This window comes from Anastrepha ludens, chromosome 5 (assembly GCF_028408465.1).
Source record: "Anastrepha ludens isolate Willacy chromosome 5, idAnaLude1.1, whole genome shotgun sequence".
Classification (NCBI taxonomy): domain Eukaryota; kingdom Metazoa; phylum Arthropoda; class Insecta; order Diptera; family Tephritidae; genus Anastrepha; species Anastrepha ludens.
The window spans coordinates 95,123,018-95,195,106 of record NC_071501.1 but is presented as its reverse complement, the minus strand read 5'-3'; the positions used below and the strand labels follow the sequence as shown (position 1 = coordinate 95,195,106).

General features: G+C 40.0%; 1 protein-coding gene across 1 annotated transcript; it reads right to left on the bottom strand.

Annotated features, from left to right (window-relative positions):
* Positions 1-30,689: 30,689 nt before the first annotated feature.
* On the bottom strand, positions 30,690-57,956 carry LOC128864452 (uncharacterized). The gene is made up of 2 exons (XM_054104115.1): positions 55,492-57,956; positions 30,690-33,569 (listed from the first exon to the last, which is right to left on the bottom strand). Exons 1-2 carry the CDS (start codon positions 57,651-57,653, stop codon positions 32,363-32,365), a joined length of 3,369 nt encoding a protein of 1,122 aa, XP_053960090.1. The 5' UTR covers positions 57,654-57,956; the 3' UTR covers positions 30,690-32,362.
* Positions 57,957-72,089: the final 14,133 nt, after the last annotated feature.

The window sequence follows — 72,089 nt, the reverse complement described above, 5'->3', positions numbered from 1 at the left end:
ACTTAAAAGGAAATCATAAAAAATATATCGATAGAACTCGATAGTTAATAGAATTAGTCTATCTATGCAAAACTTTCTTTTTTATGCTTTACACCAAAAGTATGAATAATAACTAGTACAGCAAAAAAAGAATATAGTCGATAAAAATGGTTAATCGAGAACTAACTTTTTCAAGGTAAGTGAAAATTCTTCACTGTTTTGTGAAGATATTAATTAATATAATAATAAAAATAAATAAAAAATAAAAACACTTTACTTAGGGAAGCGCGAATAAAAATGAATATTGCCTGTAGCGCCGCGTAATTAAAAAGGAACACCGCACTCGTCCGATTACAATTCAAAAAGTGACTTTATTTTCCATGTACTGTCCTTATATTAGGCCTAAAACTAAGATACAAGAAATAGCGGAAATGGAAGAACAGTATGTGGAGAGTTAGAGAGAGTATGCAGTTAAGTAAATAGAAATAGGAAGAACGGAAAGTATAGCTGTAGAAATAGAGTCAATGCTCGGAAGTAAATAGAAACAGGTAAAGAAATAGCGACAGTGAGAAACAGTAAAGTATACTATATACTTATAAATAAAAGTATAAAATACCTTAATATTAAGCTTGAATACATTTTCATTATTTAAATTCAATATTACAATATATTATTTTATTCTATTCTATTATTATTACAAATTATTATATTAGAATAGCTTGCCAGAATCTGGCTTAACACCGGCCACCTTGAAGGAATCCAACAGCCTTCAATTCTTGTTTTCGACCGGCAGCACGACGAGCTTGTGGATAGGGCGTCGTACTTCACCCGACCTAGTAGCAATGTCTGCGACTCGAATTTTGCCGTCCGCTCCGGGAATGGTTGCGGTTACTCGACCGAGCACCCAATGCTGCGGTGGTACGTTGACTTCGTGGACGACGACGAGTTGGCCTGGTTGGACGTTGGGCTGCGGGTGCACCCATTTGTTGCGCTGCTGAAGCTCCAGAAGGTAGCTCTTCGACCACGCGCGCCAAAATTGTTGCTTGAGAGAGCAAACAAGCTGCCATCTCTCTAAGCAGCGGCTGAGGTTGACGAGTACCTTCTCCGGTGGCAAAGTTCGCAAGGGTCAACCGATTAGTAGATGCGCCGGCGTTAGCGCCTCGCCGCCGTTGGGGTCGTTGCTGAGTGGTGCAAGCGGTCGGGAGTTCAGTACCGCTTCTACTTCTACGGCGCGCACCAGCAGATGTTTGGCCGACTTCACTGCTGCTTCCCACAGGCCGCCGAAGTGGGGTGCCCTCGGAGATATGAAGGCGAAGATGAATCCTTCGGCGACGGCGTATTGGAGAATCTCCTCTTTCTGTGCCAGAAAGGCTTCCCGGAGCTCCCTCAGCTTCCTCTCTGCTCCCACAAAGTTCGTCGCGTTGTCGCAGTATATTTTGGCTGGCATCCCTGGGCGCCCAATGAACCTTTTGAGAGCGAAAATAAATTTATCAGCAGTTAAATCAGTTACAAGTTCTAGATGAACTGCCTTTGAAGCGAAACACACGAAAATGGCAATATACATTTTCACGGGAGGGCGATCGCGAATTTTTAAGGTTATGTGAATGGGCCCGCAGTAATCTACCCCACATATTGTGAAGGACCGTTGAGCGCGTAATCGATCGGCGGGTAGATTGCCCATGATCTGACCTTGTAATTCTGGCTTATAACGAAAACAGTGAATGCATTCTCTTACAGTTCGACTACAGGCTTTTCGAGCATTTATCAGCCATATTTTTTCTCGCAGAAGCGCTACCAATGCCTTTGGACCGGCATGGTGATTACGAAAATGTAGGAACCGGATGTATGCTTTCACAAAGTGCGAGTCTTTGCGTAATAGCAAAGGGAACTTAGCATCATAGGGGATTGGCGCGTTTAATAGACGGCCACCTACTCGAATCAATTTAAACGATAATGATGATTCCGAGTGTTCATGCAGGAATGGAGTTAATTTCTGCAAACTTGAGGGAAGTACGTTATTTTTCGATAATTTATTTATTTCATCGCTAAATTCAAAATATTGAATTATTTCGACAATTTTAAGGAAACTCAATTGCAATTCCTTTGCCGTGGCTATTATTTCAGATTCTGCTTTTCGCTCTCGTATTTTTCGAAGCGATCTGAGTATGTAAGCGAAAATCCGAAGCACTTTTCTGTGAGATGAGAACCTGTCAATTATTTCGAGAAGTGGATTTGTTGTGGCATTGATTGCGGTTAACGTAATTGCGTTCTTCTTCTTCTCGAGTGCTTCTTGTTCTGGGGAGAGACTGAAGTTGACATTTTTTGGCCATGTAGCAGGGTCTTCTAGGATGAACTGTGGACCACTAAACCATATTGAATTACCCAACTCGTCCACGTTACAACCCCGAGACACTTGATCCGCTGGATTTTGTTTTGTGGGCACATGACGCCACGACATATTCTGGATCCACTCTTGGATCTCGGACACTCTATTTGCGACGAAAGTTTGCAACGACGATGGATGCGTTTTAATCCAATGCAGAACTATTTCGGAGTCTGTCCAGAAAATTGTTTGTTCTATTGGTCGACTCAACATTGGTGAAATTCTTGACCATAATTTGGCAAGAAGATGGGCTGCCGAGAGCTCTAAACGCGGAAGAGATTTAGTCTTCAGCGGAGCTACTCTAGACTTTGAAGTAAGCAGCGTGCATTTCGTACCACTAGCGGATTGGCTACGTATATATACGCAGCAGCCATACGCTCTTATTGAAGCGTCGGAAAAGCCATGAATTTGGCAGCTGGCACTCGACTCTGTATTTACATACCGAGGAATGCTAATTGATGGAAGCTGCAACAAATTGGCTTTAAAGTTTTGCCAGCTAGTGTCAAGCCGCAATGGAATCGACTCATCCCAACAATTTAAAATAATTGAACTTATAAATCAATAAAAAGCCTTTCTTATGATATGAACAAATTATATAAACTACATTTGGAAATCGTTGCATAAGAAAAAATAATAAACCAATAAAACATGGTAGTGGATACAAATCGTTAATCGATAAAAATCATTTTTTATCGTACGAAGTAATATATTTGTAAAAAAGTTATGCTAAAAAATAAGTAATCAAAGTGATGAATAATAAATAAAAGATCGATAAAAATAGATAGTTTGTAACCGATAAAATTCGATTTTAAAGTAAGCTTGAATACATTTGGAATAAATTTATTCTTAAAAAGGTTAAAACCATTTGAAAAAAAATATAACAGGTGGCGCTAAAGTAATCCTCCTATCAGAAAATGCTATAAATTTTGCGATTGGCCCCTAATGTCAGTTCTGTTTTGACATTTGTGTAGTAAACACATGCGAAATAAACGTTAATAAACAATGTTACGCTACACTGCTCCAGAACGCGGAATATTGCTGACTATTTATTTGACCAATAATCGGTCGGTAACTTTGGCACAACGTGAATTTCGTCGCAGATTTCCTCGCCGTCCAACGCCTACTGGTGAAGCACTGCGACGTTTAGCCGCTCGCCTCGAAGAGACTGGCACAACACGAGGTACTGCCAGATCTGGCAGACCCCGGAGTAGCCGTTCTGCAGAGAATATTGATGCTGTAGCCGAGGATGTCCTGGAAGCGCCGTCGACATCGACCAGACGACGTGCCACGCAAATGGGTATCAGTCGACGGTCTTTACAGCGAATTTTGGTACATGTTTTGAAGATGTTTCCGTACAAGGTCCAGACGGTGCATCAGCTGTTAGCTGCTGACCGCCAATCGCGTCTAACATACGCTCAAGCCATCCTTAATCACCACCAAGAGGAAGATGATTTTTCATCAAAGATAATCATGAGTGATGAGGCCCATTTCCATCTTAGCGGGTACGTAAATAAGCAAAATTTAGGCTTCTGGGGCACTGAAAATCCACGTGTAACCCACGAAGAGCCATTACACCCGCTCAAAGTCACTGTATGGTGTGTTGTTTTCGCTGGAGGAGTCATCGGACCTTTTTTCTTCGAAGACGTCGCGGGCCAAACGGTTACTGTGAATGGTGAGCGCTACAGAGCAATGATCAACGAGTTCTTTTTGCGCCAAACTTTATGAATTGGGATTGGAAAACATGTGGTTCCAACAGGACGGTGCAACGGCACACACTGCACGTGCCCCAACCGATATGCTGAAGGATGCATTTCCCGGGCGCCTAATCTCCCGTTTTGGGCAATTTGCACTGGCCAGCAAGATCGCCTGAATTGACCGCTCCAGGCTTCTTTTTGTGGGGCTTTTTGAAGTCGCGGGTTTATGTCAACAAGCCTCAGACTCTTGCAGCTCTTAAAGACAATATCCGTCAAGAATGTGAGGACCTATCGCCGGAAGTTTTGGCCAAAGTGATGGAAAATGCCATGAAAAGGGCTCAAATGGCAATCAACTGTGGCGGCGGCCATTTACATGACATCATATTCTCGACTTGATGTAAAAAAATTCAAAGAACAAATAAAAATAATCCACAAGAAGAATCAAAGTTTTTCAATTTTTTTTTTAAATTGCAGCCAAAAAACATCGCAGGTTACTTTTGCGCCACCTTGTATATTTTAGAAAAAATTATAAAGAACAGCAATTAGCTCCGACAAGTGTACTACTTTCATTGACATAGAATTCTGTAACTGTCAATATTATCGGTATATCCTATGCAAGAAGAAGAAGAATTTTTATTTTAAAAATGTTGTAGTAGTACCTGTAAGTAAGTCCAACCAAAACCTAAAAATGCAATGCAAAAGAGCCTGTCAAGAGCAATGTTGTAGCCTGTGGTGCTAATAAGCAGCTATTCCAGCTATGATTTGCTTAGTTTCCTATAGATACCATTAACAAACTGAGGCAGAATTGCGGATACGCTGACCACTTTAGACGAAGAAGGTTAGAGTTCAGCGTGCTTGAATTTTTATTGGCATTAAAACTGTTCATGTAGGTCTCATTAAGTATTCTACTTTCGTATTGTCAGAACATATCCGGTCTCTTAATGAATTCTTGTAAGAGAGGCAACTGTTTGTAAGTGAGGAAAATTTGTGTGGACAGGGCGCATGTCCTCTGCGAATGCCCGATGAACTCAGACAATAAGAATCTTCGGGGTGTGGGTATCAGTTGGACTAATGGGTGGTATGATGTGAGTGTTATAGTCTCCACCTGTCGGAATGTTAAAATGTTAGGTCAGTATGCACGTGAAGTATTTAGACGGCGAAGGATTTTCCAGGTGTTCAGTTTCTTAGCTTGAGGTTTAGATAAACCTCCATGCCACACTACCAATTGGTACCGTAAATGCTTTTAGCGTTTTGGGGTGTTGATCAATGAACTGATTTGATACGTCGGGCTTTTGAGTGCCGTGGAGTCATGCCGATATTGGTAGGCACCCACGTGAAACACACTGGACTCTATTAGAATAAATAACCCAGTCCATCGATATTTCAAAAATCTTACTCAACACAAACAAACACTAATGTCTGAAAGTATAAAAAAAAGCTTACCAAACAAATAGGCACACCCTAATCTTTATAAGTGTAAGTGTTCGTAATGTATCTTTGTCGAATGTGTAAACATTAGCTCGAAATAAGCTCTCTCATGCACTTACCTTAACCCGTATGAGTTTTTCATCTTCGAGGACCTTCCATAAAAATATCTGCTTAACATTTTTGTGGAATGTCTTAGCACTCTAATTACTTTTTTTAACAACCTTTCTTTGTAGCTGTTTTGAGAATGGTTGAAAGTGCTCATACAAGTAGGAGTTAGAGGGTTAAAATCTACTAAAAAAATGTCCTCGTCAAATTTTACTGGGGAAGTTTGTGGAAAGAAATTTTGTTCGAAATTCTTTTATTGATAAAGTTTCGATAAATTAATTTCACTAACGGCCATGATTTTATTCGTAAACTTAAATCATTATTTTTCTTTTTACTCTTTTTCAGATAAGGCAAGGGGCAATCTTAACTCACGAAATGAAGAGGTATGCAGTTATCGTCGTTATATGTGCAAATCACACCGGTTTAGAAATCTCTAATTTTCTTAAGTACAACCGTTCATTCGTTCATACGGTTCGTCGGGAATTGGAATCATCATGCCGTATTGCAAAATCTGTTGCACAAAACGCAAAAAACCGGTGGAACGTTCTGATACTACTCGACCTGTAGAATTTAGTCAACAAGTCCCAGCGATCATTGATGAGAACCTTTTAAAATCAATGCGGGCCTTTGCAAGGGAGCTTAATGTTTTTGAGGGTCTTATCGAGCTGCCCATGAAGATCTTCGGTATCAATCCTACATTCTGCGCAGAAGACAGTTTATGTTGGAGCTAACACGAGAACATTGAGTTATGCTATCAAGACGGCTTGTAAATAAAATGAAAAACCCAAACACCCTTGGTATGCTAAGGTTTTTTTCTGACGAAAAAAATGTTGACCAAGACCAAAAAACCGACTGGAGAATGGCAGATGGCTAGGACATGTCAATCCTAGGACATGTCATGCGACCACATTTCTTTACTAAAAGATTTTGAATGAATTCTACTGCATATAACAGGGTTCTAGAGGCAGTAGTGAAACTCTGGAGTGACATCCCAAACATCTTTCAGCGAGACTCTGCATCTTCACACAAAGCGATGGCGATACAAGAAAGGATGGCTAAAAAATGTCCATGATCACACAACACCGAACTTATGGTCGTCTAACACCCCAGACCTTAATTGGCTGGATTACTACGCATGGAGCGTAGTTGAGCATGAAACCAATAATCATCATTTCTTCTCTGAAGACTGCAATTATGATACTAACGTTATGGTCGATATGTGTTTTTTTTTTTTTTTAATCCATTTATTTATTGCAATCTGTTTTCTAACATTAAGCAATATTTGTTTAAACCTAAGATATATTATTAGACATATATGAAAAGCACCCAGTGGTGCAACCATTCCATTGTTGACTTCCATTTTATTCTGTGAAAGGAGATGGAATGAGAGTTATTTCTGTTGCTAAAAGGTTTGTGTGTGATTGAAGTCTTTAATTGTGAAATGTGGCAAGCTTTTTTATTTCTCAGCTATTGTGAGAAATTTAAGATCACGATGTATTTGGGTATTTATGATATGGTTTGTTATCATTTTAGGAGTTTTAACTGAAATCTTTGGAGTATAGTATTGCGATGTTATAGTTAGCAGAGTTCAGTTAGAGCTAGCAGTGCCCCAGAGTTGTATGCCATAGGTCCATATGGGTTTTAAAATGGCTAAGTAGAGTAAGAGCTTGCTTGAGAATTTCGATTGAGTAACCAGTATAGGATTCGGTGTTTAATTGTGCTTTGCGTTTGGTGAAATTATACGCGTTTCGTGTAAGCTTGGTGTCGAGGAGCAAGCCAAAAAATTGCGTAACATTATTTTGGGAAATTATTACAGTATTCAGTTTGACGGATGGACAAGTGTTTCATTTGAGTGTAAGGGTAACTTAAACAGATTTTTCCCAGTTAGCTTTTATTTGCCAGTCTTTCAGCCATTGGGTTATTTTATCAAAACCTTTCTGTAGTTTAAGGGAGGCTCCCTCGGGGTGGGAGTCTATAGCGAGTAAGACGGTGTGATCTGCAAAAGTGTACACGACAGTTTCCTTTATGATTGGTAGATCTTGTGTGTAAAGCAAGTAAAGTATTGAACCTTGAGTTACGCAGGTAAACTTTGATAGAATTCAGACTGTTCTTCGTTTTGTTAAACAAAAAAGTTGCGGTCTTTGAAGTAGGACTTGATAAAAGTATAATAATTAATGGGTGGAGTGAGTTTTACAGGGTCCGGCACTCGATGTGAAACCAATTAAAAATACCATAAATTTTGTTTGGAAAATTACTTTTGTTCAATTCAAAATAAAAAAAAAGATTGGAAAATTAAGAATCAATTTACTTTTGCTCAATATTACCACCTTTTGCCTAGACTATGGCATTGAAGCGGTCCAGAAACGAATCGCGAACTGCCCGAAAGGGGCTTACAGGTATTTTGGCTCACTCACGAACTGGCTTTTTTTAGCGTCTCGAGACTGGTGAATCTTTTAGTTCGGACCTTGCTCTCCAAAATGGCTCAAAAAGAATAACCCATCGGATTCGCGTCTGGAGAATTTGAGAGCCATTGTGTGGGCGTTATGAAATTCGGAACGTTGTTTTTTAATCATTCTTGGTTCACTTAAGCTTTATGAGACGGTGCCGAGTCCTGTTGAAACGTCTATGATCTGCCACCGAAATGTTTGTCTGCCCACGGCTTCAAAGCAACCTCCAGAATACTTTCCCGATAATATTTCGCATTTACCTTGACGCCAGCCTCGATGAAAACGAGCGCCCATCTGCGGTTACAGCGGCCCAAACCATTACCTATGGCGGGTGCAGCCTCCTGGTGTCCAATCGATGACTTAAATTCTCGTATGAACGGTCGGTTAAATTAACTCTATCGTTTTTTTGCCGTCAGAAAACACAATGTTCGGAAATTTACCGCTTTCAGCCAAGCGAAACAACTCCTTCGCTCTCTCAAGTCTGACTTGTTGCTGCTTTGGTGTGAGATCATGCGCCTTTTGGATATTGAAAGAGTTGACTTTGAGATCGTTTTTCAATATGCGGCGGATGCTACGATCAGATATTTTCAGTTCGTTCGTTATTTGATTGACACTTAGTCGGGGACTTCGCTCAAGTCGCTTCTTCACTTTTTGAACCATTTCACGTGACGTTTCGCGATACTATCGGTGTCATGGTAACGAGTAATGGTGCGACAAACAAAACCTTTATTTGCTTTAAGTCGCCTGAGCTCACAAACAATCGCCAGTTGTGCTTTTCCAGCCCAATATAATGCAATCACACTATTACGTTTGAAATCCATTACTGAATTTCTTTTTTCGCGTTTACTCTTGTAAAAAATACTCTGGACTGTGATTTAACCAACTACAAGACAGATAATTGCGCGAGCTGCCTAAAGTTAGTTGCACTTACTGCCGGACCCTGTATTTAGCAGAGTAAGCCGCTTAAAAACTATGTGAATACTTTATGAGTCTGTGAACTTGTTCGTTTTAAACACGAGGTACGTTCATCCGAGACCGAATTGATGATTTGGGACTCCTTTTAAGTCCGCAATTATGGGCATAGTTCTTTTGAGAAAAATGGACTCCATAACTTTAGAGGTAATAGGCAACAAACTGATGGGACGATAAGATTCCTCTTTTTCTGCGCCTTTTCCTTGTTTATTTTAGATCATTTTTATTTGTACGGCTTTCCATTGGGCAAGAACAAAACCAGTTAGTACGATAACATTACGTAATAGACTTGTATAATATATACGAGAGAAATGAGATTTCTTTATGGGGCAATTGTTTGAGTAGTTCTCCAGTGATGAGATCTTATCCGGTAGCATTCTTTGTTTCGAGCCTTTTTGTTCCTGGTTTTCCTGTGCTTTTCGAAAAAAATTTGTATGGGGCGGTCCATAAGGTGGATCAGTTCTAGAGTGTCTTTGATTTTTGGCGCAGCGCTCAGCGAGGGTCCAATTGTGGTTGTTTAAGACTCGGTATAAGTGACGATCAAATATATGAGCTTTTTCAAGATCAGATTTAGCCCACTTATTATTTATTTACCATTTGGATGGCTGACTAGGTTAAGATTGATACTACTTGGGGAATTTTGGCAGAGTATTTAGGAAGTATTTTACTTTAGACGAGAGTAAAAAACCAAAAATCGATGCTTGGAAAATAAATCCAAAAAACTTGCTTAAAGTCTTCTATGGCCCAAGTTTCCCCAACTAGTCTACTTCGGATAAAGTCAAGAACCTCTGTAAGTATTTCTCCAATTTACCCTCTTCTAACGCAAAGTACTTCCTAAATACTGTGCCAAAATTTCAAGTAAATCGAAGAAATACTTATGGAGATTCTTGACTTCATCCGAAGTAGACTAGTTGGCGGAAGTTGGGCCATAGAAGACTTTAAATGAGTTTTTTGGATTTATTTTCAGAGCATCGATTTTTGGTTTTTTACTCTCTTCTAAAGCAAAATACTTCCTAAATACTCTGCCAAAATTTCAAGTACATCGGAGAAATACTTACGGAGATTCTTGAATTTATCCGAAGTAGACTAGTTGGGGAAACTTGGCCCATAGAAGATTTTAAACAAGTTTTTTGGATTTATTTTCAAAGCATCCATTTTTGGTTTTTTACCCTCTTCTAACGCAAAATACTTCCTAAATACTGTGCCAAAATTTCAATTAAATCGGAGAAATACTTACGGAGATTCTTGACTTCATCCGAAGTAGACTAGTTGCGGGAAGTTGGGCCATAGAAGACTTTAAATGAGTTTTTTGGATTTATTTTCAGAGCATCGATTTTTGGTTTTTTACTCTCTTCTAAAGCAAAATACTTCCTAAATACTCTGCCAAAGTTTCAAGTACATCGGAGAAATACTTACGGAGATTCTTGACTACATTCAAAGTAGACTAGGTGGGGGAAGTTCAGCTGGAGGCCCAACGTAGAGTACAGGGTAAAGAAAGTGAATATAGCACTTCACACGCGTAGTAGAATGTTGGGTAAAAGAATGGGGTCTCCAACCAAAACTATCCAATTTGTTCTACACAGCCATTGTAAGGCCAATACTAACATATGCAGCACTACTCTGGTGGTCCGCAATAGAAAAGAAATACAACTAAGCCCAGCTGAACAAGATACAAAGAACAGCGTGTATCTTAACTACAGCAGCGCTTAGCACAACTCCTACTGAATCACTCAATGTACTAACTCATCTACTACCATTAGATTTACATATAAAAACAATCGCTACTTGCAGCGCGGTAAGACTCAGAGGCATAGGAAGCTGGACAACAAGGTCTTACGGTCACAGCAACATCTTCCTACAGGGGCCCTCGCTTCTCAAAAACAGATCAGACGACACAGTGTCTGACCTTAACCTCAAGAAAGAATTTACGGTACGTTTTCCACCGAGAACCGAATGGAGCAAAGAGAAGGTGATTGGAAGATGCGATATTGAAATCTACACTGACGGTTCTAAGATGAACTGTGGTGTGGGAGCTGTCTTCCCGTCGGAGCCACTTAACCTATCTCAGTCAATTCGACTTCTTGACTATGCCAGCGTGCTCCAGACAGAACTTAGAGCGAGCACAGAAGCATGCAAATCATTAAAACTCTACAAGGAAGTTGGTGCAAGAGTAGCTATCTTTTCAGACAGTGAAGCAGCTATCATGGCCTTAGACTCCAACTCCATTTCATCCAAACTAGTATTACAGAGTAGAGATGAACTAGAACTGCTTAGTTGTTTACTTGAAATTACTCTGATATAGGTTCCCGGTGATAGGAACGTACGGGGTAATGAGATAGCGGATGAGTTAGAAGCTATAGCAAGAAGAGGTTCGACACTAGACATAGCAGAGGTGGTGGTAGTCTCCACACCACTCAACACAATAAAAGCATCCATTGCTTCGCACTATCATGCTTTAGCCGAAAGAAGGTGGAAGCAATTAACTACATGTATTACAACAAAAAACACATGGCCGTCGTACAAAATCCAAAGGACGAATCACCTGTTAGGATGCTCTCGACCTAACATTTCACGCATCACTGCAACCCTTACCAGGAATATTTTAAAACCTTCCCAAATGTCTTGTTTTTTCATTTGTCATCTGTCAACAATATTCAGTTCATTGTTTGTTACGTTTCATACAACAATGCATTTTTGTCGCTCTTAAAAATGTCGAATTTCGTGCCTTCAAACTATGATTTGCGGACATCGAAAAACCACTTGTGAAATGCTGCTCTCCCGGTTCAAAACGAAGCCTTTTTTGCATCGAATCGTTACGGGTGATGAAAAATGGGTGTATTTCTCCAATCCCAAGCGTAAACGATCGTATGGTCTGACCGACCACAAGCCAAAAACAACGGACAAACCAAATCGCTTCGGCTGCAAGGCAATGCTGTGTGTTTTCTGGGATCAGCGTGTATGATTTGGTACGAACTCTTAAAACCAGGTGAAACAGTTGACGGTGCACGCTACTAACGACAATTGGCCGATTTGAACAGCGCTATACACCGAAAACGCCCAGAATATGCCGATTGGCGTCACAAAGTAATTTGTCTTGATGACAATGCACCGCCACATCGAACAAGAGCGACCCGGGAATTGGTGGCTCACTCACCAGATTTAAAGCCTTCCGATTATAATTTGTTTGCATCGATGGGCAACGCACTTTCCGAGCAGCGCTTGAATTCTCACGAAGAAGCCAAAAAAAATGGCTTGATGATTGGTTTGCGCCCAAAGACGGCCACGTTTTTTGGTGCGGCATCCAAAAATTGCCTGAGAGATGGAAAAAATGTGTCGCTAGCGATGGGGTGAAGGAAAGTTTTTCCACTACTTATGCTAGGGCACGACTACAATCCTTCGGTAAGCCTTTCTTACAGCAAATTAGTGAGATCTCAGGCCTCGAGATAAAGAATTTGATGCTATACTTGGACCTCACTAAATGGGTCCGACTTAGAATAAAAAAAAAAAAAACCAAGACATCATCACACGAAAAAAGTGGTAGTAAAACGGTGCTGGTCACTAATGGATTTTTTCAGTGGAAATACTCAACCACTTCAACAACAACGACAACATTTATGTATTAAGTTAATGTTGTGTAGAAATGTCGTGAAGTTTCATTAAATTTTGTTCAAAATAAAAGCTAATTAGTTTTACTCTAAAGTTGTCGCTTTGATACTAAACCTCGTCAGAATTGACTTCGCTTTTGGTCCAGATAAAATGGCAGGCAAACGGGTAGATAGGCAACCGAATAGCACACAACTCACTCGATTGGTATAAAAATACTTGGGTCTATCTTTTAGCGAAGCTATGCTAACCAAGCATTACAATTTGTTCCTTCATGATTTCAAGTGGATCGGCATTTTGTTCATTGTGTGCACACATACTCACACACACACATGAGGCTCGCTATGGTACGTTCTCATCATGACTGGTTATAATGCTATATTTTTTGTTTTTTTACTCTTAAGAGTTTATTATATTTTAAGAAAAAAATTATTTTATTGTAGTGCTGTTGTTGTTTTAGGTATTAGGTAGAAACCACGTCAACACTTGAACAGCTTTTGAGTTAATGTTCATGGCCGTCGGCAACATAATAACAATGTAGGCAGGTCACGTTGCAAAGTGCAACTAAGTATAGAATAGCATCTAAAGGATAGCGTACGTAGACTTAGCTGTCGCTCTGCATGGCTGCGGTAGGCGGAGCGAAGGCAAAAGGCGGCGAAAACAAAACATATTAATGGCATAAACCGCCAAGGTCGCGACGCACACAATGCCAGCAGGCAACTAAAGCGAATGGGCGAATGGGCGAAGGGGCGAAAGGGTGAGTGAACGAGTGAAAGCAGCTGCCAACCTATATTCGCCGTTATGTCGGTTGTGACCTATTTGCTACCCCCTCTATTCTTCACCACTAACACTGTTGCCACTGAAGCCATCCTGTTTACATCCCCATGTACACAAGCAGCTAAAGTAGTGCACACGCGGCGTCAGCTTTTTTAAATCTTCTATTGCCTTGGCAGGCTTTGTAGTTGTTTATTGCGTCTCATATTGGCCCCCAACCACCCTTACCCTTTCATTACCTGGCATGCCTGAATTTGGATTTCGCTTTTTCTACCACTGCTTTTTGCGAGCTTTGTATGCGCAATGCTTTGCAACGCTGATGCCAGTACTGCAACCGCAATCTTTTCAACATGCCACTTGCTACTTGATGTGGCACAGTTGCTTGCTCGTTGCGGCTATGGTTTGTATGGTATTTAAAATGGAGGCGGTGGTGGCTGCAGAGGTACATAGCAGAGAAAAAATCTCCAACATTCCATTGTAAGTGATTTACAGTTTCGCACAATTTGCTACGCAAGTGGGCATGGTTATGCAAGTGGGCGTAAGTGGTTTATTTTCGGGGTAAGGCAGTCGAGTTGACTTCGAAGAAAATGTTGCCAGCAGCTGGCACCGAACCAGTAAAAAACATTTATATATATACACACATATATATATACGCATATATACTCACATATACGCACACATACACCTGTTAATTTGCACCGCTAGCCGGTCAAGGCCCATTGCGAAATATTGTATTTTATGCCGTCAGTTGTGGCGGCGATGTACCGTGCCGGCTCAAAAAATATAAATAAAAGTAAAAATTAAGGAAAAATAGTTGCTTCGAGTGCCTTTTCGCTGCAGTTGGTTGTGGTTGCAACGCTATAACAGCCGACATTTCCAACCATTGCTGGCAAAGGCTGCTCGCTGCATATGGCTCGGCGGTTGCAATTCTTGTTGTAGTGCACACTGTTACAGCTGCAGCTAATTTGCAACCATGACAGCCACCATTGTGCTGCAAAAATGCCAGTTTGTTTTTTATATATTTACCCATATGTTTAAACGTATATATTTTTCATGCACAAATAGTGTATTAAATGCTGCCTGGGCGACGATGAACAATTTACCGCCGCAAATTTACCTTTCAACTGCAATTATGTGGAAGCTTGTGTACATACCAACATATCTATGTTTACCCTTACATATTGCGAAAGATTGAACGAAGAATCTGGGAAATTTAAAATTTAAGGGTCTATTTTTTTTTTAATTTTTTGATATTCATTATAAAGTGAAACACATCTAAAGTCCAATTAGTTGTTTCTCTTAACGGATTTTGGCAGATTCTTTATAAAAGATAATCCATACAGTGATTTCGTGGGAGTTTGGCCGAGCTTTTCTACTTGTTTGTTCTTGTTTGCGAGGTACCTATAGTTTTATGCCGCCTCCAAATGGCAGATGCTTTTTATGAGGAAATTTTTCATGATGGAAACACACTCGGAGGTTTACCAATTAACTACCGTTGGTCGACCTCTATCAGAAAAAAACTTTTTCTGCCCGGTGGTAGTCATACACCAACCAGTTCCGCTAGTGCGGCCGCTTTCTTTCGGAATATTAACAGTTTATTCGAAAGAGATATTCCTATTATTTATGGTTCAAGTTTTCATTCATATGGCTGCCTCGGTTGGCTTTGCAGTAGCACATTCAGTTAATCCAATTTTCCAAAACTTCGGCAATGGCTTGTGGCTGTATCTCATGCATGGCGTGCTCTATATTCGCCTTAAGGCCCTGAGTTCGTTAATGGATTCTTCACCTAGCAACGATACTTCACGGCTCCCAACAAAGAAAAGAACTAACGGCATTAAATCGCAGTTCCAGGTTGTCTAATTGACATCGCCAAGACGGTTGATAAAACGATTACCCCACTTGGCATCCAAAATACCGTTTTACTCATAAAAAATAATTTATCACGCCTCTGTAGCGCTCACTGTTGACCGAAATGGCGTTTCTAGCAGCATCTTCAAAGTCCAAAATGCTCCAAGGAGTAGGACCAGGAATAGTGGGGCCGAGAGCACATAAATCCTTAACACTAAGTACAGATACCACGATTCTCCTTGCGGAGCTCTGGAAAAAAGTGGAGGTCACATACAAAAGAGCGTTCGAGAAAGTAAAAATTAAAACAATTTCGGACAACCAATCGGTTTTCATAGCCTTGAATAGCCCACATTCAAGTCAAAGGGCCTAATAGAGTGTAACAATGCACTCATCAAACTGGCCACTCATAATCAGGTCGCACTGATTTGGATAACAGGACATGAGCGACACGAAGGAAACGACAGGGCAGACTATTATGCCAAAAAAGGGGCAGAAGGGCTCTTTATTGGGCAAACCCCATTTTTCGGCTTTAACAAAAATAATATAAAACAAGAACCCAAAAAATGGATTCAAACTAAAATCAGGCAACATTGGAACGGCACAGGCGGCCTTAATTGCTCCAAAAAGTTTTTGAACTTCAATACCAACAGAGCAAAATCTGCTATAACCGTGGATAAAAAGGGCCTAAGATTACTCTGTGGAGTTCTGCTATGATGAAGAGGAGTCTATGGAACACTTAATTACCAACTGTGAGGTATTAGGCCACAGGAGACACAGAATCCTGGGCGCGCACTTACATACTAGAGGAGTAAGACCTTCAATTGGTCACTCCTAAGGAGCTGGTTCGATTCCTCGATAAACTAAATAATTATAATTAGGTAATTAAGGCGCTGGGTTTGGGACCCGCCACTTAAAAACCCCCCCCAATGAAAACAGCAACAAAGCCTCGGATGAGAACTTGCAACACTGATCACGACCCCTGCAAACGAAATAAGGAATACGATTTGAGGGCATGCACCTGGAATGTCCGGCCCCTTAATGGGGAAGGTGCCTCTGCCCGGCTGGTTGATGTCCTCGTGAGAGTAAAGGCTGACATCACTGCCATCCAAGAGATGCGATGGACGGGGCAAGGTAAGAAAAACATAGGACCTTGCGACGTCTACTACAGCTGCCATGTAAAGGAGCGCAAATTCGGTGTCGGATTTGTTGTGGGAGAGAGACTTCGTCGCCAAGTACTGTCGGTCACTCCGGTGGACGAGCGTCTCGCAATAATCCGCATCAAAGCGCGATTTTTTAACATATCGCTATTTTGCGCCCACGCCCCGACAGAAGAGAAGGACGATGCGACCAAGGATTCTTTCTATAAGCGCTTGGAACGTTCCTATGAGCGCTGCCCCCGCCACGACATAAAAATCGTGCTTGGCGACTTCAACGCCAGGGTGGGCAAGGAGGGAATTTTTGGTCCCACAGTCGGAAAATTCAGCCTGCACAACGAAACATCCGGTAACGGACACAGGCTGATCGACTTCGCCGGAGCCCGAAACATGGTAGTCTGCAGCACCAGATTCCAGCATAAAAAGATACACCAAGCTACCTGGCTGTCTCCTGATCGAAAAACGCGAAACCAGATCGATCATATTGTAATAGATGGAAGACACGCTTCTAGTGTATTAGATGTAGGTACGATCCGAGGAGCCAACATCGACTCGGAGCATTACCTTGTTGCAGTCAAACTGCGCACACGCCTCTGTGCAGCAAAAAACGTGCATCTACCTACGCAAAGAATGTTCGACACCGACAGAAAAAACGAGAGGCCGAAATACGTGAGTGCGAGGAGCTTGAGATGTTGGCCAATAGGAACAACGCCCGAAAATTCTACCAGAAAGTTCGGCAGCTTAAAGAAGGTTTTAAGACCGGGGCGTTTTCTTGTAAGAACAAAGACGGCGAACTGGTGACTGACGTACAGAGCAATCTTAAATTATGGAGGGAACACTTCTCGAACCTATTAAACAGTGACAGCTGCGCATGTCATAGAGAAAGTGAAGATCCCGATACCCCAATCGTTGACGACGGAATTGTCGTTCCGCTACCCGATCATGACGAGGTTAGAATAGCGATAACGCGGCTAAAGAGCAACAAAGCCGCGGGCGCCGACGGACTGCCGGCTGAGCTATTCAAACATGGCGGCGAGGAGCTGGTAAGGTGCATGCATCAGCTTCTATGCAAAATATGGTCGGTTGAAAGCATGCCTGCCGATTGGAATTTAAGTGTGCTCTGCCCAATCCATAAGAAGGGGATCCTGCAATTTGTGCCAATTACCGCGGGACTAGTCTTCTAAATTTCGCCTATAAGGTTCTAGCGAGCGTATTGTGTGAAAGGCTGAAGCCCACCGTCAACCAACTGATTGGACCTTATCAGTGTGGCTTCAGACCTGGAAAGTCTACCATCGACCAAATATTCACAATACGCCAAATCTTGGAAAAGACCCATGAAAGGAGAATCGACACACACCATCTTTTCGTCGACTTCAAAGCTGCATTCGACAGTACGGAAAGGAGTTACCTGTATGCCGCTATGTCTGAATTTGGGAAGGACCTCTCCGAGCCGTTTGATACCAAACGAGGTTTCAGACAGGGTGACTCGCTGTCGTGTGACTTCTTTAACCTGATGTTGGAGAGCATCGTACGAGCCGCAGAACTTAATCGCTCAGGCACAATATTTTATAAGAGCGTACAATTGTTGGCGTATGCCGATGATATTGATATCATCGGCCTTAACAACCGCGCTGTTAGTTCTGCCTTCTCCAAACTGGATAAAGAGGCAAAGCGAATGGGTCTGGTGGTGAACGAGGACAAAACGAAGTACCTCCTGTCTTCAAACAAACAGTCGGCGCATTCCCGTAACGGCACCCACGTTACTGTTGACAGTTATAATTTCGAGGTAGTAAAAGACTTCGTTTATTTAGGAACCAGCATTAACACCGATAACAATGTCAGCCTTGAAATCCAACGTAGAATCTCTCTTGCTAACAAGTGCTACTTTGGACTAAGTAGGCAACTGAGCAGTAAAGTCCTCCCCCGACGAACAAAACTAACACTCTACAAGACTCTCATCATGCCCGTCCTAACGTATGGCGCAGAAGCGTGGACGATGACAACATCCGATGAAGCGACGCTTGGAGTGTTCGAGAGAAAGATTCTGCGTAAGATTTTTGGACCTTTGCACGTTGGCAACGGCGAATATCGCAGGCGATGAAACGATGAGCTGTATAAGCTTTACGGCGACATAGACATAGCGCAGCGAATAAAGATCCAGCGGCTTCGTTGGCTGGGTCATGTCGTCCGAATGGATACAAACGCTCCGGCTTTGAAAGTATTCGATGCGGTACCAGCTGGTGGTAGCAGAGGAAGAGGAAGGCCTCCTCTGCGTTGGAAAGATCAGGTGGAGAAGGACTTGGCTTCACTTGGTGTGTCCAATTGGCGCCGGTTAGCACGAGAAAGAACCGACTGGCGCGCTTTGTCTCGGCCGAAATCGCGTAAGCGGTTATCGCGCCAATTAAGGAGAAGAAGAAGAAGAATCAAGGCGGACAATAGATCAATCTGGTCGCAGTGCATAAAGGCCTTAGCCAAACCCGTACAACTATTACCATTACCATTACCAAGTTGTTGATGCCATCGGGCCAAACTGTCACTCTCTGATGATGCACTGGCCTCTCGACGCTCACACAATTTCCAGATGCGTTAGTTTTTCTTGTACTCCGCGATGAAAATGAACTTCGCACGAAAGATCATTGTGACTTCCTTTGAGTAAATGCACTGTTTGGGCTACACAACATAAGTGTACAATATTTCTCAATGGCTCAAGTTTAAATTGATTCATTTCAGTTTGCGGATACCGACTTTCTGTCAAGCTTTCCAGGCGAAAAGGAGTACCACTGTCAGAGTAACGTATAGTGTAAACAAACCTACTCTGCGGACCATCCTGTACATACTGAACCGGCAGTAGTAAATTTTAACTTACTTATAGACGTATAATGGTTATGAACAGTAACCACTTGATCCAGAATAGGTTTGACCATATAATGATTTCTCTCTCCGTCAAGAAACTATTATAAAAGTTCAACGAAACTTGGTCCACAGCTTATCATTGCCCCCAAAAATCGATACCGTAGGATATATTAGGTTAGGTTATATAACAGCTCTTACTTTGACGTGAGTTGTAAATTCGTGCATTGTGGTGCCCTTGATGGGAGAGAGGGTAAGTGGAAAAAATTAGGAAAAGGTTAGGTAAGAATGAAGCGAAAGAGCTGAAATAGAAGAGAGGGTTAGATAAGGATGAACCACCACTTGATTGCTAGTTATGTTTGAGAGCTAATACCCAAACCTGCTATGCCTCAGGCGTAATTATGCAACGGAAGCTAAAATACCAGAATTTTAGTCACACGAGGGCAGAGACGATGAAACATACTTGTTGAGATCATTGGGTATTATGATCCACACAACTGCCGTAAAAGGCCTTGAAATAATTTCTCTTCTCACCGCAAAGATGATAGAGAAATACTTTACAGTTATTAGAAATTTATTTTAGAGATAAACCCGGAGTATCGGTTAACAAATCCTGCCATAATTGCGAATATATCATTTATGATTAACATGTAATGGAAATCAGCTACATTATCTGCGGAACTAAGATTGATATCAGGCTACTCCACCTTATAATCGATTGCGTTCGCAACTGCAAAGGATGGATCTGTTTATATATATATATATAATTGGCGCGTACCCCGTTTTTGGGTGTTTGGCCGAGCTCCTCCTCCTATTTGTGGCGTGCGTGTTGATGTTGTTCCACAAATGGAGGGACCTACAGTTTCAAGCCGACTCCGAACGGCAGATATTTTTTATGAGGAGCTTTTCCATGGCAGAAATACACTCGGAGGTTTGCCATTGCCTGCCGAGGAGCGACCGCTATTAGAAAAATGTTTTTCTTAATGTTGGTATTTCACCGAGAGTCGAACTTACGTTCTCTCTGTGAATTCTGAACCCATTCGGCGTACGGATCTGTTTACTGAGATAGAATCTATACAAAGACTGGCGGACATTGAGATGTATCAACACAGGTTTTGTTAATGATCCGTCTAAGCTTGATCTAGTTTAACTCTTAAAACAATGAAGCGTGATCTCACGAAGGGGCTAATCGCCCAAGTACCTACCACAAATTCAGCTACCATTGAACTTTTAAACTTCTTTAGAGAGTGTGACGATGCCTCTGATGCTGAGTGTAATTACCGTAATATTGGAATATAAAATATTATCTCAGTCCCAATGTGATATTTTTACTTTCCTCCGTGTTATTTCACTGTTTTTTTTGGTTGGGACCCTTAATGTTAACTTATTCGAAACTCATACACAAAAGTGGAGAAAAAAATAAAGAGAAAAAAGCAGGCACATTTTATGAGCCTTTTAGGATTGAAGATATATGGATGTTAGATAGTTAGTTTTCATTGGGCACTGCTGCCTTTCGTGTAGTATGTTGTTCTTCATCAAGAGCTAATAATTATCCGATTATAATCGGAGGAATCTAATGAGTTTGCCCTGCTTCAGCCTTTTTGTTCCATATCACCAATGAACTTAGAGTCACACTACTTGAGAGAGTGGATCTTCATCATACGAGAGCTAAATCTGATGTTTCACCATACACCATCTAGCTCCCAAAAACAATAGGTGCTTTTTTCTACTAATCCTAGTTTGCATAAACTACAAAATACGTTTAGTGTGCAGTGAGAGCTCTTCTCCATCCAGGCTAAGGAGCCCAGTTGGTGCTCTTTAAGAAGGGAGGATAAATTGTTTTGACTACCGCGTGTTCAAGATTTTCCATGAAGTGTTTTGTGAATTCCGGTTTTCGCTGTCATTGATAACTTTGGAAGCCCGTATAAATATTTTTATTCAGAGAATTTTGATTTAGCGCCTAATTAAGCTAGGCAGTCAACCTATTCATTGCCGTCATAGTATTAGGCGAGAGTGATGGATTACGAAATTTGGTCATCCGCTGCCACTTCACTGGGTATTCGGCAGCAGAATTCCGCTCATTTCACACGAATTCACACACTCGAGCAATCACTCGTTGTTCGGACGGCAACGAAGTGTCATTGGTTGATTTTTTTGTCGTATATCATTAACACAATCTTATCGGCAGCCGAATTCTGCACGATCATTTCACAAATATTCACACACTCGTCCAATCAGTCGTTACTCAGACGGCAACGAAGTGTCATAGGTTTTTTTTTTTTTTGTTTCGTATATCACCAAACAATCTCATTTTTTTTATAAAAAACCGCTGTCTTGCAGCCGGTTACGTCAGCCACTCAACTGATTGCTGATTCTAAATCTCTGAGAGCCAGTGCGCGGCCTAATGTTGGCCACATTTCTGCATTCTGTACATCGTGTGCCCTAGAGCTCAGCTCAGTAAGACGGTGCTATTTGCTCCTTCAATTACTTTGGATATTATTATGTATGACTGCAGTGCACATAAGACTGCCTTGGTATCGGACAAAATACAGATGCGCTCCGAAGGCACTCTAATACCTCTTCGAAGGCGTCCTTCACCATAAATTCCTAGCTCATGGATCTCCGCTTGAAAAACTGTGGGATAACCGCACATTGGTATCGATCTTCTAAAGTTCGGCTTAAAAATACCCTCATCGGTCTTTCTATTCAAGGTACACTCATGGAAAGTACCGAATCTCAGAGTTAGGTTCAATGTATGGATTACCTGTTTCCCAGAACGCTCGATCAAAAATAGATATTTTGCTACTTCTAGAGATCATGCCGCATTTGTGTTTCAGGATTTTGTATACTTTTCATTGCGCTTTGCATGTCTCCAGTGAAATTTTCGATCCATTGCTCAGAAATATTATTAAGTCTTAGCACTTCTACGGTAGCTCTCAACTCAATCTTGATACTACTGCCCTAGTCCTACTTGCCATCTTTTTAATGTGTTACTGCGTAGGATGTAACATCCCCAGCGGACTTCCAGCGAAAGCTAGGTGACTTTTGGTTCAGTGAAAGTGAAGTTATTGCGTCTAAAGTGTCAGTATGTTTGTGTCATCGGTACAAGAATGAGAAAAAAGAACTAATATCAACGTTTACCGAAACGTTTTAATTTATAAAAAAAAGTTTATGGCGATGATTATATAACTCAAGCCAGAGTTCAAGAGTGGTTTACACGTTTCAGAGATGGTTGTGAGGACGTAAATGAGAATGAACATGCGGCCCGTATGCGCCCAAAATGAGTAATCACCGAAAACTCCATCGAAATTGTTCATAAATTTAAATCCAAAATGAACCGTTGAAAAAATCGTTTTGTCGCGTTTTAACTGATAACACTGCACAACAGCATTTCTGTTGATTGGGTTATGATACATGTTTTTAGTCCAATTTTTAATGAAAATTTTAAATCTGTATCTGTATCTATATAGCTCTATATGACACATTTGACTTTTTGTAATAAAACACTATAGATTTAAAGATTATTTTATTTTATTGCCTTCTTAAGTTTAAACAAATTTTCTTTTATATGACTTCCTTGTTGAAGTTGAAGACATAGAACTGTTGCTAATGCTCCAACAATAGTCGGCCATCATGTGTGTGTTCCAGTAACCTTGATAGCGTTCCTCCATCGTACGAAGGTCCTGGTGGAATCGCTCGCCCTGTTCTTCGCTGAGATCCCCAAGATTGGCTAGGAAATAGTCCAGATGGTTGTGAAGAAAGTGTAACTTAATGCTCATATTACATCCAACCCTTTGGAAGTGACCCATTAGTTATTCGACGTGCCGAAAATAGTCAGAACTTTTCTTATTTCCTAAGAAATTTTGAACAAGCCAAACAAACTCATTCCATGCCAAGGTGGGTTTATCACGTTCTGTTGTCCTGGTACTAACGCTTCCCGAGCAGGCCAATCTTTTTTAATCCAATGTTGATTTTTAGCTCTACTATCCCATAAGCAAAGAAAACAGGGAAACTTTGTGTAACCACCTTGTTGGCCTAAAGGAAAGTTTACCATTTTTAAATCGACACATATGACCCAATTGTGTTCCGCATATTTAATGTTGTCTAAAACCGGAGCAATAGGTGTATATTCTTCTTTTACTTTAGTAGAATGTGCAATAGGCAATGAGCCCAATTTTTTCCCATTGTGTAAGAGAACATATTTTAAACTCCGTTCTGATGAATCTATAAATAAACGCCACTCACTAGAAGCGTAATTTTGTAATCCCATTGCAGCCATTACCAGATACATTTTTACAAAATACAAAGTCATCTTCTTTAGCAAAATATTCAAGGAAAGTTTGTTCTCTTCTGCGATAGTAAGAAATTTTAGTTTCTTTTGTGACTAAGTTTCTTTCTTTTAATCTAGACGCCAAAATTTCTGAACCAGTCTTTGACAGTCACAGATCTCTAATGAGGTCGTTTAAATCATCTTGGTTAAATGGTTTTGGTGTTCCCAGGTCACAATCAAAGTCACTATCGCTATTGTTTGTTTTTGCCTCAAAATGTAAAGGTTCTTCCTGTGAAGCACCAGGCTGAGGTTCAGATGACGTCGTAGGGCCCAAAACACGTCTATGTGCCGATCGTATGGAAGGATATTCCCATTTGCCTCGATTTTTTCGGTTAATGCCAGTTATTTTTACCATACAAAAATAGCAGTCGTCGTGGTGGTTCACAGGTTCAATCCAGATCATAGCAGTTTCGTATCTAAATTTATTCCTTTTCTTATTCGTCCACAAACGTAGAAACTCAACGCACGTTTTGCATACCTTTTGTGGAATCCAAGGCTTATTTTTCATTTCCATTGGGTGACCGAAGTAATTTTTGTACGCCTCATTTACGAACGATGTCACATTCAAACGGTTTTCTTGAAACATATACTCTCCGCAAATAAAACAAAAACTATTCCGGTCATTTATACAAACTCGTCTTGACGATGCCATAACAAATAATATTAAGAAAACTTAATTTTTGTTTAAATATTCGTCAATTAACACTGAAATATAGTGATTTTTTTGTGATAGCTATAACTCGTAAACAAGAGCTGTTACAAAAAAAATGAGGGTATATTTAGAATCAGCGTTGTCAAATTAGTAAACATCAAGTATCAAAAGTCATTCATCAGACAAAAAGTGCGATTTTATTATTTTGTGTAATTTGGGCTTACGAAAGATCAGTGCATATTTCATTCCGCAAAAGTTAACGGAGGACCAAAAATTGCTCGGAATTCAACATTCGAAAGACCTCATTAAAGAGGCGAGAAAAGGCGGGAACTTCCTTTACAACATTTTAACTGGTAATAAAAAGTGGTATTTCCAAACTAAGCACCAAACTGCCGAATGGAAGGCCCCAGATGAGCCACCACCCAAAAAATCGCGTTTGGAAAAGTCAAAATTTAAGTTGATGCTCATTTGTTTTTACGATTCCGAGGGAATCGCCCACAAGGAGTTCGTGCCAATGGGCCCAAGCGTATTACCGAAGTCGTGCTACAATCGAACTGAGTGTATCCGTTGGGCAGGTTCCCATTGATCCAGTTACGCAACACACGACTCATATGGCGACAATTGAAATTACGTAAGACATCGCCATTTGAAAAATATCTGTTCTCTCACGCAGAACTTTTTCAGCTGCAAAGTACACTAGTATGTACTCTAGGCCGGGTCGATTTGTGGGGAGGCAAAAAAATCGCCCATTGCTCTGTGAAAATCATATTCTAGGGATCAAAATAAGAAACTTTGCCGAAGGAACCATGCCTCTAAAACGAATTCTGATGTCCCCCTATTTGGGTCAAACTTTTTAGTTTCTTTTCTCATGTAAAGGCCAAAAATGGTGATATTTTGAAATGATTGTATGGGGAACCCCCCAGGGGAGTTCCAGGGGGTGTGCCATTGGCATGGGTGGATCGGCCGTCCAAAGTTAGTGGGGGTCGGTCATACATTTGGACTCGATTGGAGCACTCTAAATGGGCGAAAGTGGGATTTTTCGTTCGACCCGAATTGAGGGACATCAGAATTCGTTTTAGAGGTATGGTTCCTGCGGTAAAGTTTCTTATTTTGATCTCTAGAATACGATTTTCATAGAGCAATGAGCGATTTTTAAATCGACCCGACCTAATGTACTCGTAATCAAGTAGTACAAAACCAGTCTGCATATTTTCCATATTTATTAGTTGTAAACAAAATAAAACTCAACATTGTATTTTAACTAATTTATTTTTTATTTCTTATTTTCTCAAAATCTCAATTCTCAATTACCTTAATTATATCTCCCTAATATAATAACTATCTTTGATTATATACTACTTAGTGATGATAATTTACAAACTAAGTGTTAAGTTAAACTTGAATTGCACACAATTAACAATATTTTCGTTTGCCAACTCACATTTCCAAGTACAATTGGCCGCACGGCCAAACAGGACCAGCTGGCCAACTGAGGATCTCATGCATTTTAACGACTTAATGCGATAACTCACACATACATGCGTGCGTATGCCTCATGTGCACGCAGTTGACTGTTAGAAAATAATACAAGATCGTAAGTGTTTCATAGATAATGGTTGTATGTATGTATGTAGTTAAAAATAGTTGCTTGAGTTTTCGTTCATGAGTACATTTTGATGCACCCCCTAATAGTTGTTGCTAGTCTACGCTGTTACTTTACTATAGTTTAATGTATACTCGTATGCCGTAAGGCAAGTAATTTAAATACTAGGGTTTTCAATTACAGAGAATCTTATGATTATAAGTATTTAGCCTTTAGGTATGAAATATCTGTATGTATGTGTGTGTGTGTATATATTACAGAGCTTAGCGCAGTTAAAACTATATAGTTGACATGAGTAATTGCGAGTTGAGTTTGATGTTTCGTTACTGTTAGATACCATAACTTAATTACATTTCAAGGTTTTCAAATAACTGTACAATATTACAAAACAAAAAAAGTTATATATATGTATGTATTAGGGTGACTCACCGAAAACAGTTGTGGATTTGTGCTCGAATTTATAAAATGTTTTGTATTTTTTATTTCCACTAAAATATTTCGGAAAATATTAAAATTTACGTGCGCTGATGAAATCACTGTTGAGTTTGCCAGGAAGGCAACTGAATTGGCCTCAGAGACCTCCTACCCGGTCATCGGTATACCCCTGACAGTTGTTAAGGGGAACTGTATAAATTATTTCTCAGGAAAGCGCAGAAATTTCTTCATACCCTATTTAGAAAACCCTTTAACCCCAATACGATGTACGAAGGACTAAGAAAGTCCTTTGGACTCCTCGCCATTCAGTTTCCAAACTCGTAGCTGTGTGACCAGTGACCGGTAAACTGGACGATCGGTACACCAGCGGAAAAGCTAGGGTTGCCATTTAACCCCCATTGCAGAAGCTATGGAAACCTTTCAGAGAAAAAGACTGTTGAGCACTTTCTTTATAAATGTCCTGGCTTGGCAGCTAGACGATTAAGGTCACTGGGTGCGCCTTTCTTCGACAGCCAGTGGCAGTGCGCCAAGCTAAATCCCCTCAATCTTCTCCATTATATCAACAGCTCAGGCTGGCTGTAGATATCTGCCTGTTGGAGGTCTCATAATGGTATCAAAACGACGTTTCAGTGCTACTGCAGGAGTGTCAGTCTTCAACTATTTCACCTACCTACCCACCTACGTGCGCTGATCCAATTTGTAAGTACCTCCAAAAATAAGGTTTTTCATAAAAAGTGAACGGTTTTTTTAAAAAAAAGGTGTTTAAATTTCAAGGGCCGATGTTGAATGTAAACCACACCTAAACGTCAGGTTTCTTTCTGTATTTGATTTAAAATTTTTCAATCTCAGATTAATTCAATTTAAAGCATGAAAGGATACACAATCGAGCAACGCGTCAAAGTTATTCAGGCTTATTATGGAAACGGGCATTCAAATCAAAATGCATATCGCGCACTTCGTGATTTTTTCAGTCAATTTAATCGCCCAAATGTGCGTACAATCGGCAAAATTGTGCAAAAGTTTGAGCAAACCGGGTCTGTAGGAGATGTGAAAACACCAGTGCATGCTCGTACAGCTCGTACTGCAGAAAATATTGCTGCGGTTCGCGATAAAATGGTTGAAGAGTCGTCCACCTCAACTCGTCGTCGTGCCCAACAATTGTACCTCTCACACTCGTCGTAGATGAACATTATGCATAAAGGCTTGCATTAACGCTTACAGGGTGCAATTTACTCAAGAACTAAAGCTGCCTGACCATTTCAAGCGTCGTTAATGGTCAGAACGGTGGCAGGAAATGGCAACAATGAATGACCAATTTTCGAAGAAAATCATCTTCAGTGATGAGGCACATTTTCACCTCAGTGGATTCGTCAATAAGCAGAATTGCCGTATTTGGGCGAATGATAATCCAAGAGTGATTGCCGAAAAACCGATGCACCCACAAAGAGTGACTGTTTGGTGCGGTTAATGGGCCGGCGGCATTATTGGCGGCATTTTTTCCAAAATGAGGCCGGCCAGGCAGTTACTGTGAATAGTGTTCGCTATCGTGAGATGGTAACGAACTTTTTATGGCCTGAATTGGAAGATATGAATGTGGACGATATGTGGTTTCAACAGGACGGTGCCACTTGTCACACAGCTAACGAAACAATGGCTCTTTCATGGCGAAAAATTTGATGGCCGAATAATCTCACGTCGTAGCGATGCCAATTGGCCGCCAAGATCATGTGATTTGACACCGTTGGACTTCCTTCTTTGGGGTTATTTGAAAGAAAAGGTGTACGCCAATAAGCCAGCAACAATTGAAGAGCTAAAGGATGAGATAATTCGGCACATTAACGGCATAGAACCTCAATTATGTCTCAGCGTCATCGAAAATTTGGACCATCGGATGGAGGTGTGCCGCCGAGGCCGCGGTGGCCGTTTGGCCGATATTTTGTTCCATGCATAATTACTGAATTTTTCGTTTTAAAAAGTGAAGTAATGAAAGATCTTTTACTAATGAATCAATACAAATAAAAGGAATTAGGATATGAACATTGCTATTTAGTAGGCCCATCTTTTGATTTCATAACAGCAGCAAACCTCTGGGGAATGCTGCGTACACTCCTGGGTGTACTTATGGCGCTCCATTCGTAGCATTTTTCAGGGTTGTTTGCGATGTTATGCTGTGCTCACTTGTCTTACGTTTTAAAAGAGCAATGTCTTGTTCGAATTTAGCTCCGTTTCTTCTTCCACATTTTGCTTTATTATGGTGGGATTTTCTATCTGCAAATTGCGTAATTGTACATTGGACTGCGAACCGCGAACATCCCACCAAACTGGCAATCTTAACTTGAGACTTCCCTTCCTCATTTAAGTGCCACTCTTTTGTCTTAACAAAGTTCACTTTTTTTAGGCCTTTCGATAAAAATAAGTTATATATACCCGCTTGATAATTTCGCACTTAAGATTATTCACAATTTGTCTACCAAATTTAAAATGCCAAAATATTTTAATTATAATTTAATTAAATTAATTATATAGCGCAAAGTAATGTTAACGCTTTTCCCATAATAAAATTTATTGTTTTAATCAAAGCTTGAACACATTGGCGACCCATTTGCAAAAAAGCAGAGGTCACTGCGGTAGTGACATTAGAAATTACTTGTATTTTAGTGGGATGCCTAATACTTTTGGCTAAGGCTGTATATGTAATTGGTACTTACACCATTTTTGGGTTTTTTGGTCGAGGTTGTCCTCCTATTTGTGGCGTGCCCCTTGATGTTGTTCCACAAATGGAGAGACCTGCAAATACAAGCCGACTCCTAATGGCAAATGGTGTTTTATGAGTAGCTTTTTCATGGCACATTTTGAGGTTTGCCATTGCGTGCCGAGGGCGACTATTATTAACACTTGGGTTGAAAAGACCCGGACCTAACACATAGGTGGCACTAATTTTATTGCACTCACATTTTTCAGTTAGTACTAGCCTCAAAATGACAGCTGCTAAAATTTCATGATATTATATTCATTAGTTCGTGAGTTATTGTGCTAAGAATGACGCTACTTTTGTTATTTTCAAAATAATGAATCAAAACGAATTTCGTGTTTTAATTTTACACTGATTCCTGATGGGAAAAAGAGGAGAAATGGCTTGAAAAGTGTTATGGGGACTCCGCTCCATCAGAAACAACAATACAACGATGATTTTCTGACTTCAAACATCGTCGTAGAGGTTCCGATGATGCACAAAGTAGTGGATGTCCAAATGTGCTGGTAACACAAGAAAACATCAAAAAAAATATACAGTCGTATTGAATAGTCAAACAGTGAAGTTGCGCGAGTTAGTTGACATCGTAAAGATATGAAAAGGATGTGTTGGCTTTACGAGGGGTGCCTTTTATATTTCGGGATTTGGCAACCCTGGTGTTGCAATTTGGCAACTGACAGCTGTATCGCAAAGTTTGACATTTTTTGGCTTTTACGTACTCAGAACGTTTTGAAATACCAGCACTATTTGTGTTGTTTACAGTAACTAAAAAAAGATTCATCTCGGTCCAAAAATGGAATTAAATCGTAAACATTTTCGTGCGATTATTTTTTACAATTTTCGACGTGGATTAACTCAGCAACATTGCATGGATGAACTTAATTCATTTTTTCGCGATGAAGCTTAATCAAGGACCAGTGTTTATCGATGGTATGGTGAATTCAATCATGGTCGTAGTTCACTTCAAGACGAATTTCGTGAAGGTCGTCCAAAATCAGTTGTTGTTCCGAAAACCATTGATGCTGTGCGCGAACTGATATTGCAAGATCGTCACGTGACCTATCGTGAGATTGTGACAATCTTTGGCATTAGTGGGACCAGCATACATTCAATATTGCATAAACATTTGACTGTCAAAAAAATTTGTTCGCGTTGGATCCCACACAATTTGTCAATCGCTCAAAAAAGGGTTCGAGCCGATTGGTCGAAGGAAATGCTCAAAAAATACGATCGCGGGGCTTCGAAACACGTCTATGACATCGTGCCAGGTGATGAATCATGGATTTACGCGTATGAGCCCGAAAGTAAACAGCAGTCGACTGTATGGGTGTTTCAAGATGAGCCAAATTCAACAAAAGTTGTTCGTGCACGAAGCACTTCCAAGCAAATGGTCGCCTGTTTTTTCGGGGAAACTGGACATGTCGCAACCGTACCGCTAGAACAACGCAGATCAATTCTGAGTGGTACACTACCATTTGTTTGCCAGTTGTCTTCCAAGAAATTAGGAAAACCAATCGCCAATCGCTGCCGCCGTAGTCGAATGGGTTGGTGCGTGACTACCATTCGCAATTCACAGAGAGAACGTCGGTTCGAATCTCAGTGAAACACCAAAATTAAGGAAAAAGAAACATTTTTCTAATAGCTGTCACTCCTCGGCAGGCAATGGCAAACCTCCGAGTGTATTTCTGCCATGAAAAAGCTCCTCATAAAAATATCTGCCGTTCGGAGTCGGCTTAAAACTGTAGGTCCCTCCATTTGTGGAACAACATCAAGACACACACCACAAATAGGAGGAGGAGCTCGGCAAACACCCAAAAAGGGTGTACGCGCCAATTATATATATAAATATAATCGTCAAAGACGGATCACTCTTCACCAGGACAATGCGAGCTCTCACACATCGGCTCAAACAACTGCATTTTTGAGCACCCAAAACATCGAATTAATGGGTCATCCGCCGTATAGTCCTGACTTGGCACCGAATGACTTCTTTTTATTCCCGTACGTCAAAAACAAACTGAGAGGTCAACATTTTTCGACACCTGAAGAAGCGGTTGCGGCATTCAGAATGCATGTTTTGGAGGTACCTCATTCAGAGTGGCAAAAGTGCTTCGACAATTGGTTCAAACGCATGCAAAAGTGTATAGAGCTTCATGTAGAATATTTTAAAAAAGAATAAAGTGATTTTCGATGATTAAAATTTGTTTTTGTTGTCTAATCCCGAAATATCAAAGGCAGGGTATGGTGCATGAACATTTGACTTTGAGAAAGCTCAGTTCAAAGTGGGTGCCGTATTTTCTCACTATTGACCAAAAACAAGAAGAAGTTGGATGAAATATAGAATCAAAACGATCGTCACCTGAGTGGAAGCCACTAGTGAACCTCGTCCAACGCGCGCAAAAGCACATTAATCGGCTGAAAAGGTTATGATGGTCTCGGTATTTTGAGATGTGCATGGTGTAATATTCGCCGACTATTCAACACCATCAAAAGTGAATATTATAAACGCTCCAATGTTTGAAAGCCGAAACTACGAAGAAACGTCCGCATATGGCAAAGAAAAAAATTTTGTTTAAGCAATTAAAACCATGGCAAAACTTAAAAAAATGCTCGCTGGTAAGAAATTTCGGTCGAAAGAAGAGGTTATCGCTGAACTGAGGCCTATTTTGAGGCAAAATATAAATCGTTCTGCAAAAATGATATTGAAATATTAGAGCGGCCCTGGAACGATATTAAAATTTTTGACTTTTTAGGAGGATAGGGCTTCTAAGGTATTATTGAAAGATATTCTCTCACCTTTTTAATAACCAGGAAAATTAAACCGTTCATATCTCAATTTTTTCCCCGCAAATATTATGTCATAAATTTTATACAGTTTGTAAAATTTTTAAACATTTTAAAGTAGGCCTATTAAGCTTTAACACTTTTATTATCAGAGGTAATTTTTTTGGGAATATTTTAATAATATAATATTTTTTTTAATCTAGTTTTTGGGTAGGTACTTTCAAATAGGTCCAGCTCACGTAAAACCAAATAAAATAATTATTTTCCTATTTTTTTTTTGCAGATGTCTTAAAATATAATACATGTTACAATTCCGGTGGAAAGACCGTGATAAAGTTTTTTTGTTTTTGTTTCTTCGTATGAAAAGTGATTCACCCTAATGCATATATATATTTTGCGAGTACTTCTCGTTTGACACCACAATTTTTTCAACTTTTTTTTTTACCCTAGAACAATAGTACTCTCAGTTTGGTTACTTGAAAAATAGTCTCTCCATGGCTCTCCTCAAGCCTTGTTGCTCACCAACCTGGCTGCTTCGTTTCACATCGTTTCACCTCACCTCAGTCTCATTAGCTCTTGAATATATCCGATTGCGACTCATTCAGCCGTTTTAGCATTGCATTGCGATGCAGCCAATAAGGTGGCGGATCGGGTGGTTGGCCCGGCAGCAACGTTTTGCTCTTCAACGTTGTCGTTTTGGGGTTCGTAGCAGGTGAATTGTTTGCCGCAAGTGCCGCATTGAACATCACAGGATCGGCCAGTTGTGCTGAATGCCCCACCGAGACACGCATCGGCGCTTCTTTCTTACGTATCGTGTCGCAGGTCTCTTTCATTTTACACAACTGATCCTGCAAATTACGATACTCCTCGAGAAAGCGTTCTAGTTGCGCCGCATGGTAGTCATAGGCTGCCACCGTCGATGTGTTCGTTGTGGGATGCATCGAAGACGACACGGCTGCAACACTGGGCGCAGGCGTGGTGGAGACACTCGTACGTGAGGTGAGCGTGGAGAAATCCAGCAATGGCGTTGCGGCTGAGCTAAAGGAACGCTGATGTTGATGTGCATCGTGTATCGGCGATGAGGGCAAACTGGGATTGCGTCGCACGCCACTACTTCCCATTGCCGTCGCTCCGATAGCGCCACTGCCACTCAACATCAAATTTCCTTTATTTGTGCTTTGCACCAAATTCAGAAAGCTATTCGATCGCTGTCCGCTGGTGTATGTAGCTGTGCCAACATAATTCGAGTAGGTCGACTCAGCGGAAAATCTTCTGCCCAAAGTTAGCTCATTTAGGAAACTGGCATCACCCAATGTGCTGCTACCATATTTGCTTGAATTGTCCGCCAGCAGCGGTGACTGACTATCCGAGGAGCTTCTAAAGAATTTGCCGGTATTTTTTAATTTCCGCGGTAGCGTACAAAGTGCACCATTTGCTGAACTCCCCGCTCCTGCAGCTACGTTATAGTGCCCGCTGTTGTTGTTGGAGTTGGTCGCTTGCGCCACTGCGTATTTGGCAATATCCAGCAGATCGGGGTAGTTGCTGTCGAAAAGATCATTTTCGACACCGTCACCACTACAAAATACCGAAGTGCTGACTTCGTCGTTGCCGTAGTAGGCATTGTTGTTGGCACCAACCTGCAAGTGCTTGCTGTGGGGTGAGGTTATTTTCGTTGTAGCGATGGGTGTGGTAGTCCAGGTGGGAATATGTTTGTAGCCACCCAAGCGTGCAGCTGCGTCCACTTGACTTGAAATCGAACTCGAGGCAGACTCAGATCTAAAATGAAAAGGTAGATTGGGGTTAGCAAACAGAAAGATTCCGAGTGTACTTGAAATTAAAGGCTTAGTTTGAGTATAAATAAATAATAAGAATTTATATATCAGACAAATGTAAAAATTTTGTAAGTTATTAATTTTTTCTAGCAATGCGGCGGATATGTTTTGAAAAGTCCTTAAAAGTACAATTAAAATTAATAAAAAAAATTAATAATAATTAAAATCTCGATATTTCGGGACTGCAATAAGTTGTCCGAAATAAGTTGTCCTGTGGAATTCACTAACTATTTTTCAAGTTCACTCAAAGCCAAATTACAAAGTTTGCCCTTTTCGTATGAAAATCTTCAACTTTTAATTCTTCGGAATGCATTTTAAGTGCAATAAATATACAGAATGGAACAGAATAAAAAGGAGGAGAAGTGCAACTTCGACCACTGCGTCTCATAATACCTCGACCTGGCCCAGTTTCCGTGATAAACTTAGGCCCAGTGGGTACTTGGAACCAATGAACTTTGTTTGCTTGTTTAGAAAAAAAAGTGAACGTAATTTTGTTTATATTTGTTTGTTTGGCGTTAATTTTAATATGGAGCCACAAAAGAGCATTTTCGTCATATTTCCATAAAGGAAAAAGCGCAGAGAAGGTTGCTAAAAAGTTGCGTTATTCATATGGTGATAAAGCCTTAAAAGAAAGGCCGTGTCGAAATTGATTTATCAAATTCCGTTCTGGAGATTTTTCGCTTAAAAATGAGTCACGTTCAGGTCGGCCAAGTGATGTCGATGAAGTCATTAGCAAGGCTTTAATCGAAAAGGATCGTCATGTAACTTTACGTGAGATTGGAGAAAAGTTAAATATACCAAAATCAACCGTTCATGAGCATATAAAGAGTCTTGGACTGGTAAAAAAGCTTGATATTTGGGTACCACATGAATTGAAAGAAATTCATTTAGCAAACCGAATCAACGTTGGTGAAATGCATCTTAAACGCAATGAAGTGGATCCGTTTTTGAAGCGGATTACCACTGGTCAATCGAAAACGATCATGGTCCAAGCATGATAAAATGCCGCAAACCACTTCAAAGGCTGATATTCACCAAAAAAAGATTATGCTTGGTGGGACTGGAAGGGTGTGGTATGTTTTGAGCTGCTTCAGAGGAACCAAACGATTACATCCGAATTAACTGCCAACAATTGGACAAATTGAATACAGCCATCAACGAGAAGCGACCAGAATTGGTCAGTCGTAAAGGTATCATATTTCATCAGGACAACGCTAGACCGCATACAGCTTTGGTCACTCGCCAAAAACTGAGAGAGCTTGGCTGAAAACTTTTGATGCATCCACCATATAGCCCTGACCTTGCACCGTCGGTCTACCATTTGTTTTGGTATTTGCAGAACTCCTTAAATCGTAAAACTTTCGGCAATGACGAGGGTATAAAATCGCACTTGGTTCAGTTTTTTGCAAATAAAGGCTAGAAGTTCTATGAGCGCGGAATAATGAATTTGCCGGAAAAATAGCGAAAGGTTATCGAACGAAATGGAAAATATATAATTGATTAAAGTTCATTCTAAGTTTCAATAAAAATGTATTTACTTTCTTTTAAAAAATCGAAAATTCCTTCCCGACAACCCAATACTTTCATATCCGAAGATTTAACGAAAAATATAAAAAATGGCAACCCCAGCGTTTTACGCACGAGAGACCTCTGGTAGAGTTTATACCTCGAGGGACCTTTCTTACCGCGCTTTTGCCACATGGCTTTAGAGGATGTTGTTGGTTGATTTAAAGTTGTTGGCGTACTGTGGCCCACAGCTTTGCCCTCAACTGTTTCTTGGCTGGAGGCCAAGAGCTCATCCTCTGAGAATGAGCCAGTCATCCTTGCTCGTATGTCTTGTCCATTTGTCCGACTGTTTGTTAAGTGCGTCTGTCTCTTTTTTCTGTCTATCTGTTTGCTTGTCCTGTGGTTTTGTCCGCGTGTTCGTTTGTATATCAGTTCGTGCATTCGATGAGTCTGTATGTTTTCCCGTCATTTTGTCCGTTTGAGTCATGATTTTTTTTTCGTCATTAAAGATTTTTTTTTTTATTTAAACATTTCATCTGGTTCGTACGGTCACCTACCCCGCCAAGTGAGCTGCGCATGTCGCCATGTTTACGTCTTCGACCGTTTACTCTCCTACCACCCACATCTGGGAGGTGTTTCCCTCTCCACCACCTGGGAACGCGCCCTCTAGGGATTACCGGCTCCCCCGTGGGGGTGAACAGCGAACTTATTTTTCGGTACGGTCTAGCGGGCATTCATACCAGAGCGCATGGGTGTTCATCAAAAATCTAACAGCCTATACAAATTCGCACGTCCTTAATACGATATCGATTCGATAATTTCAGAAAGTTTAAGCCAGTTATTTAGTTAATTAATTAAAATAGTATTTGAATAAGTGAATGAAAATGAGGTACGCACCTCGACCCCGTGGTATCTTGTGCCTTTCTACCGTTACTTGAAATGAAAGTTTGAAATTGAAATTTAATAGGTCGAGCCAAGGAGCACCATGAGATTTGGTGGCTCCTAAAACACCCAGGCTAAAAATCGCATTGTATTTAAAGCTCTGGAAAGGGGGTGGATAGTCAAGGAGAGAAGGAGAAAAGTATCAGAGAAAGAGACAGGAAAGAATAGAGACAGAGATAGAGATAGTTAGTCCTGTGAGAATTTTCCAGATTCTTTGGCAAAGCTGTAAATATCCTCCAGTTTTAGAGAACGAATATTACTCACTCAAACGACATCAGAACCCAAAACTCGTAGTCTTGCTCTAGCAAATGTAGGACACTCACAGGGAAGGTGCTCAGTTCTATCCGCCTCCTCCAAGTAAGACAGGCACTTTGGGTCCTCTCTGGTTCCAATAGTGGCTACAGCTGACCCCATGTGTAGTGCTGTCAACCGAACGTCTTTCCTTCCAGGTTTTAGTAGAAAGTTTGACAGTTTTCTGTTCAGACTTGTCACAAAACACTTTGCAGTTCTGCAGCATTCTATATAGACCGGACCATCGCTCTTTATGTAAATTGCATACATAATCGCTGATTCCCTTCTTGATTCCTGCAGAACTGATACCGATTATTGGCTCTGTTCCTTGTGGAGCAACCGCTGGTCCACGGTTGGCCAATTCATCGGCAATCTCGTTTCCTTGAACACCGGAGTGTCCTGGAACCCATATAAGTACAAGATTCTGCTTACATTCATGAACAATGTTTGAGGTTTGCTTCGCGTTCTCCAGGGCGCTCAGTGCAGCCTAACTGTCACTGAAAACTCCAATCTGTTTCTCGCTCCATCTCCTCTCGATTATACATTCAGTTACTTTGAGGATGGCAAAAATTTCCGTTTGGAAAACAGTTGCCTTTCCTCTCATAGCGTAATGATACTTATTATTATAGTTTAGGTACCATCCGACTACAGATCCTATTCCATTCTTGGACCCATCGGTAAAGAAAATATCTGTCAAATCTCCCTGAATGCATTCTGGATTGCTCCATTACGTGACATCAAATTGCCTTCCAAATGAAACTGTGGGTATCAGGTCGTCTTTAGGTGCCAAAAACAGTGGATACTGCTCCGATAGCAACTTAAAGATTACTCTGTGTCCCGAAGTTCCATCTTCGTGCCAGAAACCATATTTATGGAGTCTTCGCATTGCTTTTATTGCTTCCTGTTGTATCTTAACATCCAGGGGGAGCAAATCAAGCATAGCATTTAGGGCATCACGGAGGTTGTATTCATCGCACCCGTAATGCATAAACATACGCTTCTTTGCAGCCTGTATAGTTCTCGATGGTGTGGATTTAACCATGCTCCGTCGTCACCATATCACAGGGGCGTAAGTAATGACTACCTTTATCTACTTGCCGCTCTGTTTGTTGCAGCAAATTAGATTTTCGTTGCCATTATCATCTGTGATCTGTTTTCGCTATAGAGAAATTGGAAACAAAAGGATCGAAAATGGATTTTAAAGATTTATATCAACAGGTAATATGTTTTTTCCTTCCAATTTTTTCCCCAAAAACAAAGTGGGAATATAATAATTTGTTAACCTTTATGGTTGATTTTTCGGTTTATAACCTCTTCAGACTATCGGACATACCTATACTCACACCCTTTTTGTTTACTTTAAAAGTCTTGCGGGTATGACTCCTTTAAAAACTAAGGAAGTAGTGTTCCGATGTTTTTACCATGATCATCTCCATCAATTGTTTTTGTCCCGAATGGAACATAGGACCTCAAACACTTATTACTTTTTTAATACTTTGGGAAAAAATATTCTTATAAGATGACTTTGAAATCCAAAGGAATAAAAATAAAGTTATTTAAAGTTTTCCATATTAAAAATCAAAAACAAAACATTTTTAGCACAAATGCACTTATAGGGGAAAAGTACAGGACGACATATATGGATGGATATATCAAAAAACTCTAAAAAACTGCCTACAATTTTTGAGTTTTTAATGAAATTTTCCCGAATGAAGGATATTTTCACATTACGTATATACCATATATTTGGCCTTTACACCCTTTTTGGGTATTTGGCCGAGCTTCTCCTCTTTTTTATGCTACGCGTCTTTTTCTACAAAAGGAGGGACCTACAGTCTTACGCCGCCTCAGAACGGCAGATGGGTTTTTATGAATAGCTTCTTCACTCGTAGGTTTTCCATTGCGTACTGAGGGGCGACCGCTAGTAGAAAAAACTTTTTGCATTGGTGTTTAACGCACGAAGATTCTAGCCTGCGCGCTTCCGTATGGTAAGCCATCCTCTCAAGGCGGCTGATATTTTTGTTTTAGGCGAAAAAGGCGAATGTTGCCACAACAAAAAAAAAAAAATTACTGTCCGCTTTCAGTCGCACTCAACTGGTCTCATATATTGTTTTAAAAAATAATCTTAGTATTAGTGGTTTCTATAAAAGTTTAACTAGTAGGATAATATTAAATCCTGACGAAGCTATTTTCATATAAATTTCGAAAATTTTAGACAACCAACTTTTAGTTAAATGCAGAATGCATTCTATGCCCACTTCGACCACAAAGTCCACATCGACCACAAAATACGCATGCATGTATGTATGTGTGTATGTATGTACGTGTATCAAAGTTTCTTAACATGAAACTTTCTTAAATTGCATCTTCAAATTAATGAATGCCATGAAATACACGCGCTCAAAAGTTAGTTGACCATTGTCTTGAAGTAGGAAGCCGCCGCAAGAGAGATTTTTCTTTGTTGGAGTTGGTAGTTGTTGAAACCAGCACTCGAAACCGTAAGGCAACAATAGTGCGGAACAGCAACCCAAATGAGAAAGTACAAAAGCAAAAGTGGAATTATTCTATGAAATTGCTCACCGTACAACAAAAGTTAAAATACGAGTATATACACCTATATACACATACATGCATAAATACATACACACATCTTAAACTACAAGTAGCCAATAGTAAAGTCAATTAACAAAAGAGCACGAAAGAGTAGCAACAAAATTAGCGAAAACAAAACACTAGCAAAAAGATGTAGATGAGGAGATAAACATGCGGAGTTTAGGAGGGAGAGGGAGAGAGAGCGAGAGGCACACAGGGAGAAAAAACAGAAGAGAAAAAGACAAAAAGTCTACTGGTTTGGCAGCAGCCGACAGGCAGTGGCGGATTTACACTAAGTGCCAACGGTGCCTGCGCACAGGGCGGCAGATTCTAGAAGGGCGGCAAAACTAGGAGAAGAAAATTGGGAAAACGCTTATGGAGAAAATAAGAAGCTGATCTCGGATTAGTTTCTAACAGTTAGTGAAAGTTTAGACATTCATCTATGCGAGAAATAATTGTAAGAATAGAAAAGTTTATTTCTGAACGTTAATTAATCGTGCACGCAGAAATAATCGTTATCTATTGTTATATAGTACGTGGCCCACAATACCCGCCAGAGCGATTTTATTCATTGACTTCTCTAGGGCATACAAATTGATTCTATTCGCAATAACAAAAATATTTCGAAGCTGGAGAGAGTCCGGTTAGCGCAAATGTGGCGCAAGATGTAACTGAGAATGCTATAACGAGACAAAAAGCTAGAGTACTGAGGATTCAACTAGAGATACTTGAGATAACATTCATGCACATTCTTTGGCATTTTTTACTATCACGACTCCACGCGGTTAGTAAAAGATTACAGAAAGTTGAAATCAACATTACTGATGTAGATAATGACTATCGTGGACTAATAAAAGTAGTAGCAGATACAAGAATGCAATTTGAAGTTTATGAAAAAGAAGCGTTGGACATGTCAGAGAGTCAAGAATATCAGACGACTGTTTCGAGAAAAAGAAGAAGAAAGTTAATATACAAGCTGACGAATCAAGAGATGGGGAAGTTCAATTGACAGGAAGCGATAATTTTCGAGTAAATACCTTCAATATCATACTAGACAACGTTGATTCAGAATTGAGAAAGAGAAGCCAAGCAGGGCAAAGAGGGCAAAAAGTAAGGTGAATTTATTTGTCAAACTTCGCGGGATTAAAATTTCGCTCTAGCTATTTTTTTCATAAGTTGGCAGCACTGTTAGTAACATCTGGGCCAACTTTCATGTGAATGTCATTATCAGTAATATATTTACGCTTGTGTTTACCAAACGACCAAGAGTGCATTTTTCGATTTTTACAATGTCTGATTTGATTGAGCAGAGAAGTGCCACCATGTCGCAGACCAATCAAGCGAGTATCGTCTAAAGGCGAGGCCAGACCGAAAAGAGCACGTCCAAGTCGTTCAAAAATAAAGGTCATGATGACAGTTTTTTTCGATTTTCGTGGTGTGGTGCACTATGAACTCCTTCCACCTGGCCAAACTGTTAATAAGGAATATTATTTGAGCGTTATGCGTCGTTTACGTGAAGCAATTCGTCTAAAAAGACCAGAATTATGGGCCAACAACTCTTGGTTTTTGCATCACGATAATGCACCGTCTCTCACTGCACTCGTACTTCGTGAACATTTCGCCAAAAATTCCACGCATATCATTCCGCAACCACCGTATTCGCCTGATTTGGCTCCGTGTGACTTTTGGCTATTCCCAAAACTCAAGAGACCACTCCGGGGAACGCGTTTCGAGTCAATTGAGGAGATAAAAGCTGAATCAAAGAAGGTGCTAATGGCATGTTTCGGGGATTGGAAAAATCCTTGGCATAAGTGTATTTCATCGAGAGGGTATTATAAATAAAGATTTTTCATTTTACAACCAAATTCACCTTACTTTTTGCCCACATGTGTATGAAAGGTTATACGAGAAATTTTCAATGATTACTAATTTTGGAGGTTTGAATTTCAAAGAGCTTCGTGAAAGATCGGAATATTTGAGAAAAGCTTATACTTCAGACCTTGAGATTTCATTCACTGACGAAATGATTCATTTTCACGCGTACTGTTCTGAACGAAAAATAGAACGTAACTCGTCATCTGATCTTCTGATTCTTCTGCGGACGAACGAGTTATATACTGAGTTTCCAAATGTGGAGATAGCATATCGAATATTTAACACATTAGCGTCAACAAACTGCAGTGCAGAACGTTCATTTTCATGTCTGAATAGAGTAAAAAATCATTTGCGTTCAACAAGTCTGAAAACCGTCTGAATAGTCTGGCTCTACTGTGCATTGTGTCTGATTTACTTGAACGCTTGAATTGTGACAATTTAATACATCAGTTTGCAGTACGAAAAGTCAGACGTGTTCGCATTTAAGGTGATGTGTCAAAACTTGATCTCATAAAAGCAATCATTCCTTTTTTTTGCTCATCTAATAAAGATTGATAATATGTTTAAGCAAGTATGCTGTTCTATAGTTTCAATTGGATTCTATTATTTAAGATGTTCTACTATATTTTATGCTATTTATTACATTTTCTTGGCACCTAATTTATAATTAAACAATAAAATTTTGCTCAACAATAAAGGTTGAAATATATCAAATATTATTCTATAGTCTGTTAATTGATGGATAAAACTACCCAAAATTTGTTTTGTTACACCTGTTTATTGTGTAACGACGATTTTCTGTACTACAATACAAATACGCACACACAAATTAAAAAAATTAGGGCGGCATTCTTCATGGTGCACAGGGCGGCATTTTGTGTAAATCCGGCACTGCCGACAGGAACACGGATATGGGGCTATTGTTAAGCTAAAAGTGCAGGGGGAAAGGTGTGCAGCAAGAGGTGAACGAGCAGCTAACCAATTTGGCAAAATGCCTGCAGTCAAGTGTGATACCTACTAAATGCAACTGAGGCAACAGTTAACAATAGCAAGGCAAGAAAAGCAGGAGGATCTAAGACACGTGATGTTTCTAAATTTAGCTACCAGCAAACCGACACACATAAACATGCACCGATGTATGTACATGTAAATAGGTATATCTCTCTGGCTATGGAGACTTGAAACGCAACAAAGGCTAGTGAGAGCTTTCAACTATCGAAGTAGCTATTCAAAATAAAATATATGTATGCTTATTAGGGTGACTCATCAGAAAAAGTTGTGGTCTTAAAATTTGAGCAACGGAAACAACCGAACGGAGGTGAGTCGATATTTGCGAAAAAAATTGAGATGCGAATAGGTTAGCTTTCCAGGAAATGGGGAGAGTGTGAAAATACATTTGTTGGCAGAGTTATTTAAATAATGAAACATAGTGAAATTAAATTTTACTAGACTTGCAATACTATACAAAAATTTTGAAATTTTTCGAGCTTTTTTCGAATCCAATATTTCAAAAACAAAACACAAACAAAAAATAGTGGATAAAATTGCAAAGTTATTTAAATAATTCTGCAGCATAGTGATGTAAGCCTCGTAAATTTTACTAGATTTGCAGTACAATATAAAAAAAAATGTCGAAGTTTTCTGAACTTTTTTCAAATCCAATATTTCAAAAACAAAAAAAAGGTGAATAAAATTGCGTACTTGGACTTAAAAGAGATTATAATTTCTTGAAATCAGTTACAAAATGAAGTATATAAATATATTAGGGCGGGTCAATTTAAAAATAGCTCATTGCTCTGTGGAAATCGTATTCTAGGGATCAAAATAAGAAACTTTGCCGAAGGAACCATACCTCTAAAACGAATTCTGATGTCCCCCAATTTGGGTCGAACGAAAAATCCCACTTTGACCCATTTAGAGTGCTCCAATCTAGTCCAAATGTATGACCGACCCCCACTAACTTTGGACGGCCGATCCACCCATGCCAGTGGCACACCCCCTGGAACTCCCCTGGGGGGTTCCCCATACAATCATTTCAAAATATCACCATTTTTGGCCTTTACATGAGAAAAGAAACTAAAAAGTTCGACCCAAATTGGGGGACATCAGAATTCGTTTTAGAGGTATGGTTCCTTCGGCAAAGTTTCTTATTTTGATCCCTAGAATATGATTTTCACAGAGCAAAGGGCGATTTTTTTGCCTCCCCACAAATCGGCCCGGCCCAATATATATATAATTGGCGCGTACGCCCGTTTTGGGTGTTTGGCCGAGCTCCTCCTCCTATTTGTGGTGTGCGTCTTGATGTTGTTCCACAAATGGAGGGACCTACAGTTTTAAGTCGACTCCGAACGGCAGATATTTTTTATGGGGTGCTTTTTCATGGCAGAAATACACTCGGAGGTTTGTCATTGCCTACAAAATGAAGTAGGCGTACAATTTAGGAGATTTTCCTGCAACGTAACTTTTAAGGGGCTTAGCTTTCTAAAGCTAAAACTATCTACAGAACTCAAACACTGAGCACTAGCATTAAAAATATCATTACTTTTATTCTGTTAATTTATTTGTTTCAATTTTGAAATACTTTTATGCAGGCTTTTAAGCTTAAACTCTTCTGACGTCTAAGGTAATTATTTTCAAAAAATATTTGCTTGGGGAAGGAGAAGTCCATTATTTTTTATATTTTATTTTTTATTTTTCGCAAATGGTTTAAAACTGTTTTACGGTCGATCTTTAGCTCTTGGGCGATGCTACGACTACTAAAATGCTGGTCAACTGCGATTATTTCTGTGATTTCATCGACAACTTCGACCTTTTCGACATTTCCTTTGACATCAAAAATCGAATCGGAATGGACGAAACCAGAAAAGGACGTAATTACTGTTACAGTATCAGCATCATAAGCAAAATTCACAATTTCGGCGGTCTGGCTTGCATTTTCATTTTAATCAAAGAAAAACTATAAAATATGCCGAGTTTTCTTTTTGTTGACTTCATTGTTAACACCCTGTAACTCATAACTGAACAAACGGAACAAACAAAAACCGGTGAAATAATTTTTTAGTGTGAAATATCACCTTGATAAACAGCATAAATGTTTGAAATGTTTGATCAATACTTTACGAGATATGGATATCTACAGCTATATACCGAGAAAATAATGGATTTAATTTTCCCCTAAATAGTATTTTCAAAAATTAATTTTATTTATAAAAAAATCCATTTTTGGTTATAGTTTCAAATCAGTCCAACTCACGTATATTTGGTATTTTTAGCTAATATTTTGGCGCACGTCTTAAAATATAATAACTTTTATAATTCACCACTGGACCGCTTTTAGTGCCTATTGCAATAGAGTCTTCTCAGGAGAGTCCCAATGCAGTCAATTGCATTTACATGGATTTTGCCAAAGCTTTCAACAGAGTTTCTCACAACATTTTTTTTTTATATAAATTCTCTTCGCTTGGGTTTCACTCTATTTTCCTGCAATGCTTCACATCCTCTTTAGCGGGAGGCGCTGTGTGGTCACAAACTATCGCATATCTTCTGAAACATTCATTGCCTGCTCTCGAGTGCCTCAGGGAAGTGTTTTAGACGCGCTACTCTTTGTGTTACTTATAAAGGCATAAGCAATTGCTTCTCATTTGCTAATTTTCTGTTGTATGTTGACGACTTAAAAATATTTGCAGCTATAAAGAATACAGCGGAGAAAGCTCGGAGAGAAACTCAATATTGAGGAAAAAATAAAAAAGGTCAACGTTGCATTACATACTTGAAAAAAAGGAGTCGGTATCAAATGGAGGTTAACACCTTCAGTTACACATTGGCTCTATACTTCTGTAGTGAGGCCTTCAACAGAGTCTTCGAACGAGCATACCGCCAAGAAGAGAGTGGCGGAGAGACACTAAGGTCATGTAGAAGGGGGGAATTAACTTTCTATACAGATGGTCTCAAGGTAGAGGTATAGAGGTTCTTCGAAGGAACTAGGACTTGGACTATCCATTCGACTGCCAAACTACTGCAGTGTTTATCAAGCAGAAGTTCTCGCTATAAAAAAGTGGCTGCATATCTACCATAAAACGCATGCCGTAACAAAAACAAACGGCGGCCGCCGTAGCCGAATGGTTTGTTGCGTGATTACCATTCGGAATTCACAAAGAGAACGTTGGTTCGAATCTCGGTGAAACCAAAATTAATAAAAAAAAAAACATTTTTCTAATAGCAGTCGCCCCTCGGCAGGCAATGGCAAACCTCCGAGTGTATTTCTGCCATGAAAAAGCTCCTCATAAAAATATCTGCCGTTCGGAGTCGGCTTGAAACTGTAGGTCCCTCCATTTGTGGAACAACATCATGACGCACACCACAAATAGGAGGAGGAGCTCGGCCAAACTCCCAGAAAGGGTGTACGCGCCAATTATATGTATACAAGGTGGCGCAAAAGTAACCTTGTGATGTTTTTTGGCTGTAATTAAAAAAAAAAATGAAAAACTTTGATTCTTCTTTTGTATTATTTTTATTTGGTCTTTTAATTTTTTTTTACATCAAGTCGAGAATATGATGTCATGTAAATGGCCGCCGCCACAGTTGATTGCCATTTGAGCCCTTTTTATGGCATTTTCCATCACTTTGGCCAAAACTTCCGGCGATAGGTCCTCACATTCTTGACGGATATTACCTTTAAAAGCTGCAAGAGTCTGAGGCTTGTTGACATAAACCCGTGACTTCAAAAAGCCCCACAAAAAGAAGTCTGGAGCGGTCAAATCAGGCGATCTTGCTGGCAGATCGCCAAAACGGGAGATTAGGCGCCCGGGAAATGCATCCTTCAGCATATCGGTTGTGGGACGTGCAGTGTGTGCCGTTGCACCGTCCTGTTGGAACCACATGTTTTCCAATCCCAATTCATCAAGTTACGGCAAAAAGAACTCGTTGATCATTGCTCTGTAGCGCTCACCATTCACAGTAACCGTTTGGCCCGCGACGTCTTCGAAGAAAAATGGTCCGATGACTCCTCCAGCGAAAACAGCACACCATACAGTGACTTTGAGTGGGTGTAATGGCTCTTCGTGGGTTACACGCGGATTTTCAGTGCCCCAGAAGCGTAAATTTTGCTTATTTACGTACCCGCTAAGATGGAAATGGGCCTCATCACTCATGATTATTTTTGATGAAAAATCATCTTCCTCTTGGTGGTGATTAAGGATGTCTAGAGCGTATGTTAGACGCGATTGGCGGTCAACAGCTAACAGCTGATGCACTGTCTGGACTTTGTACGGAAACATCTTCAAATTCTGTACCAAAATTCGCTGTAAAGACCGTCGACTGATACCCATTTGCGTGGCACGTCGTCTGGTCGATGTCGACGGCGCTTCCATGACATCCTTGGCTACAGCAGCAATATTCTCTGCAGAACGGCTACTCCCGGATCTGCCACGCCTGGCAGCATCTCGTGTTGTGCCAGTCTCTTCGAGGCGAGCGGCTAAACGTCGCAGTGTTTCACCAGTAGGCGTTGGACGGCGAGGAAATCTGCGACGAAATTCACGTTGTGCCAAAGTCACCGACCGATTACTGGTCAAATAAATAGTCAGCAATATTCCGCGTTCTGGAGCAGTGTAGCGGAACATTGTTTATTAACTTGTATTTCGCATGTGTTTACTACACAAACGTCAAAACAGAACTGACATTAGGGGCGAATCGCAAAATTTATAGCACTTTCTGATAGGAGGATTACTTTAGCGCCACCTGTTATATATAATATATAACAAAACCAACTATTAATATAATTTCGGACAGCCAGACGCCCATTAAATTAATGAATACGGTTCTACTAAGATCAAGGTTTGCACCAGAAGTTCGGGCAGCCCTAAATGATATAAGCGTCAGCCTTATTTGTCAAGGTCCACCTTATTTGGGTTCTGTGGCGCCGAACCGTTGAGGGAAATTGGAAAGCCTATGAGCTAGCCAGGAAAGGTACTGCTCTTACTGCTCAGTGGCCGCAAATAAATAAGAAGAAATCAAAGGAACTGCTTAGCCTTTCAAGCTGGGATATCTTGAAGGTTGTGGCTTGTATATCCGGTTATTGGTGATTTGGCAGGCATTCCTTGAGACTAGGAGTTTTCTCCAATGAATATTGTATAGACGTTTTAGAGATGAGAAAGAGGAAGACAGCTCATCACTTGTTTGCAATTGTCCACCCTTAGCTCAAATCAGAGCAAGTTTTCCAGGTTATATTACAGAACTGTCTGGCTTGGCGTTGGGAGCAATTTTGCGCTTCATAAAAGCTAAGAAAAATAAATGAGGTTCCCGTCTCGCACAGCGGTGCCTCAATGAACCTGTACGGTATGAGTGAATTGGACGTAAAGAGCGACTACCACCATGGCCTAACCTAATCTAATAACACAACTGACGTATATAGACTTCAATCAGATATAGACAAATTTTTTATGTGCTGTCGTTTATTTATTTATTTATGCTATAGCCTCCATTTTTAATCGACAGGATGGAACGTGAGCAAAAGATGTCCCTAAAATATGTGCTAAGATTAGTAAACTTTTCTGATCCTATCCCATCTTACACACCAGGTTTGCTGCTATTGATTAACTTGAAGTCTTTGGAAAGTAGAAGATCGATTCTTGCCCTTTCTTTTTTTTTCAGTGTTATTAAGGATGGCATTCACTGCCCATTTCTGCTTCAAAGTATTAATTTTCTGACACCACGCAGAATTATTCGAAAACTCTTCGTTTCTATTTAAATAAGTTCAATACGAATTATGCTCAAAATAATCCTATTGAACGGGCACTTCATGATTTTAAAGAGGTGTCCAATTCTTACTTCCTAGATCTCTCAGTCTCAAAGAAATCATTTTCTGTGCTATTCAACTCTATTTTTTTTAGTTTAGTTAGACGCAAGTTTGCATTTTAATTCTGTATAGATTCTCATTATTCTGTAGTCTAGAAGTCAGTCCTAATATTCAAGTAAATAGTCAATAAATTCCCTTGGACTAACGGTAATGATTCCATATTTTGGATATAGTGATCACCCTAATGTATATAAATGTACCTACATTTGTATGCGTGAAAAGCAAAGGTGTGTGCTTTGTTCTTAGTAGATAAAAATAAAGTTGGAAGCACTCTGAACGCATGCGACAAATAGCCAAAGTGCTTCATTGCGAACGACTGGCAACTTCTGCGAACCGAGCACATTTTGCACATAATTAGCACGTGTTATTTCCGTGCGTTTATTACTTGAGCATTTCAAGTGGCAAGTGGCAGGTGTCAAGTGTATACACTAATATAGGCCATCATTATGGTTGCTCACACACACACACATGTGAGTGCAGGAATTCACACGCAGATCAACAAGCTGTGCACAAACTCATATGTATATCAGGGGAATGTGTACAATGGGAATGTGTACAAAGCGAGTGAAGACAAAACACAAAAGTGCTTATAAAAAAGTGTTCATAGGTGTGGAGAACAGCCCACTGTACTGCTAAAAGTGCATAGGTACGTCCTCAAACGCTACAGCAGCGACAAGTGATTGGCTTGATAGGTTTACCTGATCACGATAAGCTAAATATTTACAAAACAATAGCTAAGGCTTTCAATTTAAATAATTGGTGGTTCAATATAAGAGAATTACACAAACAAAAGTGCAAAGTGTTGCTGAGAGTGAGATCAGTGTGTTGAGTTTTCACATCCTCAATGTAACTGTTCAACAACTGTGTGTCATCAGCAACAGATCAGCAGGTGAGAGAAGCAATGGAACAAATGCAAGTGTATGACATCTGGCACCTGCAAATTTACTCTGAGTTATTCAGCAATATATCTGGTAAAACTTCAAGTCGATGCACTGAATCGAGCGATGTGCTCAACCCGTTTCAGAGACGAAAGAGAATCGTTCACTGACCAGTGAGAAAATAATTACTCACTCCGGAACAGAGCGTGCCGACAAGCAGCAACAACAGCCTACAACTCCAGGCAGAGTGAACAGCGATACGCACCAGCAGAAAAAATGCGTGGGCGTGCAAGCGGCGAAGAAAGAACCCGGCGAGGATCCGCTCTATGTGAAGGGGAGCGACTGAGAGAGCTTATCAATATGATGGAGGTGCAGAGACATATAAATATGCCCATGAGAGACCTGATGCATGCGATTGGTGAGCAGCATCAGAGAGCACTAGCCATGTACAGTAAGAAAAATCCACCCACTGAGCGCATCAATAAAAGTACACAAACAGAAGTAACTGAGAAGGCTACCAAGCAGGCACCCAAAGAGAATCCGTATAGCTTCTGATAGTAGTCGAGAGCAGCAAAAGTTAAAGAGCGTCCATTTGGAATCGTCAAAACTACCAATATACGGGAAATTCAATAAGCAACAACCATATATCAGCCAATCAAAAAGTGTGGAGGAGACTGTTATAAGTAAACGAAGCGCAGAGACTACATGCATGAATGCGCTTATAGGTGAGGAAGCCATTCAATCACGCAAAGGGTGAACTAAAGTCGTTAAGCGTAACCCAAATTCAAACAGAGTAAACCAATAAAGTCAGACGCATCATTATTGAGTAAAGTCGGCAAACTCTCGTACGCGGAAATCTTGAAAAAGATAAAATCGCAACATGAGCTGAAGTAGCTTAGTCAATGCGTAAAGGGCATCCGAAAGACGAACTCTTATTTGAGTTAAAATAGCAAGTCGATGCGGCCACTGACAAACTTAAGGCAGTAGTGGAAGCTGTCCTCGGTGAAAGCGCTTTGGTCCGCTCCTTAACTCAAGAAACTTCCATCGAAATATAATAAAATACATCGATGAGGCTACTTCCAAAGAGGAAGTCTTAGAGGCGTTAGCAAATAGTTTCTCTGAAAGAAAAGTCACACTATCTGGAGGCACGCAGGCATGCACAATTAGTCTACCGTCAGCGTACGCCAAACATTTCTTAAACTGGTCTAAAATTTCGAATTGGCTGAGTTTATGCCGGTTAAGAGAGAAAGTAGTTGTAACAAGGTGCTACAAATGCCAGGATTTTGGTGAAGACAACCAGCTGCTTTAGATGGAGCGGGTAAGGCTACTAGGCCAAATGTGGTACAAACGCGCCGAGTTGCGCATTATGTCTTAAGCAAGGCAAAAGGGACCCCAACCATGTTTCAGGCGACCGAACTTGCCCCGTATTCCAGAGAACAAAAGCTAAACACGTGGCGGCAATCCAGCACAGGGTATGAAGTTCTTGCAACTAAATCTTAACCTCTGAGAATCAGCACAAAGCCTGCTTACCCAAACTATTTACGAGCTGGGCATTGATGTTGCAATACTAAGTGAGCAGTATGAAAATAAACACGAGGCGACGTGGGCCTGCGAAGCAACAAGCAAATGTGCTTTGTGCAATGGAGCTGCGAAAGCAACCCAAACCACCAAGGGAAACCCGTCTCCAAAATTTGCTTCGTGTGTGCAAAAACATGCGACACCACTGCTATTAGTGTGATTTGCGTACTTTTATCAGCATTGTTGACGAGCTGGTAAATGACACTAAGCAAAGGAGTATGGTAGTTAGAGCAGGAGACTTTAATGACAAAGGGCAGAAAGCTTCTCAACGCACTTTCAGCGATTTAATCCTACTTAATAGCGGCAGCCAAAACACTTTCAGCAAAAATTATGCAGGTTGAGTTATCGACCTCTCTTTCATAAGCAGCGGACATGCACACAAAATTTCATTATCATATGGGTATAATTTCAATTTTTTGCCAAAAAATTTATTAACACATTCCACTATGCGCTATTATACTCGTAAACGAAGAAAACAATGCAAGAACTATGCATTCACATTTGCCCAAACTTTCGAAATCATAATGACGCACAATTAATCACCCTTTCAAGAAGTTTGGCCGCCTTAGCCGAATGGGTTGGTGGGTGATAACCGTTCGGAATTCGGGGTAGGTTGGTTCAAATTTCCGTGAAACAGCAATTTCTTAATTACTAATGTGGGCAAAAAGTAAGGTGAATTTGGTTGTAAAATGAAAAATCTTTATTCACTCTTGTAAATAATTTTCATTCCCTTCAAAATAATCCCCTCTCGATGAAATACACTTATGCCAACGATTTTTCCAATCCCCGAAACATGCCAAATAGTCCATTTCCGGTATAGCCATCAGGACCTTCTTCGATTCTGCTTTTAGCTCCTCAATCGATTCGAAACGCGTTCCCCGTAGTGGTCTCTTGAGTTGTGGGAATAGCCAGAAGTCACATGGGGCCAAATCAGGTGAATACGGTGGTTGCGGAACGATATGCGTGGAATTTTTGGCGAAATGGTCATGAAGAACGAGTGCAGTGTGAGACGGTGCATTATCGTGATGCAAAAACCAAGAGTTGTTGGCCCATAATTCTGGCCTTTTAGACGAATTGCTTCACATAAACGAAGCATAACGCTCAAATAATATTCCTTATTAACAGTTTGGCCAGGTGGAAGCAATTCATAATGCACCACACCACGAAAATCGAAAAAAACTGTCATGATGACCTTTATTTTTGAATGACTTTGACGTGCTCTTTTCGGTCTGGCCTCGCCTTTAGCACGGTATTCGCTTGATTGACCGGTTGTTCTAGTCTCGTAAGCATAAATCCAAGTCTCATCTCCCGTAATGATGCATTTGAGCTTGTCCTGATAGTATGAAAGCATTGTTTCACACACATCAACGCGACGATTTTTTCCAAGAAATTGAGAGTTTTCGGTACCAAACGAGATTTGACTTTTTGTAGGCCCAAATGGTCTTTCAAAATGGTTTTCACAGATCCTTCTGATATTCCGATCATATGAGTAAGGTCATTAACAATCAACCGACGATTTTTGAGCACTAACTCCTTCACTTTATTGACGTGTTGGTCATCTGTTGACGTCGATGGTCGTCCGGAGCGCTCCAAGTCATCAACACGTTCTCGATCCTCTTTGAAGTCTTTGTACTACTTATGAACATTTGAAGTCTTTGTACCACTTATAAACCAAATGCCTTCTGCATGCTAAACGTTTCCGCAGCCGAAATTTCATTCCGCAAACAAAATTTGATGGCACTTCTCTGCTTAATCAAATCAGACATTGTAAAAATCGAAAAATGCTCTCTTGGTCGCTTGGTAAACACAAGCGTAAATATATTACTGATAATGACATTCACATGAAAGTTGGCCCAGATGTTATTAACAGTGCTGCCAACTCATAAAAAAAATAACTAGAGCGAAATTTTAGTCCCGCGAAGTTTGGCAAATAAATTCACCCTACTTTTTGCCCACAGTAATATAATCAAACCCAAACTTTGATGATTAATTTTGTGCCACCTGTGTGAGACTAACGCGATAATCGCTGTCTAAACTCTTACTTCTTTGAACACCTGGCTGACTTAGAATCAGTAGTCATCCTCAGTATTTGATGTTTCACCTGAGATAAGAAATGGTTTCAACTGATTGGGAGTTAGAGGGGTAGCTTTAGCTCAAACTAATGGTACCAATGATATCACAATGGACCTGTGTGACTAACTGTGCCTCTTCTTAACCTTATTGCGAGCTGCAACCAGCATAACTTAACATAACCTAACAATTGTCTGATCATTTTTTTTGATTTTTTTTTACTTCTTCACTTTAAAAGTAAAATTTGACATAAGGCCAATTGCATTTCGCCAGCTATTTTCATCGAAAATTATTAAAAAAAATATAATTGTGACTCTTCATAATTAAAAATTTACAGGAGATTTTTATTTGACCGTAGACCCTCCAAAAACAACGGAACAATCTTAGAAATTAAAAAACATCCTAAAATTGCTTATGAAAGCAGATGTTTGTAACACATCGAAAAAGTGTATCCATACTTTCATTCATGTAATTATGAATATACGGTTAATACTAACACATGGGCTGAAAAGTCCCGGACCTAACGAAGGAAAAACATTTTTTTTTTGTTCAAACACTCCAGCGCCACTCTAACATTTCAATACTACTTTTGTAGAACTATTTATCTTTTGCTTCAAAATAGGCCTCGGTTTCAGCTATAACCTCTTCATCCGACCGAAATTTCTTATCGAGCATTTTTTGCATGCGAATAGCCAGTCGCTGAGAGCCAATTGTGGCGAATACGGTGGATGCGGGAGCATTTGCCATTGGTTTGATTGTCTGTCCTTTTAAGGTTAACATTAACTGAGAAAGTCGTGAGCGCAATAAAAGTAGTGCCATTTATGTATTAGCCCCAGGACTTGTTAGTACATGAGTTATAGAGGATTTTTCAATAAGGGCGGGTAGATGTTGAAATGTAATAAAATGGCGTTTGCTGTGTGGCACGTAGCGCCGTCCTGCTGGAACCACATGTCATCTAGGTCCATATAGTTCAATATGGGCCATGAGAAATTGGAAGGGCCACCACGTCTACCGAAAAATGGGCGCAATGCCGCAACGTTTGTGTTAATGAACACTCATTTTGATAATAAAGTTTTATCATTTGAACGTGCTGTTCAATCGTGTAACTTGCCATGATGATTTGGCATAAACAACTGAATAATAAACAAAAGATTTGACAGATGTTACCAAAACAAAATGGCTCGACCCGCGCCAATTGAAAGCCCCTTTATTTCATATGTAGGTATAATCAGCAGGGATTTGATCTGGTTATGAATCAGACAGACCTGAAAAATGTCGTTTCAAAAACAAACAAAAAAAAAAATGTTTTCCAAATGTTCCAAATGTTCTCCAGTAAGCATCGGACAGGTAATATAGAAAATAGAAGGATTAGAAAATTTGCGCATTTAAATTCTTTAAATTTGACACTTTTATGATTTTAAGGCAACTTTCAATCAAAAAAAAAAAAAAATAATATATATTAGAAGTTTTTTAAATGGCTCTCTATTGATTGTAGTGGTCAAATTACTTGTGGAAGTCATATTGCCTTGTGGGAGATTTGACTTTAACAGTGAGGTTTCGGTTGGGTTTCCCTGAAGCATTCCGATCTTCTTTCAAACTGGGTTTCGTATTTCTTTATTCACATGTAACATTTTTTTAATATTGGGAGGTTGAATTAGTTTTAAAGGTTTTTTTCGAAGATTTGGGGCTTTATTGTGAAAAAACGGTACAAAATATTTTATTTGAAGTATTGGCCATCGCTAGCTACAACTTTCGCCCATCTTTCGGGCAATTTCCGGATGCCATTTCTCCAAAATTCTGGCCGCTGCTTGGCTATCCATGACTCAACCCATATTTTGGTAGCCTCGTACGAGGAGAACCGCTGGTCCGCCAAATCGAGACTGATATGCCGGAACAAATGATAATCGGAGGGAGCTATGTCTGGACTATACGGCGGGTGGGGTAACACTTCCCAGCCAAGCGTTCCAAGGTATTTTTTGACAGGTTGAGCAACATGCGGCCGAGCGTTGTCATGTTGCAAAATAACCTTGTCGTGCCTTTTTACCGTTTCCGGCCGTTTTTCTTTCAATGCCCGGCTTAAACACATCAGTTGCAGTCGGTAACGATCCCCCGTGATTTTTTCGCCCGGTTGGAGCAGCTCAAAATATACGACGCCGACCTGATCCCACCAAATGCAGAACATGATTTTTTTGCCGTGAATATTCTGCTTGGCCGTCGACGTTGATGCGTGGCCGGGCAAACCCCATGATTTTTTGCGTTTTGGGTTATCGTAGTGGATCCATTTTTCGTCGCCAGTCACCACCCGATGCAAAAAACCCTTCCGATTTTGTCGCTCGATCAGCAATTCGCACGTAAAAAATCGCCGTTCGACGTCGCGCAGCTTCAACTCGTACGGGACCCAATGTCCTTGCTTTTGGATCATTCCCATCGCTTTTAGACGCTTGCAAACGGTTGATTTATCAATGCCCAATGATTCAGCAAGCTCTTCTTGGGTTTGGCACGAGTCCTCGTTTACCAATTCCCCCAATTCCGAGTCCTCGAACTTTTTGGGCTGGCCAAGACGCTCCTTGTCTTCGGTGTGAAAATCACCACTTTTGAATCGTCGAAACCAGTACTCACATGTTGAAATCGACGGAGTATGGTCTGGGTAGGCCTCCTGCAGCAATTCACGGGCTTGGGCTGTATTTTTTTTCAAATTGAAGTTTCGACGGCACGAAAGTTGACATACTCGGAGCACGAAAACACTGCGTTGTTTATACTTTAGCGAAATGACAGATACTGATAAACAAAGCCTAGGGATGAGGCTTTGTCATGAATATATATTCAGTATTGCCAACGCGATAAAGTGATAAATAGCGCCATCTGTGTGTCACCTTTAAAACTAATTCAACCTCCCAATAATTTTTTCACATACTCTTAACCCTTTGTCTACCGCAGACAGAACTTGCATTACCTGCCATTCAGATGGTAGGTCCCGCTAGAAAATTTATACTTACAAGACCAATAATTTAAAAACAAAAATAACATTATTTTAATATGTATTCTAGAAGGCCTACCAATAATCAAAATGAAAGATCTATAAAAACAAAAACATCATCGGGTCGATTAGACGCATCAGCAAAGGCTTAATACAAAACTACCAAAAGCTCTGCTACCTTAGTAATATCAATTGAAATTTTTTTATTTTTAGATATTTAATTTATTTAAACCTTTGCCGTTTAAGCATTTCGTTGAAATCAAAAAAGCGGAAGACTCCACATCGTACTTCGAAACAAACTTACCCGCCAATTTCGATGAGTCTTGGTATATGCAAATCCGACTGCTGTGGCCCCAAGCTACCGTCACCCTCCGCACCACCGCTCCCCGCACTCGCTTTACGTCTGGTGTCTTGTGGGCTTGCCCGCATCCCCGACGCTACCGCCACTGTCCCACCGCCACTACCATTTACGGCTCTCCAAAGCGCCTCTGCTGATGCTTGATTTGCGTGTTTGCCGCCCGCATAATTCGTTTTCGTGGCCTGATAATTGGCATCCAAGCAGTCCTCGTCATCGTCGCAGTGTGTTGGTATATTACGATAATCACCATTTCGTTTGGCACTGCCACCACTCGGGTTCACAATCGCCACACCAGTATCACCACCATCATCTGAGCCACAATTGAGCGGGGTAGTGGCCGTATGCAGGTAATCGTTTTCGTCGTTAGGAAATAAACCACCACCACCACCAACGCCATTAATATTGCAGAAGCCGCCAGCACCATCCGCGCCACCTCCTGTTGAACCGCCACCCAAGTCAGGTTTCCGATTACCCATTGCGCTGCCACCACTTCCACCATTCGGCCCATTTGCATTGCTACCGCAGACACGAGATGTCATCTCAATTTTTTCATAACTCTCTGTGCGCGCCGGCGGCACTGAGTTCCACAGTCGCATTTTGCGCTTACGTCGCAGCGAGCAGAAGCAAATTGCGGCAAATGAGGAGACCACCACAAAAAGCAGCGCAATGAAAATGCAAAGCAGTACAATTTTTGCGCCCAACGGCGCTTCAGGTGGACGCCGCGAAACGGCCAACGTCACCGATGCTTCTACTTTGCCAGCTTTGTTCTCTGCTGCGCAAGTATAAATGCCCGCATCCTGCATATCGGCCGTGAGTATGGTCAGATTTGACGCATTCCGTAACATATTTACCACATAGGTTTTGCGGCCTTGTGTGGCTGCCGCAGTGCGCGGACTTGCAGTTGAGTCACCCGTTGATGTAAGATTTGCAATCACCCGATTCTTCACCATCCAGCGCACCGATGGCTCCGGCACACCTTCGACGAAGCAGCTCATGGTAATATTGCGACCTTCCACGCCGTGCGCCGTTGTGTCGGTGGCAATTATCTGTGGCACACACGCAAAATCGTCTAGATCAATTTTATCCCACGTTTTACCCGCAAGACGTGTTGGCGCACGGCACAAAGGTGGTATGCCATATGGTATATTTTCACGCAGCATCCACGCTCGCAGCGGTCGTAGCGCGCAGGAACAATTCCATTGATTTCGTGCCAGCTCGATGCCATGTAAATTTGTAAGCGATGTTATTGTGCCTGAGCGCACCTCACTCAATTTGTTGCCATCCAACTTGAGCCATTCCAATGTGGACTCGAGTCCAGCGAAGGCACGCACCTCTACCGTCGCCAATTTGCAGTCGGACAACTCCAAACGCACCAGCTGCGGCACAAAACCGAATGCATCATCTTGCACCCGCAAAATTGGATTACCGTTGAGTTTGATTTCACGCAGTTCGGATATGAATTCGAACGCCTGTGCGGGAATACTGCTGAGCAGATTGTAGCTCAGATCCAGTTCGACCAAATTGATGAGCTTGCGAAAGGCAAATCGCTCGATAATGCGCAATCTACATTTGGCCAAGTAAACTTTCTGCAGATTGAGCAAATTCACCGCAGCAAATGTGTCGTGTGGTATGCTGGCAATATCGTTGCCGGTTAAGTCGAGCACTTGTGTGCCAGCATCCAAGGGCACCGGGATATGTGTGAGATTCGCATTAAGGCACAAAACTGACTCTTTGCCGCTCTTCCACTTACACTCGCACATGCTAGGACAATCGGCTACCGTGGGATGGGCTAGACTAAGGCAGCAAAGCAGCCAAAGTAATTGCGCAAGCGGGATCGTGAGTAGGCTCTGTAGCGGCGCTTGAAATGCGGGTAGAGGCAGATGAAAGCTGATTGAAAACTGGCGCCTAGGCGGCGAATGCCGAGATTTTCGACGCACCTTCGTAGCCAACGTTATCTGGCACGCACTACTATCGATGCAATCGTTGCAATTTGATTGTACGCATCTATGCAGTTCGACTGCTGTAGACGCATATGCTGGTCGATCGTTGGCGGTGTTGTAGTTGTGCACACGATTGCCTTGCAATATGGTTCGTTTGTGACGGGCCATGGCATTTCCGGTTGCAGTGGTGTGAGAACTTTGCCTTCAAGCTATGCCACATTGAGGCGACTGCGTACGGACGAGAGTTCGAGGAGCAACATGCGACCAGTGAATATACGCCGTGCTGGCTGAGTTCTTCAAGCTGTGGGCAAATGTGAAACGAGCGTACGAAGTATTGAATTTTGCGCGCGGAAATTTCGTTTCTAACTAGCGATGTGCGCCTAGCCATGCCAGCTGGCTTGGTTTTGTTCAGCGTAAGCTCGAAAATGGGTTAGCAGGAACCGGCACGGCATTTCTTCAAACACTGCGCGTGATAAATGTTTATGGATCTGCAAAGAAAGTAGAGATATGTAGAGTAACGAAAATGGTAAATTTGCTGGGTTAAGGTATAAATAATGCATGAGTTGGAATAAGGTGGCTACCTACATATCTAAAATGTTTATGCGCTAGAACGACACATTTCCTTTTTGCTTAAAATATATTTTAGTGTATATTTTCCCTACCCGCGTGTGCCAAGACAAAGTGTGGCACTGCTTTTTCTTGCCTCCATGCCTTTTTCTTCCTTTCTCCGCCTTAACCTACATAGCACAACTTCACCTACTTGCTTTACTGCACTTTTTCACTGCAACTGCCTCAAGGAGCCACAACATAATCTAAACAGTGCAGCTGCAATAAACTGTAAATATTTGACATTTTAATAATGTGCTTAAGTGGTAAAGCTAAAGTATGTACTTGCCATTAACTGACAGCGGTGGTGGTGGTGTTGCTGGTGGCAAACAATAAGTGCCACAGCCATTAGTTTTTTCAACACCGAAGTTTCATTACACTTTGCTTGTAAAGCTGTTCTAGTCTGTAGTATTTAGTAGCTGCTTATATTTGTATAAATTCATATGTGTATGTATTAGAGATGCCAATATAAGCGGTATCAATAGTTACGGGATTTCGGGATATTTTTAACAGATTGCCATTCGGCATGATGACTGAATGGCCCGATTTGAATAGTCCAACAAAACAGGGTGTCCACAGCACTGGAGAACATGGCTATAACTTGCCGAAACCATTATTTTTTTTGTTTGGTCTTTTTCAGATAAGACACGAAGGACCACAACTTAAGTCAAGAATTTAAGAGGCATGCAGTAATAGGCACACCGATTTAGAAATCTCCAATTTCCTAAATGCGCTCCTTCATTCGTTCATAAGATTCGCCGTGAACTGGAAGCATGTGGCGATGATACAGAATCTGTTGCAAAACGCAAAAACGTAGGAGGAGCATTCTAACACTGCCCGATCTGTATAATTCTTTAACGAGTGCAAACGTTCATTGCCGAGGACACTTCAAAATCAATGAGGGCCCTTGCTTATGCCAGAGCAAATACGAGAACAACGAATTATCCGATTCAAACACTTCTAGACAAAATGAAAAACCCTGAAGCGCCTGAGATGCTATGTTTTTTCTGACAAAAACAATTTTAGCAAAGATCAAAAGACCAACCGCTGAAATGACCAAAATGAATAACAAATAGCTATGTTTCAGTTCTATAGAAGACTGTGTTGTCATACGCATGAAGTTTCCAGGCCTCTTTATGGTTTTAGGTGTAGTAAGTAAAGAAGGACATGTCATGCCACCACTCAAGCCACTTTACTCAAGGATTCCAAGAGAATTCTGTGAGAGGCATTAGATTAGATTTGTGGGGGGTTGGACAAGTCTAAGCACGCAGTGAGGAGACCATTGTACTACATCCGGATAGATTTCAGTAGAATAAATAGAGAGATAGAAAAGATAAAAAGTGGATGGCAAAGCGGATAAATAAGTTTGAGGTCACTCTTTCACAAATCTTTTGGATTCATTGGTGAATCTTAAGAGATCCGGAAGAGGAAGAGTATGAAATCCATACTCAGCGCATCGCAACCCAATACCCTAAGTCTGATTCTAGAAAATTGTTGACGAACGTTTTCTACTTTAAATGTTCGCGGATTGTAGAAAATATCCGACCCGGAAGATGCTAAAGAAGTAAACGTCAGAAGCAACGAATGTTGCCGAAAATAATTTTGCCAGTGTGACCGCGAATGAAACATGAAAAGAGAAGTAATTATCAGTGTCTCCCTTCCAGATGTTTCTGTATGTAAAACTGGGCAAACTATTTTCGAAATTGAAATTAAGGGCATCGACCAATTTTGGTTTTGAAAAATTGTATCGGAATGGAAATGGAGAACAGGGCTGTACATTTTAAATATAAGCCCAAAATATCGGGACTCATCCCGAAATGCAAATTTATCCAATTTCATTTTTAAAAGTCCATATGTGAAATGCCAATGTTAGCAGTGAATCTGGATCCTGAAGTTTCAGGATGTATTTATTACAATCCCACAATTTTCGGGATTCGTTCCAAAACTCCACTTTAATTGTAAGCCAGATTGCCAATAAACCACGTACTGTACGTGCTGATGTCTTGGTTCAAGTAAAAGCACGAAAACTCACTCAAAATATGTATTAAATAAGCTTTAAAATACTAAAAAAATATATATGTACCTACATAAAAAAAAATTCACAAACAAAAATATTAAAAATAACAATTACTATAAAAATATTTAAAAAATAGTCGCGTGCATAAAACCCAATCTATTTATGAGATTATGAACTCAAAACTTCAGTAAAAAATTTGGTATTAAAAAACACAATGCGAGCTCTCGAAATGATTCGAAAAAAAGAAATGATTTCACTAAAAAAAATAATTATTTTATTAAAAAATTTATTTAACAAATTTTATTAACAAATTCACAAAAAATAGTGTACAGGGTGGCTGATGAAAGCCGCTACCAAAAAAAAATTGAATAACTTTTTTTCTTTTTAAGTTATCTATTCCATTTTTGTTTTAATTTGCAGATTGATCTTTAAAATTTATTAAAATGGATAACTGGGACACGCAAACAAGAATTTGGATAGTCCGCCGCTATCACGCACTGGAGTCCGTAGTTTTGGTACAGAGAGAGTACAGGCGGATGTTTGGCGGCGATCCCCCGAGCAGATGGACCATAATGAGACTGGTGAATAATTTTGCTGAGCAAGGAACAGTCGCAAGAAGGCCTTATCATCGAAACCCACCAGTTCGGATGGAGGAAACGATCGCTGCTGTAGCTGCAGCTATACAAAGCAATCCAAGGGTTTCAACAAGAAGCTTATCTGCTCAACTTGGTGTCAGCCGACAGTCTTTGCAAACAATAATGCACAAAGATTTAGACTTAACAAACTGAACAAACTTCAGTTAACAAACTGAATGCAGCAGACTTGCCGATTCGCTTGGAATTTTGCCAGAAGATCCTGCAAATGGTGGAAGAAGACCAAAACATGTTAAACTGCCTTTTCATGTCTGATGAGGCCCATTTCGATTTAAACGGCAATGTGAACAAACAAAATTGTCGAATATGGAGTACTTCTAACCCACAGATACTCCACGAGACGGAATTGCATCCTCTTCGCGTGACAGTGTGGTGTGCGGTTTCTTCACGCTGTATTGTCGGGCCTTATTTTTTTGAAGAAAATGGTCACACCGTTACGGTTACTGGAGACCGTTATTTGAAAATGCTGAAAGAATTTTTCTATCCAGAACTACGCCGAAAGAGAATTCCTTTCAACTCTGTGTGGTTTCAACAAGATGGGGCAACGTCTCACATAGCCCAGACTGTTATGACAGAGTTGCGACGAAAATTTCCCAATAAACTGATTTCAAGAAACTCCGAATTTCGTTGGCCCCCAGGTCGCCTGACCTTACTGCATCTGACTTTTTCTTGTGGGGTTTATGTAAACAAGAAGTTTATAAAACAAAGCCAACAAATTTGGATGAACTAAAACAATCCATTCGGGCAACAATTGCGGCTATTCCTGTCGCAACTCTTAAAGCAGCAATGAACAACTTTTTACTAAGATGCCGCACTTGTGTCAACGAGCATGGGGGGCATTTAAATTCAATTATTTTTCAAACTAGTTAAGCTACATTTAATAAAATTTAATGACCTTCAACTTGAAAAAAAAATAAATGAATTCCATACACCAAAAAAAAAGTTATTTGAGTTTCTTAATGTAGCAAAATTCATCAGCCACCCTGTATTAAAAATAGCAAATATTTGTAAAAAAGTAAAATCTTCAGTTAAAATCTTATTTAAAAAAAAAATAGTAATAATCATTCCACTGAAAATATTTGAATGAAATTGTAACTTCAGTAAAAAGTTTTCGAAAAACAAATTTTAATTGAGTTTGTGAACCCATATGCCCCAATCCCGGAAACCTAGGAATCATCCTAGGAAGAGGATAGACGTTTATTTTTTATTTTGTAAAAATTCAACAACAATTCAAAAATTCATACCAAGTTACAGCTTTACAAAAAATATTTCCGTTAATTAAAAATAAAAAGTTTTAAATATAATATTATATATTTAGTTCAACAAACACAATTCTTAAGTGAACACGAACTAATTCATAAATTAATATAGGTTTATAGTCGTATTTACACCTAATTCTGTTTTTAAACGGTTTTGATATAACACGGTTTGAAAATAAAATATTTTTAATTTTTTTACATTATTTTATTCAATTTAGCACGATTTAAAATTTTTTGTGCTTAAATTTTTTTTTTGCCAATTTTAATTTTTGCGAAATATGTTCATATCACAAATTTAGGGGAATTCCCTTTTTGTGCATGCCAGCAAATTTACTGGTCAGAGCATTGAAAATGTGTTTTGTGAATTTTCAAAGCAATCAGACGTGTTTGGTAAATACATTTTTTTATTAGCAAATTTGTTTTTCCAACGTTACATTAACGCATTAAGACAAAAGGTAAGCAAAAAATAGTTTATAATTATTCAATTATTAATATTTTTTAATTTTGTTAAATATTTTATGCATCCCTAAAAGAAAATGTCAAATACAAAACTAAAACGTAAAGGAATTTCTTTGGAAACCAAAATTGAAATTTTAGATCGCCTTCGAAATGAAGAAGGCTCAACATTTCTGGGCAAAATGTTCAGTTTACATGAAGCTACAATAAGAACTATAAAAAAAAGAAATTTCAATTAGGCAATCGGTGATTTCTGGAACGAAACTATCTGTTAAGTCTTCATCATACACTAGAGATACTACTAAAGAAAAAATGGAAAAAGCACTCATAATATGGCTTGAGGACAATGCACAAAAACAAATTCCCGTAGACGGAAAAAATATCAAACAGCAAGCATTAGGGTTTTATAAAATGATAAAAGACGAACAACAGTCTACATCCATACAATCAACTCATGAGAAAAGCTACGTATTTTCTGCAAGCACAGGATGGTTAACGGGATTTCTCCAAAGGCGTGCGCTTCAAAGCATAAAAATCAAAGGCGAGATTGCTTCTGGAGATCAGAAAGCCCCCAAAGAATTTCCACTAAAACTTAAAAAAAAATAATAGCCGATGTTGCATATAGTCCAGATCAAGGTTTTAATGCCGACGAAACTGGTCTTTTTTGGAAAAAAATGCCGAGAAGAACATATGAGGCCAAATCACAAAAAAGCGCTGGTGGTTTTAAAGTTGAAAATGATCAAGTCACATTTTTATTTTGCAGTAACGCTTCTGCAGATCGGATGTTAAGGCCCCTGGTTATCAATCGTGCACTTAAGCCTCGAGCAATAAATGGTGTCGATTTTGGTACATTGCCGGTTAATTGGATGGCCAATAAAAAACCATAGGTCACAACTACAGTTTTCACAGAATGGTTCGTTAAATATTTTGCACCAGAAACTAGAAAATTTATGAATGAAAAAGGCTCAGAACTTAAAGTTCTTCTGTTGGTAGACAATGCACCCGGGTATCCTCAGTTGGAACACGAAAATGTACAAGTGTTGTTCTTGGCACCGAATACCACATCCCTAATCCAACCACTGGACCAAGGAATTATCCCAACATTTAAAACTTACTACATCAAAAGAACAGTCCAGTACATTTTGGACACTTTGGATAAGGATAAAACTCTTACAGTAATTGATGCTTGGAAAAAGTTTTTTATTAAAGATTGCTGCTTTAGCATTATCAAATTTACGACCATCAACGGTAAACGGATGTTGGAGAGCAATTTGGCCAGAATGTGTAAAAAGAAAAAATCCGGTGAATCCAAATACAAAAGAATATCCCAATATAATTGATTTGGCACACGCAGTTGGTGGGGAGGGTTTTGGTGACTTGATATTCGATGACATTGATGAACTGATAATAGATACAGTTCTTAGCGAAGAGGAAATATTACATTTTGCCTCACAGAATGTTGATTCTATAGAAAGCAGTGATAGTGAAGAATCTGTAAAATGAACTGCAAATTTAATTCAAGAAGGACTTCAGCTTTCAAATAAATTAGGACACCATTTTAGCACAAATGATCCCAATGGCGAAAGAGCTGCACAATTCCAACGTGAGCTGAATTCTTGTTTGGCTTGTTACAAAGACTGGTGATTTTTTAAGAGCTATAGGAAAGTTTTTCAAAAAAACACACGTAAAATTCAGAAAATGCATGAAATTTTTATTTAAATCGATAGTACAGTCCATATAATTTAATGTTTGAAGATTACTTCATGCAAATGTTGACCGCGACTGCGCTTCAAATGGTCCATCCGCTTAGTCCAATTTTGGCATACTCTTTCCAATGTTTCGGCCGGTATCTCACATATAAATGCTTTAATGTTGTCTTCCAATGCGTTAATTGAAGCAGGCTTGTCTGAATAGACATAAGCTTTAACATAGCCCCACAAAAAATAATCTAAAGACGTTATATCGCACGATCTGGGTGGCCAATTGACAGGTCCCGAACGTGAAATAAAATTGTCACCGAACTCGCCTCTCAACAAGTCCATTGTTACGCGTGCTGTGTGGCATGTGGCACCGTCTTGCTGAAGCCACATGTCATGCAAGTCAAGCTCTTGCATTTTGGGAAAAAAAGTTGGATATCATTTCACAGTAGCGCTCACCATTCACAGTTACGTTACGATTCGCAGCATCTTTGAAGAAGTACGGTCCAATGATACCTCCAGCCCATAAACCGCACCAAACTGTGACCTTTTCTGGATACATTGGTAGCTCTTGCATTTCTTCTGGCTGATCTTCACCCCAAAATCGACAATTCTGCTTATTCACGTACCCATTGATCCAAAAATGAGCTTCGTCGGTGAACACGATTTTTCAGAGCGAGAGAAAGTGCAGTTTTAAATTATTCCAGCGGTGATAGTGATTGTATAGGCGTTCGAAGCAAGCGAATGCGAGTAACTGGTGATGACAGCAATTCAATTTATGTTCCTATCTTTATGATTATAACTTATTTTTTTTAATTTTTTTAACTTAAAAATTGAATAACCTATTCTTTTCGTTAACAACATAGCTTTTTAACATAATTATTTTTAGTTCCTGAACTTGACATACATTTATTTCCAATTATTTTTAAGATTAAAGTGCATATGTTGTTCATCTTTAATAACTATGCTTGTAAAAATAAACATTGTATATGTGATTTAATTAAATAACTATTTGTTGTACGCCCTTGTGTTACCTGCTTACTGAAATACAACACTCCCAAAAAAGTTACATGTGTGCGTGTTTATGAATTGGCACACGAAAAGAAAAAGGAGAGAAAAGAGAGCAGTTTGCAATTGCTCTGAAACCAACTTAATGAAAAATCTTATACAAATTTTATCTTATCTCTGGTTTCACACGTGTATTTTTTCGATATTTAAAAAAAAATTTACTTGTTTTAGTTTTGTATATTTTTTTTTAATTTCAAGCAATTAAAATATTTATTTCTAAATATTCGAAAAAAAAAACGATTTAAATATCAAAATGTTCACTATTTCCCGTTTTCCCATGTTTCCGGGACTGACACCTCTAGTTTATATCAAATATATGCGCGCCAGTGCTGTGTGGTGTTAAAGTCATAACTGTCACTTGGTGTTAGCGCGATTTCTTGCCAGCGGCTTGACACTTTGCAACAACTTTGCTCTTTTTTGCGTTTGCACTTTGGCCAGGCCCTGCGGTTGTATTGCAATATGCGAATTTGTTCCATAAATTCTTGTGTATGTGTATGAGTGCGAGTATACTATACAAGTGGTTAAGTTTGCTACCAGTAAGCAATGGTTAGTAGTCTTCTTACACAGAGTTTGAATGTAATTGTGTTTGCCACAGTTAACAATGATTTTGTTCAGCAACCTATTTACTGGAATTTCCCAGTGAGCGATAGATTTTAAATATATATATGTACTAGGCCGGGTCGATTTGTGGGGAGGCAAAAAATCCAACCAAATTTATAATAAATGCATATACATATGTACATATTACGGCGGGTCGATTTAAAAATCGCCCATTGCTCTGTAAAAATCATATTCTAGGGATCAAAATAAGAAACTTTGCTGAAGGAACCGTACCCCTAAAACGAATTCTGATGTCCCCCAATTTGGGTCGAACTTTTTAGTTTCTTTTCTCATGTAAAGGCCAAAAATGGTGATATTTTGAAATGATTGTATGGGGAGCCCCCCAGGGGAGTTCCAGGGGGTGTGCCACTGGCATGGGTGGATCAGCCGTCCAAAGTTAGTGGGGGTCGGTCATATATTTGGACTCCATTGGAGCACTCTAAATGGGTCAAAGTGGGATTTTTCGTTCGACCCAAATTGGGGGACATCAGAATTCGTTTTAGAGGTTCCTTCGGCAAAGTTTCTTATTTTGATCCCTAGAATACGATTTTCACAGAGCAATGAGCGATTTTTAAATCGACCCGCCGTAATATGTACATATGTATATGCATTTATTATAAATTTGGTTGGATTTTATTTCATAAAAATGGGAAATATTTGCTTAAAGCTGAAGTTCGTCTGGTAGAAATATGGCTGCTACACTTTATCTGTGATCGGCTTCTTTTAGAGAGCGTACCCGCTCGTATTAAACATTTTCAAGCATAAAATTTATAATTATTTACTTTGAATTGAATAAAGTTAAATAATAGAATAAAATTAAATAAATATTTTACTTTTTTCTGAAGTGAACTGTGCGCTTTGGCAGTTCTTTATCTGTTTAAAATACCAACGTTACTGTTTATTTTTCATTTATATTTTCTTATTTCTAAAACTTAGATAATAATAAAAAACACAGCGCTAGCAGCGAAAGCTTTCTACTGAACTTTATTGTTATATATCATCTCATAAATAAAATAAGTAAATTTTTGTAAGTTTGAGAAATGTTTTTTGCGGTATGAAATGTCCTTTCTTGATATTTTTCTACTAATTTTTATTTCCTCGACAGAGAAAGTCCACCAAAAAAAGCTTTAAATGATTTAAAAGAATATTTTCTTCCTTTTTTAACATATGGAATCAGAAAATCCAAACAATCAGCCAATTAAAAATGGTAGAATACGCGAGGTTGGGCATAAATAGTTTTGACTCTGTTCCTAATAGTTAAGACTTAAAATTTGGCCACTTGCGCTTCATTTCATATGTTTCAAATAAGCAGTAAAAACAAGTGAGCCTCTTTGTAGTCCGCAAAATTTCTGCTAACTGGGTTACAGCGTAGACACGCTTAGCTTAGATTTAAGCTATATGTTCTCTCAAAGCTGTCGTTCATATTATTGTTAGTGGCAGTTTTCGTGTTTTGGTTACGTCTGGCGTCTATGTTGGCGCAAATGTAAATATGTTAGCACTTACATATACATATAAACATAAATTGATAGATGTAACTGCGACAGAAAAGCATAGTTATTACTTATGAACATGCCACCAACAGGCATGCCCGCTGCTACGCCAATATTAGCCCGAGTTGAATGGCAAGAAATATCAAATTTCTAGCTAAAGCATTTAGGTAACAGCAGCATGTGGCAACAAGCAAGTGGCAACAAAAAGCTGTGGTAAAATGTTAATGGCCCCAGCTATAGTAGTAGCACATTTGCATTTATTTAATAATAGTGGTGTCGAAAAGTTGGCTAATGTATGCCGCGGTGCATGTATGCGTGCGCACTTGGCTAATGTGGGTAAATACTCTGAGGCATGCGACGGGGCGTATGCGCAACATATTAGAACATTTCCGCGTTAATTCATATTGAGCTGCGAAAATTTCTTCATTTGGGCTTACCTAAATGCCGAACGGCACCTTGAATGCCAATAAAGGCTTCATAGAATGAAAAAAAATCTTGCTTATACGCAGAGTGTTGGCAGAATATGCGACATGACTTGGGGGTTATTAAAATGGCTTACTAAAGGTTAAATTACTAGGAGTTTAATTTAGGGATAGAAGGTTAATTTCAAAACTTTGTAGTTATAGTGAAGTACTTGCTGGCTATTAACTAGGGATTTATTATGATATAATATTTGTTACACAGTAATATTTATTATAAAATAAAAATTAGAGAAAGAAATGTGCAAAGAGGCGTTTTGTACCACAAATCATTTTTCAAGCTTAGGCGTTTGCCACTTCACTTGCGTATGGAGCGAAAAACTTATTGTAATTAAAAATAAAAAAAATCTTATATATGTAATGTAATAAAGTCTTATACCCTTTTTTGTGTGCTTGGCTGAGCTTCTTCCTAAATTGGTGGTGTGCGTTGATGCGTGATGTTTTTCCATAAATGGAGGAATCTACGGTTTCTGACTCCGAGCGGCAGGTGCTTTTTTTATGGGTAGAGTCTTCATGACAAATATACTTGTACTTATATATTCAGATATTTGCCATTGCTTTCCAAAGGGCGACCGCTATTAGAAAAAATGTTTTCTACTCGTATCATTAGGTGTTTCATGCTCGGGGTCTCGAAATTGTGCCCTTCCTAATGATAGTCCCGTACCAACCCATTTGACCGTGGCGAATTGAACCACATTATATTTTTGAAGTGCAAGGCAAATAATTTTTGATTTCAGTTGACTGTTTTTTTATTTTTAAAATACATGCATATATTTATTTATGTGCCTGTCTGTAAGCAACATTTTTATTTATAATTATAGTCGGTAGCGCAAATGTATAAATCGTTAATTACATCTCGTATTTGCCCGACTAAATAGCTCAAACGATTTAACATCTAACTCTTCACTCTCAAACGTCTGCCATTGCAAAACTTAACAGATTTTAAGTTTCTGAAACTGATAGTGGTTGTCGTTTAATGCAGCTTCAAAAAGTAGCTGTATGTAACGATTTTACATTGTAAGGCAACTCTACCTAAAAAATAAGTGGCAACGCCATTCAAAAACACGTTTTCAATAATACTTTCCCAATCATGATTTGCGTGATACTGATTTACAAATACATAAATAATCTCCTTTGCTATTTACCTTTTTCGCCTTAAGAATTAGGTGGCAATACTATATGCAAATAATTTTAATTAAAGATTCGTTCATTCTACATAGTCTTGTTATTAATAATATTTTATTTTTTAATTGTGTGGCAACGCCATTTAAAAATATTATTTCATTGAAGGTATATTTATCTGTATATTTAAGTAAATACATATTGCTTACGTAATTGTAATATATTTTTTAATTTCCAAAAAAAACTAGGTGGCAACACCACCTAAAGTTATTATTTTTATTGAAGCTAGTTTCAATACTTTTCATTTGATACCTATGAGTATCTACTATTCTTATGCTACTTACGCATTAAAATTTAGGTGGCAACGCTATCAAACGCAATTGTTGTAGAATGATTTTTCTGGAAAATATTTGCCTTGATAGCCGTGCTGTAACACGTATGCCTATTTTTTAATAAAATCCTTTTTTGTATTGTACAATAATAAGATTTTTAAATTCTCAAAAAAAAAAAAAATAGGTGGCAGCACCCGCTGAAAATATTTGTTTTTTGAAATTAGGTTAGGTTAGGTTAGGTTAAATGGCTGCCCTAGCTAAAGGGCTCACTTGGACAAATGTTAGGAAATTCGTCCGTTGTGGTGCCATACATGGGAGAGGAGGAAGGAGATGGAAAGGAATAAGGAGCCTTGGGATTAGATACGATGATGACCATACATTTTTACGACGGCGCCGACGGGGGCTGATTTGCGTTCGTAGTTAGCCGTAACAAGCTACTAATGAATTTCATTAAATTTATGATATCTACACCGGCTATATCCGCAGGCGTAGCGAAAAAGTGAGAGCCCAGATTTCTAAGTCTTTGCCAGACGAGAGAAGGGCAGCTGAGAAGAAGGTGTTGAGATGATTCCACCTCGTCCTCCAGACAGTTTCTGCAGAACGGACTTGAGGCAATCCCAAGTCTTACGGCGTGAACACCTAACGGACAATGTCCGGAAAGGATGCCCACCAAATTTGAGAGCTGGGGCTTTGTTAGCCTTAGGAGTTCCCTTGAGCGTCACCGACCTACCCGTGGCCAGAAGGATCTCGCGACCTTGCACGTTTGCGCACTACCCCAGCGCTCGCTGAGTTGACCCGAGGCCCATCTTTCCAGGAGCAGACCACAGGTTCTCAGGGGAACCCCAATTCTCTCATTTCGCGACGAAACCGTATCCAAAGTTCCCTGTCTAGCCAGCTCAGCCCAGCAGTTTCCCTCTATGCCGCTGTGCCCGGAAACCCAAATGAGCCTGATGATGAAGTATTCGGATGCAATCGAGAGAGAAGCCAGACATTCCCCGACCAATCTCGAGCGCGCAAACAGCGAGCCCAAAGCCCTAATTGCCGATTGGCTATCGGAGTAAATATTTACTTCCTTAACGGTAATTACCGAATTGAGCAACTAGTCCACCGCTTCCTTAATTGGGAATACCTCCGCTTGGAAAACACTAAAGAGGTCCGGTAGCCTAAATTTCAGTTTGACGGGAGGCTCCTTACAGAATACTCCCCCACCAACCCTTCCGTCCAATTTCGAGCCATCTGTGAACATGTTTGCCATGCCTTGCCGCCGAATGTTGCACCCCGCCCACTCATCCCTTGAGGGACCTAGCGTGGGTGTACAGTGGTCCAGCACCATAGGGATGAACTCAAAGTTTTTAAGAATGCTAGAGTGTCCGTAACTTAAGTCTAGCCTATGGCCCGAACAATTTAATCTGATTGCGGCGCGTGCAGCGGTAGTTTTTTCTACAATGTCCACGGGCGCCACATTCAGCATAGTGTTAATCGCTAGAGTAGGAGTGGTACGGAGAGCCCCACTAATTCCAATGAGGGCAGACCTTTGTACTCTCTCCAGCTTCTTAACTGATACCATCCTTTCTAGCGAGTTCCACCAGACAAGGACTCCTTATAGCAAGATTGGTTTTATAATCGTGTTATAAAGCCAAAAAGTGACTTTAGGCGAGAGGCTCCATCTTTTGCCGATAGCGCCCCTGCAACCATATTGTTGTCTCAATCTCCTCCTCTCTCCTCAATGTTTGGCTTCCATGTAAGACCTCCGACCTCCAGGTACTTCACCTTGTCAGAGAGCACCAACGGAGTGCCCGATATTGAGGGGAGAAACACTCTTGGTATTTTGTATTTCCTCGTAAATAAGACGAGTTCCGTCTTCAGAGGATTTATCGATAGGCCGCAATTTGCGGTCCAATTTATAACTAGATTCAGATAACCCTGCATCAGTTCCATCAGAGTATCTAGAAATTTGCCTCTGACAATTAGTGCCACGTCATCCGCGTATGCAATCACCTTACATCCCCTCCTCTCCAGCTGCTCCAGCAGACCGTTAAGTACGGCAACCCAGTGTAGTGGCGAGAGAACACCGCCTTGTGGAGTGCCTCTGTTCACTTACCGGCGGAGAGAGGTGTCACCCCATTCTGCCACGACCGTTCTATCGGTAAGCATCGTGTGGATAAACCTTATATTCGTGGTTTTTGAAATTAGTCTCCACACATTTTATTTGATATTTATATATTTCTTACAATTCTAAAGTGCCTTTATACCCGTTCTGTAATACTAATGTCTAGTTTTTAATAAATGTCTTGTTTTTAATATAAATAGATGACACGCCTGACTAAAATGAGTCATACGACTCACATCACCTTCGAACAGCGCGAAAAATGTTGAAATCGGGGCTGTAACTTTTGAGTGAAGCCCTTTCAAAGAAACTCTTTACGCTTTCACGTATGTATGTACATATAAGAAAAATCAGGTGCTACGCATGCCCAAAAATAAGCTGGCTAAATCAGTAATGACGGGAAAGCCGATGACAACGAGGCTACTCGGACGCCCTTCCAAACGCATGAATTAGTGCTGGGCATCGAGCTTTATTGATAACGAATAGTTTTCTACATACAATGCAAGTATGCATACTAGGCGGCCGCCGTAGCCGAATGGGTTGGTGCGTGACTACCATTCGGAATTCACAGAGAGAACGTCGGTTTGAATCTCGGTGAAAACACCAAAATTAAGAAAAACATTTTTCTAATAGCGGTCGCCCCTCGGCAGACAATGGCAAACCTCCGAGTGTATTTCTGCCATGAAAAAGCTCCTCATAAAAATATCTGCCGTTCGGA

Excerpts from the sequence above, each read along its gene's own strand:
- LOC128864452 (XM_054104115.1), bottom strand. The coding sequence starts at position 57,653 with ATGGCCCGTCACAAACGAACCATATTGCAAGGCAATCGTGTGCACAAC. Across the intron at positions 33,570-55,491 it reads AGACTCATCGAAATTGGCGG|ATCTGAGTCTGCCTCGAGTT; the intron begins GTAAGTTTGTTT and ends TTTTCATTTTAG.